Raw genomic sequence first — 69,964 nt, forward strand, 5'->3', positions numbered from 1 at the left:
AGAGATCATTTTGGTTTTTGTCCTATTACCGTTCTTCTCTAGTAGTTTGAAGTTGATTTCATTTATTAATATAATATACATTGACATGTCTATATTAAATACATGTATATGTATATCATACTGCACAACGTGTGTAGTGTTATAAAATTTTAATTTATTTAATAGATATTTAACACTGCTGAATGCCAGGCATTGTTCTATGCACTTAACAACTAATAATTCTCATAAAAATCATACAGGATCACACACACTATTATCATTCTTATTTTACAGATGCAGCAGTTGAGGCATAGAGTTGTCAAATAACATGTCTATGTTCACATAATCATCACGGGACAGGGCTGGGATTTAAACTCAGACATTGTGGCTCCAGAGTCTGTGCTCTAAACCACTGTGTATGCTCTCTCTTGATAGAAACAAGATAGATGACAGACAGATAGATGATAGATACAGATAGATAGATGAAAGATAGATAAATGATAGAGGATGATGATGAAGATGATAGGTAGATGATAGATAGATTGAGGATACATACATACATACATACATACATACATACATTTATGAAGGGGGAGAGGGAGGGAGAGAGGGGAAGGAAAGGTTATGTATTTTGGCCTCTCTGCTTCTCTATTACCATACAAAAATAGCACAAAGGTTTGTTATGCATCAACAGCCAAAACTCACTTTGTAGCCCAGCATGGGTGTGGCATCACAAAGGAGGGCGGTCTTCCTCCAGAGAAGAAGGAAGTGAGCGTGGAACATGGTGATGGTTACTGCTGCTGTGCACAGGGTCTCCCTGCACAAGCTAAGGATTGACTGGAGAAGTGGACAACTTTTAAGGCCAGGGGTCAACCACAGAAGGAGAGGCACAGGCACCAGCCTCCCCCTCCCGCAGAAGGGTGATCTGAGCCTGGACACACATCGAGCATCTATTCCAGGGCTCAGACCGCACCTCCTTATTGCTCTCCCTTTATAGGGCGCATGTGAGAAGGTGGCCCTGTCAGTAGGGACATTCAGGTTACTCTGGCGCCAAGAAGAAAAGATTTGGACGCAGATATTTACAAGAGTGTCTGGGAATACCTGCTGCCAGCATCTGGGGACCTTCAGCCCATGGCAAGTTGTAATTCCTCTGGAACGATGGGAAGCTGAAGGTTGGTCTCAGCTCAGCCCCTTCAGCTGGCAGAAGAGGTTCCCTGGGCCAGCTAGCTCACTGCCCAGGCAATCCAAGTGAGCACCTGGGTGACTTTAGCCACTCTTCTCATTGTACAGCGGTGAGTTAGGGTGGAGACCTGTGTGGTTGCCCTGTGCAAAACATCGTGGTCAGGAAACAAACAAACAAATCGTGGCTTCAAGTATGAGCCCCAACTTCCAGAAAATACAAAGTCCGAATTGCAGAGTTGCAGAAACTGGTTTGCAGTCCATTGTGATTCACATGAAGAATTCATGTAACATACTAGAGTAAATAAGGGCAGGAATTTTAATGTCTCTCAAGAAACACCATATAGTCATTGTGTATGTGTGTATCTATCTATGCATATGTATGTATATGTACACACATGTGTGCACATATATACAAATATTCGTATTCAGATAAGGTGTAAATGCTAACAAAACTATTCATCTGGGGAGGGAGACAGAAAAGGAAACAGAGGACTCTAATAAATGTGGTCAAGATGGAAGAAAGAAAATAATATATATCATCTAGATACTTCTGACAGAAAGAAAATCTTTCCAGTTCCCTGGTGACTAAAGTGCTTTAAGACGAGATGAAGACTTTCACCCAATAATTAGGACTAAAAGACTCAAAATAGAAATATTGTTGCTATTATACAAATTAGCGAAAAGAGCACCAAACTGAAAGACAAAAAACCTGATTCTAGAACTGGCCTCGCCACTCACAGGCTGTATGACCCCAGATATGCCCTTTAGAGCTTGTGGCCTGAATTTTTCTACTTCATTCATTCATTGAAGAAATATTTATTGTGTGGCACTGTTCTAGGCACTGGAATATCACTAGGGGAAAAAAAGGCATAATTCCTGCCCTCCTGGAGCTCAGCTCTAGTAGGACTACATTACACTCAGTAAAACTCATGGGTTAAACTTGATAAGCTCCATTGTCCTTTCTACACCTTAGACCCTGTGATTAGGTACCTGGAGACATCTCAGGGTGATTGGGAAGCTGGCCAGAGCCCTGAGGCCACAGAACAACAGAATAGCCAATTTGCCAAATGGACTTGCTTCTTGTAACTCTTCTTTTTTTTTTTTTTTTTTTTGAGAAAGGCCCTGAGCTAACCTCTGTTGCCAATCTTCCTCTTTTTTTTTTTTTCACCAAAGCCCCAGTACGTAGTTGCATATCCTAGTTGTAGGTCCTTTCAGTTCCCCTATGTGGAATGCCGCCTCAGCATGGCTTGATGAACTGTGAATAGGGCCGTGCCCAGGGTCTGAACGAGCGAGCCACAGGCCCTCAAAACAGAACACGCGAACTTAACAGCTTCGCCACCAGACCGGCCTCTTAAGTTCTAATTAACCACATTTTGTTTGGCATCCATGAGACCGTTTTATAGAATGTTAAATTCAATTTGTCTTCGACGCAGATCCCTATTGCTAGAGCTGGAGACTTCAGCAATGAGGGGGCGAGTGGGGTAATTAAGAACAGCAGCCTGAGGAGGGAGGGGTTTGAGGGAAAGCAGACAAGCAGTGACAGACAAAAGCAGGAGGGCTGCCCTGCTGGGCTGGAAAGCTTCCACCCCCTCTGCTCCCTTCTCTGAGTTTCCGTCTGCCCCATCGCTCCTTTCAGAGCCTCCCAGATGGAAGGAATGTGAGAAAGGAAGGAGACGGGAAGGCTAAGTGGGGAAAGCCCCTTAGAAAATAATCTGGTTTCCACGGGGATTCCCACTACAGAGGAAGTTAAGCAATTCATCGTACATTTCGGTCTCGACCGCCATCTGGTGGTCGAAGTGCACATCACATCCTCGGAGCCATAACTGATCTTTGCATAACAAAACCCGGCTCAAGTTTAAGATTGTTAAATTTCTGAACTTTTTCCAACTGGAATTTTATTTGAAGGTTAATCTAGCAGCGTGAGGATGTCCCTCACTTTGACATGAAACCCCAGTCTTCTTTCAGCTCATCCTTGGTTTATTGAGGATGCTATAGATGAGGACATCTTTCTGCCCCAAAAATCCTACCCACAGAGGGCCTGTGACTGCCTCTCCCACCTTACCTTCCCCCTCCCACAGCACATTCTGGGGTCTAAACCTAAGAGGTTAGCACACCTCCCTGGAACAATGATAAAAACGAAGATAACTTCCTGATGGAGCAAGGTGGCAGGAGTGCAGATTCAGGCCAAATTCTGAGTGAAATCTTTGCTGCCAGGAACACTCCATAGAATCTTACTCTCATAGAAAACACATTCACACAACTGATCAACACTGAAAAGTAGAAAAGATACCCTTTTTTGGACATCGGAGGGAGACCAGGAAACTCACCCACTGACAATCTATCGAAAGTTGTGAGTTCAAACTGAGGACAAAACACTTAAGGAACAGCAGAGACAAGTAAGATTGACGTAATCGTGGCATGATCAAGACAAATCAGAACAAAAAGACACGGAGACTCCATGACCTTGAAAGCCAGAAAAATTAAAATCTGCAATCAGAGCAAGTAGGGAGGAGGATGGGGACAAGGTCTGACGGGAAAGCCTTGCCCCAGGTGGAAGAGGTTCAGAAACTTAACAATCTTTGTTATTGACCTGAGGTTGTGATGTGAAAACAGAGACTGGAGAGATTGTTTTTATTGGTGGAAGCTGGTAATAAACAAGGCAGGAGCAACGAAGTATAGTCATTCATTACTAAGCACTTGTGTGACAGACACAGTCAGCTGAGCTCTGGAGACATAAAAATCCGTAAATAAATAAGATGTGGAGCCCTGCTTACTGTCCGGAAAACACATAGAAAAGGGGGCTCAGCAGAGGAAAGTCTAAAATACGTTGGTGTCTCAAAGGATTAGGAAACTTTCTAGTGGAAAAGACATTCAAGCTGATCCAGAGGGACATGGAGAATGGCTTCCAAGTCTAATGACACTCGAGAGGCGTGGAGACAGGAAAGGCAGGGGCTCTGAGGGAGGAGAAAGTAGTTTGGGGCCGGTAAAGCAGGAGGGGGACAGATGAAGGTAAAGGGTTAGGGATGGATGTCTCGTCCATCAGACTAAGGACATTATTCTGCAGACAGTAGGGGCCACTATGCAGGTTGATAATAAGGAAAGTATTATGAGCCGTTTCCCATTTTAGAAAGAATACTCTGGTGGGAAGAATGGGTTAGAGGGACACAGAGAAAGTGTTAGATGATGTTAGAGCAACATAGGCCAGACATGATAGAGCCAAAACTAAAGTAAGGGCAGGGCGATACAGAGGGTCAGGGAGATGTGAGGAAGCACATGCAGGATGATGTGCTTCCATCTGGTGTATACGGGAGAGAGGAGAAGGGGAAGAGTAGAAGGTGCTTGAGAGCGCAGGAGGGCAGAGATTCCAGTCACCAAGGAGAGCAGGACAGATGGAGGGAGAGTTTAAGGAGAAAGGAACATTTCCATTTTAGATATTTTGCATTTACTCTGGGTCACTCAGAGAAACTTTGCCCTGTATGGTAAGCAGAATAATGCCCCCTCCTCCAGATTTCCAAGTCCAGATACCTGGAACCTGCAGACATGTTACCTCACAAAGCAAAAGGGACTTTACATTTGTGATTAAGTTAAGGCTCTTGAGATGGAGATATTATGCTGAATTGTCTAAGTGGGCCCACTATAATAACAACAATCCTTGTAATTGAAAGAGGGAGGCAGGAGAATCAAAGAAGGTGTGACGACAGAAGCAAAGGTCAGAGGGAAGTGATTGCTGGAAGCCGAGGAGTGCAGGTGGCCACCAGAAGCTGGAAAAGGCAAGAAATAGATTTTTCTCTAGAGCCCCTGGAAGGAACACACAGACCTGCTGACACCTTGATTTGCCCCATATGACCCATTTAAGGCTTATAAACTCCAGGACTGTCAGATCATAAGTTTGTGTTGTTTTAAGCCCTAAATTTGTGGTAATTTGTTACATCAGAAATAGGAAACTGATACATCTTGTAATTGGGAAGCAATATAACGCAGAGCTCAGGCTCTGGGGTCAAAGGGTTTGAGGTCTTATCACGGCTCCACCACTTCCTACCCATGTGAACTTGAGTGTGTTAATTAACCCCTCTAACCCCCTTTTTTGTCCCCTGGAAAATAGGACTATCTAATAGAGTTTGTGCCTGGAAAGAGAAAAAGGGGAGGCAGTGAGGTCTGCTGTTTTTTATGACAAGACTTTTGGAAACACCTGATATTTTAAACTATATCCTTGTAGAACTTTGTGTAGAAGGTAAAATGATTCTAAAATATTAAAATACTTAGGGAAATAAAAAAGGAAAAAGACTTTCATTTCTGTTTTCTAAGGTGAAAACTTTGATACATTTCATTTTTAATCCCCTTCAAAAAAAAAAAGTAACTACCATACTTGTGAGATTTATACACAGTTCCATACAGTTAATATTAAATATTCTCCTAATCAATACAAATTGGATTAACTATATTATGTTAAAATGTTAACACTATTCTGATAAATTACCACTGCACTTGTCTGACTTAAGGGCTTGGGACATGGTCAGCAGAGGAGATAGAACTTGCTCTTCTTACACAACAGCAAAGAAAGTGAAATAGACAAGGTGCTGGGTGTTCACTACACTGTTAACTCCAAACAGTTCTAATGTCACTTCATAGACAGAAAATACTAAGAAACTGAGAAAAGCACATCACTCTACCTAACAGTAAGGTAGACAAGCTAAGTGAAAAAATTTCAAGCTCTGACAGCAAAAGAGACTTTCCAAGCATAGAAATAAACTCTGATGATTTGAGATGCAGAATATTTGGAAACTGAGATTCCATTTGTGGATAATTTCTAAAGTATAACAGAATTATGGCTTTTGAATATGTGGTTAATGGAGATTACAGGGGCCTGAATAACCTTAATTGCAGGCTTGGCACTCAAATAACATGGAGGGTTTGTCTTAGAGGAAACACATAACACAACAGGACTCTCCAGGAACAGATGCTGTAGCATTGGAGGAGATGTAGCTCAGGCAACAGAGAATATATAAATATTGTGGGTCCAAGTACACGCACCACATGTGTAAGAAAAAAAGACACTAGGAGTATAAAAGGGAATCAAATGTAAGTGCACTCTTGTAACGAAACTAAACTGTATGAAGCATAGACCAGAATAAGTGCTTAAGTAGCTGAAATGGCATCAATTTTGGTTGGAAACCCGAAAGGAAGTAAATAAATTACATAGAGTCCATGTTCAAAGACTTCATGCAATAAATGGAAAGACTATGGCTCATTTGACAACCAGTAGAAAAGGCAGCTGTAAGAAAAGTATAATCCAAGTTAATGATGTACATGTATGGAGTACTGGGTTACATAATTCAACATGATATCATGACAAAATGCTTAGAAAAATAAGAATAGAGGGGAACTTCCTCGACTTGATAAAGAGCATCTGTAAAAGAACCTTACAGGTAAATAATCCTTCGTGGTGAAAGACTGAATGTTTTCCCCCCTGTGATTGGGAATAAGGCAAGGATTTCCACTCTCACGACTATCATTCAACATTTCTGGGAGTTTTGCCAGTGCGATAGGCAAGAAAAGGAAATGAAAAGCATACAGATTGCAACAGAAGATATAGAACTGCTCCTACTTTCAGAAGACGTGATTGTCTACATGGAAATTCCAAGGGATCTACATATAAACTACTAGAACTAATAAGTGAATTCTGCAAGACTATAGGATAGAAAAAAACAAACATACAAAAATCAATTGTATTTCTATGCACTAGCGATGAACACACAAATACAAAAATTAAAAAATGCAATACCATTTAAAATCACTCAAGCCTTTCTGGAATTGACTATCTCCCTTTAAAAACATGCCTCTCACAAAGGTTCTCCTTCATCTCTCTCCAGAAGAGGACAAGAGGAAACACAAGAAGAAGTGCCTGGTCAGAGCCCCACTTCCTACTTCATGGATGTGAAATGCCCAGGATGCTATAAAATCACCAAAGTCTCAGTCATGCACAAATGGTAGTTGTGTTGGCTGCTCCACTGTCAGAGGAAGCCTATAGGAAGAAAAGTAAGCTTACAGAAGATGCTACTTCACACAGAAGCAGCACTAAAAGCACCCTGAAGCAAGATGAGTGGAAAACCATCCCAATAAACAGATTTTGGAATTTTAAAAATTGCTCAAAATGAAACATTTTGGTATAATTCTAACAATACATATGCAAAATTTGAATGCTGAAAACTACACAATACTGATGAAAAAAATCAAAGAATATCTAAATAAATGGAGAGACATACTGTATTCACAGATTGGAAGATTCAACACAGTAAAGATGCTGATTCTTTCAAATTGATAAACAGGTTCAAATCAATTCCTATCAAAATCCCAGCAAGATTTCTTTCACATATAGATAAGATTATTCTAGAGTTTATATGGAAAGGCAAAGGAATTACAGTAGGTAAAAACAGTTTTGAAAAAGAAGAATAATATGGAAGAAATCCATCTGCCTTATTTCAAGACTTATTATATAGTTAGAGTAATCAAGACTGTGTGGTATTAGTGGAGGTACAGACACGTAGATCAATGGAACAGAATTAAGAACCCAGAAATAGATCCACACCATAGACAAAACTGATTTTTGACAAACGTGCAAAAGGAATTCAATAAAGGAAAAGTAAACTTTCCAACAAATGGTGCTAGAGCAATTAGACTCCACAGGAAAAAGTATCACACATTATACAAAAATTAACTGAAAATGGATCACCGACTAACATGTAAAAGTGGAAAACCATAAGACTTCTAGGATAAAATCTTGAGGATTTAAGGATAAGCAAAAAGTTCTTAGACTAGACACCAGAAGCATGATTCATAAAGGAAACATTACAAACTGGATTTTATAAAAAGTAAAAACTTTTCCTCTGCAAAAGACCCTCTTAGGAGAATGAAAAGACAAGCTACAAACTGGAAGAACATATTTTGAAATCACATAACTGAGGAACAGCTAGTACCGAGAGAGAGAGAGAGAGAGAGATGTACAACTCTTGAAATTCAACAGTAAAAAAGGGAAACAACCCAATAAGAAAATGAGCAAAAGACATAAAGTGACATTTCTTCACCAAAGGATATACAGATGCCAAATAAGGATATGAAAAGATATGCAACATCATTAGCCATTGGAGAAATACAAATTAAAACTACACTGAGATAAGAGTACACACTATCAGGAGAGCTAAAATTAAAAATAGGGACAATACCAAATGCTGTGAGGCTGCAGAGAAACTGCATCACTCATACATTTCTCGTGGAAATGAATATGGTAAAGTCACTCTTGAAAACTGTTTGGCAGTTTCTTCAAAACCTAAACATGCAACCACCATACAACCCAGCAGTTACATTCCTGAGCATTTATCCCAGGGAAATGTGTTCACACAAAAGTCCATAAATGAATGTTTATAGCAGCTTTATTCATAATAGCCAAAAACTGGAAACAAACTGTGGTACATACATGTCATGGAATACTGCTCAGCAATAAAAAGGAACAAACTAGAGATACACACAACAACCTGGATGAACCTCCAGGGAATTAGTCTGAGTGAAAAAAAGCAATCTCAAAAGGTTACATACTGTATGATTCCATTTGCATTTTTGAAATGACAAATTATAGAAGTGAAAAACAGATTAATGGTTGCTGGGTATTAAAGAAGGAGTGGAAATGGGAGAGAAGCGGATGTGGCTCTAAAAGGGCAAGATGAGGGAGACTGTGGTGAAGGAAATGTTCTGTGTCTTGACTGTATCAATGTCAATATCCAGATTAGGATAATTTGCTATAGTTTACAAGATATCATCTTTAGGGGAAACTGGGTGAAGGGTGCATGGGATCTCTACTATTTCTAATAAGTGCATATGAATCTATAATTATATCAAAATAAAAAGTTTAATTTTAAAAAACATATTGACAATATTTTCAACAAAACTAGATGTCAAGATACCCCACGAACCTCAAAATACATCTCAAGTAGGCTTTTCCACAAGACACCTGCCCTTCTATTGCTATGCCACAGATATGCTGTCTATTTTGTCACACTGAATATTTAAAAGATGTCTACTTGAGAATTGAGATTTAATAAAAGTAATGATTTTTATCACTTCATCAAGGCTATTCTTCAGTGAAACTGGCAATTTTTTTATTGCAAGTACATGGCAGTGAAGAATACCACGACTACCTGTACGGTTTGGTGTCACTGCCTTGATGTGTGCTAAGGCACCAACAGTTTGACCCACCCTAGATTTTGCACCACCGGTACAAATAACATAGTGAAAAGAGAAAACAATACCTTAGTATTATTGTAAAAATAGTTTTGACCTTGAAGACCCTCCAAAAGGGTCCCAGGGACCTCTAGGAGTCTGTGGACCACACTTTGAGAACCACTACACTAGATGGACATCGACATCAGGAATAGTGGTAAGCATTACACATATTATTACTCACAGAACTAAGACTAAAAAGGGAGCATGTATTCTACATAATGGTGTGTGATCCATTAATATAGATATAGAACAACCATAAAAAGGAGGGATGAGGAGGAGAACAAAGACAAAAGGAATATTAACTTTTTTCAGTGATCATTTTGGTGGTTGTAGCATGAGTATCGTTATTCTTAGACTGCTGAGTATGTTAATGTGGGGAAAGTAAATGAGTAAGTATGAATGGATATTCTAATTGTGTCTGCCCTGTGTCCTTGAAAACCAGAATTCTTGGTATAGAAGAAAGGAGACACAAATGTAATATAGAAGAGGTTAATATTTTAAATGTATACATATATAAATTTCATATTTATATTAATACGAATACAGATATAAACATAAACATTTCTATTTCCACTGAAAAGGCTTGATACAATGACCAATCCCTACCTCTAGATTATGGTCTTAATAGGCATTTTCCACTCAAAACAGCCAGGACTTTCTAGAAAAAGGGCTGATTTCAAGTCTGAGCAGGAAGTGTATAGGATGAACCTGAAACATTTTGTCATTCCATATAACAAAAAAATTATCAAAAGCCTTATGTCAAAAGAACTCCCTATCAGAAGGGCAATTTCTCCTTACAGAAGCAATAAAGCATATAAATGAAGAAGCAATGATTCTGCAATCCCCAACAAATTAAAGGACCTAGGCAATGAGCATCAATGGTTACTAATATCATAAAAAGAGAGACAACTGGACATTATACGCCTCACCATGAAAGACCACAACACCACCTACAGACTTTCCAAAGGAATGAAACCTAAACCTGATCCAGCCTCTGGATCCAAGATGCCAATTTGCAGGAAAGGCAGAGGACAGAGGGACATGTTAAACTATACCATGTATGTGCAATCAGCAAAATCCAGACTGTGGAAAACTCTGCAGGTCAAATGGCTCAGACTTTTCAACATATTAATCATAAGGAAAAGAAAGGGGTAGAGGAGAAACCTGTAAAGTATAAGAGACATAAAAGGCAACTAGGCTATCATGTCCAGGATTTCATCCTTGAGTGACTAGACTATAAAGAAATATAAAAAAGTGGTCACTATAAAATCAGGATATGATTACTCTTGAGATGAAGGAGGGGATTTTGATTGGCCTGACGCACATGGAGACTTTGTGGTAGCTGGCAAAGCTCTAGTTCTTGACCTGAGTGGTGATTACAGGAGTATTGCCTTAAATAATTCATTAAATTTTACATTTTGTGTGGTCATTGGTATCTCAGCGGTTTTCTGTTATTTTTTTTTTAAGGGCAAATTTTTTTTTTTTACTTTTTATTATTTTATTCAGCTCACACTGGTTTACAACATTGTGTAAATTTCAGGTGTACATCATTATGTTTTGGCTTCTGTGTAGACTGCATCATGTTCACAACCAAAAGTCTAGTTTCCATCCATAACCATATATGTGTCCCTTTACCCCTTTCGCCCTTCCCATACCTCCTTCCCCGATGGTAACCACCAATCTGTTCTCCTTATCTATGTGTGTGTTTATTTGTTTATCTTCCACGTATGAGTGAAATCATATGACATTTGTCTATCTCTGTCTGACTTACTTCACACAGCATAATACCCTCAAGATCCATCCACGTAGGCATAAATGGAATGGTTTTGTCTTCTTCATGGTTGAGTAGTATTCCATTGTACATATACCACGTCGTCTTTATCCATTCATCTGTCAGTGGGCAATTAGGTTGTTTCCAAGTCATGACTATTGTGAATAATGCTGCAAAGAACATAGGGGTGCATATATCTTTTCGAGTTAGTATTTCATGTTGTTTGGATAAAAACCCAGATGGGGAATAGCTGGATCATATGGTATTTCTATTTTTAATTTTTTGAGAATTCTCCATTCTGTTTTCCATAGTGACTACACCAGTTTACATTCCCACCAACAGTGTACAAAGGTTCCCTTTCTCGATTGTCTCAAACACTTGTTATTGCTTGTCTTTTTAATAATAGCCATTCAGATGGGCTTGAGGTGATATTTCATTGTAGGCTTGATTTGCATCACCCTAATATTTAGTGATCTTGAATATATTTTCATGTCCTCTTGGCCATTTGTATATCTTCTTTGGAAAAATGTCTGCCCAGTTTTTCATTGGATGGGGTCTTTTGTTATTGAGTTGTATGAATTGTTTACATATTTTGGAAATTAACCGCTTATCAGATATATGATTTGGAAATATTTTCCCCTAGTTGGTGGATTGTCTTTTCATTTCATCGATGGTTGCGTTTGCTGTGCAGAAGCCTTGTATTTGATGTAGTCCTATTTGTTTAGTTTTGCTTTTGTTTCCCTTGCCTGAGAAGACATCATATTTGAAAAGATGCTGCTAAGACCAACGTCAAAGGGCATACTGCCTATGTTTTCTTCTAGGAGTTTTATGGTTTCAGGTCTTACGCTCAAGTCTTTAATCCATTTTGAGTTATTTTTGTGTATGGTATAAGATAATGGTCTATTTTCATTCTTTTTCAAGTGGCTGTCCAGTTTTCCCAATACCATTTATTAAAGAGACTTTCCTTTCTCCAATGCAATCACAATCAGAATCTCAATGACATTTTTCACAGAAATAGAACAAAGAACCCAGAAATTTATATGGAACAACAAAAGACCCCAAATAGCAAAAGCAATCCTGAGAAAAAAGAACAAAGCTGAAGGCATCACACTCCCTGGATTCAAAATATACCACAAAGCTATAGTAATCAAAACAGCATGGTACTGGCAGAAAAACAGACACACAGATCAATGGAACAGAACTGAGAGGCCAGAAATAAACCCACACATCTATGGACAGCTAATCTTTGACAAAGGAGCCAAGAACACACAATGTATCTCAGTTTTATTTTGCAATAAAAAAGGTTTTCAAAAACAGTGAAAAGGAAACAGTGACTATCTGAGCATTTGTCTTCTGAAGACTGTGGAGACGCAGTAGGAAGAGAGAAAGACGAGATGACTACGTACAGGGTTAGGGCTGGACCATAGAAAAAGTAACCAGTTCGGGACTGAAAGGAGTCAGGTCTTAGGGGAATTTCAGTCCTTGGAAATGGGGACTAAAAACATATTCAAGTAGGAGGAAGAAGGGCAGAAGGGTGAGAGATGCATGATCTCAGAACACAAACTCAAGAATCAGTTCAGGACTCCTCCAAGGCCTCATGGAAAAGAGTCACTCCGGAACATTGACTTCACGAATGTCCTTTACTTAGTCTGGGGCCCAGGCCACTCAGTGGTACTTCAGGCTCCAGGGGGAGAAGCTTCAGTTAAGACCTTAATATGGCTGTGGTGGGAGAACAGCTCTTGAGACCTGCAAAGACAGTGATAAAAGTCTCATGAGGGACCCACCGTCCTATTTCAGGGACTCAGCAGACAGTGCCTCTCAGCCAGAGCCACCCTTACATCTTATCCCCAAGACGTCTCCCTCTGGCCAAAAGATTGAGAGAATGATCCGCCACCCAAAGACAAGGAAAAGGACATTACCTCCTTACCAGACAACTGACTGTCCATATATCCTGGAATGAAAGAGAAGAAAGAAATAGAATGCGCCAATTAGGACCAGATGTCATTATCCTGAGGGCTGGGAGATGACCTGCAGTATCAGAGCTCCATCTCCCCTTACCCCCTGGAATGGTTCTGGCTTCAGAAAAGACTATTCCAGATATCCCTGAGAAGTAAAATAAGCCTTCCCTGCCTCACGTCTTTGACGTTAGGAAAAGTGGGAAGTGGGGGAAGCCATGGGGCAGGTGACAGGGGACTCCTCAGAGGCTCATTACCTTTCTGAGCCCTGAGGTGGATGACGATCCCCACCAGGAGGAAGATGAGCCCAAGCAGGAAGGCTGCAACTCCACTTAGCATCTTTCTCCAAGAATATTCAGACTGAGCTTCTATGGGAAACAGGTCTTCAAGTTAGTAAAAAGCTCCCAATATTTGGTGTACCTTCCTGAAATCCCAGAGGCTGTACTGCGCACCAAATCCAATGCTATCTAGAGAAAGAACAGATTTAGAAATGGTTTGTTGAGGCCAAGGTTTGCCCCCATGCAGTTTCTGTTGCTGATTCTTGTAGCCCATAAGAATGTCCCCGAAATATTAAGACCAAAGTATTAGAGGATACTAATTCCCAAAGTCGGAAGGAAGTGAAGAGGTGATTAGACCTCCTCATTTCCTGGAAGATACAAGGATAGATATCAGCCATGTTTTCTCCCACACTAAACCAAAGACTCCAATTTCTATGACTCCCTCAGATTGAGGGAAAGAAAAATTAGTGTTGTGACCAAGACGATTGCAGAGGTAACTCAGGCCCCATATAGAGTCAGTATGACCCTGAGTCAGTCCCAGAGAGAACAAGAAGCTGATTCTCACTCCACTCCACAGAAACAGGGCTCAGCAGGCTGGGATGATCAACAAGGCAGGTGTAGACATCTCCAAGTTCAGGAGTCATTTCCAGCATCACCATTGTCTGAAAGGTCCAGTCTCCATTCCTGATAAGGCCAGTGGACATGATCCCTGCTCTCTCCTCCAGCCCATTCCGGAACCACCTGATCTTGATGTCCCCAGGATAGAAATCTGTCACAGAGCAGAGCAGCAGATTGTGGTGCTGCAGGGATGGGGTCATCTCTGGATACACTGTCACCTTGGGTTGCACTAGGAAGGGAGAGAAAAATGAGACATTGTGAAGGAAAAACCACCAAGCCAAGACAGGAGTTTCTTTAGGGACTATCTCTGCCGATAATCTCTTTCCCAGATCACCCAAGTGGAAACTGGAAACGTGGGGAAATATCCCCCAAGACTCAGAAACTGGGGATGTCATGCCCCCCAGGAGGATTTAGACCTTATCAGACACTCCGACAATTACTCACTCTATTTGAGGGCCAACCAGTCTGTAAAGTCCCTGAGAACCTTGCAGGTCTGAGACCAAGACCACAGTGACCTGCCCTGTGAGGATATTGAGTGAGTCACAACTGGGGACAGAACGTATAAACAGACTTCCCTGCTCATAACCCACTGATCCTGAAGCAGAAAATTCCCTAGCATAAGGAAGAAGAGCCATGGCCAGGTTCACGTGTAGGAGATTCCTGAACCCCACCAGACCTCATCTTCCACCTCACCTCTTCTCCCCACAGTGAAGGGTGCACCCAGCTTGTAATTGTGTCTGCAGAGCATATCCACAGCAGCTCTACTCCTCGCCAATATATCTGGCCGGTTGTTCCACAGCTCAGCATCAGGCTGCCCGAGCTCTGTCAATGCCACAAACATTCCCACATCGCTGTCGAAACGTGCATACTCCTCCAAGTTAAAGATGAATCTGACCACAAACTGCACCTTTTCTGTCCCATTGGTGAAGTAACAGTCAGCCTTTGCCTGACTCACAAAATCTTCTGGAAAACCAAAAAAAGACTATGAATTCTAGGAACCAGCCACCATGTTTAAGAAACCCGTAACTTGTAAATTATGCCAGACCACATCAATTTGAGAGGAGGCATTTTGACCTCAGTAAACAGACAAATGTAGCCTCTCCCCCTGGTTCCGCACATCACAGTGGAAAGAAGCCTGAGGCCCATGATACCAGGCCAGCCAAAGAGAAATGTTACCCAAAGAAGGAAGCCAAAGAGAGACCCAAGAGACATAAACGTTCATTCAACAAATATTTATTCATTCATTCATTCATTCAACAAATATTATTGACTGTTTTTGTTTTGCCAAACACTGTGCTGGGTTTCTCCAAGCCAAGCTTTCAGAACCCAAGGTTTTAACTCTCTTTATTATCAAGTTGAAAAGATCCACCCCCATATGGAATAATTCAATAGTACTCTCGCCCTTAGCAGGTTCATTCTATGCATTCCTTCTGGAGTAAAGTAAAGGAGTGATGGAGGCGGAGCAAAGAAATGCAGAGTAGGTACATTTTAGTTGTGAAATAAATTCCCCTCCTACCTTACACTCACTATGGGTTTTCTCCTTTTGGATCTTTTCCTTTGCAGTCTTACTCAGAGACCTCATCCCCTCCATTGGCTCTAGTTAGGTAATGACCTCATTACCTCTTTTGGTGTTGGGTAAAATAATATTAATCCATGGCTTGGAGATGCCTTTTATCATGATCATTATCATTATCATCATTGGCACTATACCTATGTGAAGATTAATAAAGGGAAACCTCATTTAAAATGGAGTCAGGGGACCAGCCCCGTGGTGTAGCGGTTAAGTGCGTGCGCTCTGCTGCTGGCAGCCTGGGTTCGGATCCCGGGCGCGCACTGACGCATCACTTGTCAGGCCATGCTGTGGTGGTGTCCCACATAAAGTGGAGGAAAATGGGCACAGATGTTAGCCCAGGGCCAGTCTTCCTCAGCAAAAAGAGGAGGATTGGCATGGATGTTAGCTCAGAGCTGATCTTCCTCACAAAAAAATAAAAATAAAATAAATAAAATGGAGTCAGGAGGCCAGAAGGAGGAACTCCCACACAGCACCACTCAAGGTCAATTACAGGAAAGGTAGTCAATTACAGACCCCAGTGGAAGTCCTCAACAGGAAAGAATCCTTCCTTACAGGAAGAAACTTACATTGCATCTCAAACAGAAATTGACTACCCGAGCAACTCAGCCAATGACAAAGCATCATCACCCAGAACTCTTGCTTTTCTCCAATGGACTTTCCTTCAAAAACACTCCTCCAAATTTCCTCCTTTTTCTCTAGAAAAGAACGTTCCTCTCCCTTGTTTGTTGGATTTGCCTATGGTCCGTCATAGCCTGCACATCCTGAACTGCAATCTTTTGGCTATTCCTGAACAAATTTGTTTTGCTGGTAAAATAACTGGATGTTTTATTTTTAAGGTCAACACCCACAATTCTAGTAGTTGCAACAATTTGGTGATGTGGAATATAAGCTTAGCTTAAACCTTCTTTTGGATCTTTGAAATTAAACATTGCCATTGATAATGGAATTAAAAAATCCGATTCCATCATCCATTATGATTTTCTACTCACAAAGTACCTTACTAATATTTATAGTGATTAGTTTGAGCTATATATTGTTTTCATACAATGTACTTCAAAGCTCAAGGCATAGTGTTAAGTGAGAAAAGAAACAGAATGTGATTTGATGCACAATCACATTTATTAAAATTTAAAATAGACACAGAAAAACAATGCTACATATTTTTAAACGCCACTCTCATACTTAAAGACATACCAGACACATTAGAATGTGCATCTATGGGAGGGAAGGAGTGAGAATGGAGACAAGGGAAGAAAGGAGAGGGTCTTTGTTCTGACGAATGATTACAGTGTGCTGTGAACTCATTGAGTAAGATTAACTCAATTCTATGCACTTAAGAAAAACAATAATAAAAGAACAATTAAAATGGGTTAATAATGCAGGTTGGTCAGGAAAGATCTCCCTGAAGAAATGGCATTTAAGTTGAGACTAGAAGGATAATTGTCACTGATCTTGAGTTGTAAATTCGCTTTCATTTCTAAGTTCAGAGGCCTCCTCCAGGAACTACTGACTGAGCATGAGGATGGTAGCATCCTCCTGGGTCAGCCAGACTCCTCTCTCACTAAGTAACTGATTTCAGATGAGGCTCTAACCTCCAATTCTCTATTCCCTCTTACAGTCCAAATCAAAAAAATAATTATTTTTTATTCAGATCTGTGCCAGATTTAAGATCTGTGCTGATTTTTTTTCCACTTATGTTGTTTAAGGGACATTATAAGCTCAGAAAGGTTTCTATTCTCTAAGAACAACGATCTTCTCCCACCCACCCTCTCCCCAGGTTTGTTCCTCTTTTGTATTAATGAGACTTTGACTTTCAAAGAGATTCTGTTTTTAGCACACTATATCCTGTTTTCTGCTGATAAATATGTTTTCATGGTGTAATGCTGCTTCATGTTTGCATAGCCTATCTCCTCAGCTAGAAAAACAGCAGCAATAAATACATGTACCCAGTAACGTGAGGACAGGGATAATGCACTCAACTTCTCTTATCTCGCAAAATTTCTCAGTACAATTCTGACCACACAATAGGGGCTTGATAAAGACAAATAAATAAAAGAAGAAACCTCTGTTCCCAATTACTTTTGTCCACATATACCCCAACTGGATAAATATAGAAACTGTCACAATCACCAGAGCAAATTCTGGCTGAAGAATGGCAGCCATTCGCAGTCAGCCTCCATTTTTCCCAGTTCTCCAGACGGACACTGATACAACAAGGACTCTAAGCAAGATAAGAAGCTTCCCGTCTTCCTGCCTCCCTCCTCCTTGAATCTGCAGCTCTGGTACCAGAGTCCCTTTTCCCAGCAGCCCATTGTGTGTGGTAAAGAGGGAAAGAATATTTTTCTGTCAAAGGGAAGAACGCTCTCTTTGAAGCCAGAAGCCATTTCCAATTTGCTCTGTGGTCTAGACTGATAAGGACAGGCCTCCCTCCCCCATGCCAATTATTGCATACATACCCGAAAAAAATTGTTCTGTTCTTACCTGGAGAGTCTCTTCCTTGAGTCATGGAGGAATCCAGCCTGATTAGATTCACTAACAGAGCCACCACCCAGAGAACCCACCCAGAAGCCATTCTGGAAGCAAAAAAAAGAGAGACAGTAAAATCGTCAGCCTCTTCAGAATGGGGCATGCCCCCACACAACTCAGTCAAAAATATTCATTAAGAACATAGATATTTTTCTATCCTCCCCAGGACTGGAAATGCCTCACGTTGATAACCAATCAGGATAGAGGAGTTGTGCATCATTAGGTGCTGGGTAGAATACTCTCATAAAGTTGTGTTATACCACTCTAGAATTGTTTACCTGCAGAATCACTGACAGTAGTTTAGGTATGTGGAAAATGGACTGGGAGAAAAAAATTCTCTACACACTATGTGGTCCTAGAAGAACTAGGCAGATTGTTTATTATGTATCATGCTACCCTCATTTACCACAGTCCCTGGCCTGTTCTAACCAATAGGTCTCCCTTCCTATGGAGTGGTTGACATTGCCGACAAACTGTGTAAATCAAAAAGAAAGTAGACAGCATTCTAAAGCATAAGCTCTCGCCTAGAGAATCAGCCAAACCTACAATAGATGCTGTATGAATAAGAAATAACTTTTGCTTAATTAAGGCCACTTGGGGTTGTTTGTTACCACAGCCTGGCCTAACTTAACCTAACCAATATAGGGCAGGAACAAGAATGCTGACCCACTCTCTCCATATCCCTCAGGTAGATCTGAATACAGTATTCATGAATTAGAAGCCTGATCATAGCCCAGAAAATGGTACACAGAGCCTATGACCCATGGTTGTGAATACTTCTTCTAGAGGTGGATAGTTGTGTTGCTCCTATTTGGGAGGGTGTGTGTGGAGCTGAGTAAAAAGGTGACAGGCAGAAGGAGCCCAAGCCACGGAGTTTTAACTTCCTTCCTTCTTCCTACCCACACCTACCTTAGTCTTTCTGATGTAACCGATCTCATTTTACTTGAGGCTAAGTGAATGAGGACGTGGCACAGAGATTATCAGAAGCAATAAAAGCGTGAGAGGGTAGGAGAGGCATAAGTCCAAGCCTGTTGTCCCTCCTCTGCAGGCAATACCCTGGCTGGGCGTCTGCAGTTTCTCTCAGAGATGAGAGAGACCATGAGGAGAGGAAAGAGAGAAGGGCCTAAAGAATATAGATTAAACGGGGGCTTGTATTTGGATTTAAAGGGAAGAGGAGGAGTTGTTACATAGCAAGGGGTAGTGAAGGAAGATTGGAGGATATGGATGCTGAACCAGAAAGTGAGGAGGGCTGCTCTTTCTTACTTGTAGTGAGAATGTATCTAAGACCCTTAAACGCTAAAATCTGACTTGCCTACATCATCATCATAATAGCTAATATTTGTCAATTTCTTATTATGAGTCAGTTTTCTAAGCATTATATAAGTGTGTGTGTGTGTGTGTGTGTGTGTGTGTGTGTGAGGTGGGGGAGAATATTACGATCTCCATTTTATAGATGAAGTAATGAAAGAATGAACCGAAGTTCACAAAACTACAAAGTCCAAAGACTATGCTTTTTCCATTGCGCTATATTTCTCACTTGGGAACCAGGAAAGCTTTATTTCTACACCTTCAACATCCCTGTAATGATAAGAAGCACAAAAGGTCAAAATAACCGAAGAATTTTATTATAACTATTTGGTGCCAGGACAGACCTCTATCATATCTTATCTCACAAAAGGAAATCGGTGGTCTCATACATCACAAGCAAGGAATGCCATAGAGCCTATTTGTAGGAACTAAGAAGAGAAAGCAATACCAACCTGTGAATCTCTCTTGTCAATGGCCTCTAATACATCTTGAATAAATCAAAGCATCTGATTCGTCCAGTTAGAAGTTTTGTTGAATCATTTGCTGTGCTTAGTGTCAATGTCTACTGTGTCTACAATGTCTACTTCCACAATGTCAATGTCAATGTGGAAGGATCTGGGCTCCCCGGGCTTTTCAGAGAGACTCTACAGTTCTGGAGAGACAGCTAACAAAGGGAGAGGTTGTGACCTGGTTCCCTTCTCTCACATTTTTGTTTTTGTGTTCTACTTGTATGAGCTTGAAAACTAAGGCGGGGCATTTTCATCTTTCTCTTCCTGTCTGACTTCAGCCAAGAGCCCTATCATGGACAGACCTTCTATAGACACGGGCTTTTCTGTGATTTTTCGCACAAGCTCATATTTTGCATCCCTCTTTCTCTTTCCCTCCCCATTCTCTAAGCAGTGGAAGAAAGTTGGGTGTGATATATGTGGTTGTTTCTTGAAGGTGGTAAAAAATCATTCTCCCTATTACCTGACACAAATACCCCTTCAACTGCTATTTTGGTGACTTTAAATTTGGAATAAACTGTTCATTTAAATTCATTTTCCTCTTTCTACTCCCTTCTATCACCAGAAACATAAGCTGCCTTGGAGAAGTTAGGAAAACATTCTGAGATACTAGACAGAAAATTAAAACATATTTTTAGAGAACACTGTATGTTGAGCTTCTTTTTAATTGAAGGGGTTGTACTGGCTAAGAACATTGCCAGCTCAAAACGCTTGCTTAATTCTCCCTCGTGGTGATTGTAGTCCCAGACTAGAGGGACATATCACATAAGGGGAAAGGTAAGAAGGACAGGATATGAGGAACAACAGAAATAGTTGGAATTTGGGGTGTCTGAAGCAAACTCATGATTCTACTCAGTGAGAACGCGTTTGGGAACTGAGGGATTAAAGGCTCTGGGCTCTAATCAGCAATCGCTTGTTTGATAATGACGTCTGGAAGGCTAGATCCATGCATCATAATTGGTTTATGCGTACTATGTGACACCATTCTCCTATGATGGTTTTGTCTATCACCCATCCTGGAAAAGTGAATGTTGGTGGTCTTTTTTTATGCTAATTTGTACATTTGAACTCATTATTCCTACGAAATATTCACTGAAATTATAATATTATGAACTTCAAAAAGATTTTCTATGGGGCCAGCCTGGTGGCAAGCAGTTAAGTGCGCGCGCTCCGCTGCGGCGGCCCGGGGTTCGCCAGTTCGGATCCAAGGCGCACACCGACGCGCCCCTTGTCAGGCCATGCTGTGGCAGGCATCCCATATAAAATGGAGGAAGATAGGCACGGATGTTCGCCCAGGGCCAGTCTTCCTCAGCAAAAAGAGGAGGATTGGCAACAGATGTTAGCTTAGGGCCGATCTTCCCCACAAAAAAAAAAAAAAAGAAAAGATTTTCTAGAAAAAACCCATATTAGTCCTGATGGGTTTTTTTAAATCTGTACTAGATTCTGTTTGCAGTATTTTTTTTAGGATTTTTGCATCAATATTAATAAGTAAATTCACCTATAGTTTTTATTTTTGTTCATTGTCATAGTTTAACATAAACATTATACTTACTTCATTAAAAGAAGACCTTTTATGCTATTGAGCCATTTAATTAGGATTGGAATTATCTTTATTTCTTTAAAGACTTCATTGCATTCCCCTAAATATCTGGACCTGGAGCTTTTCTGGGGGTAACTTTTTTGTAATTCTCTCTATTTCTTCTGTGGAAATTATTCTATATTCTACCTCTATAGGAATTGGTTTTGGTATATTATATTTTTCAAGAGAATTATCCATTTAATTCAAGTTTTCAAGTTTATTTTCATAAAATTGAACAAAATAGTCCCTTCTGATTTTTATTCTGTTCCTGTATTAATTTTGTCCTTGTCATAACTTGTCTACTTTTTCTTGATGAGGTCTGCCAGTGGTTTGCTTATTTTACTGAAAAAATTTTAAAGCTTTTGAATTTATGCATTCTACTGTTTTTCAGTTCTCTGCTTTTATCTTTATCTGCTCCTGCTTTCATGTGATTGATTTTGTTGTTCTTTTCATTTAATTCACTTGTTTCATTCTTTTCTTTCACAGATCTAAGTAATTAAGGCCATGAATTCTCCTCAGAGCACTGCTTTAGCTATATCCCAAAAGTTTTGATATGTGATTTTTAATTGTCATTTTTCCATAAATTTTTCAGTTTGTTTATTTTATTTTCTCGTTAGCCCAAGACAGAGACTATTTCTTTAAGTTTCTGTGTGGAAGAGCGTTTTTCTTTTCTGGCTTTCTCTTATTATCCAGCTTGTTCCATTATGCTCGGAGAATGATATCTATACCATTCTTACTTTTGAGGGTTTTTTGTGCCATAATATGTGGTCTATTTTCATTAATGTTTTGTTGGAACTTGAAAAGTTGTGTTCTCCATTTTCAGTGAAGAAAGTTTAATATAGATCCATCATATCTAATTTTTTATTGTTAGTAGTATCTTCTGTGCTCATACTTCTTTTTTGTCTATTTGATCTGTCTAGTCCTGAGAAAAGTGAATTAAAGTCACCTATTAGTAGTTCATTTCTGAATATTTTCCTTGTATCTACCTTAGTTTCTGCTTTACGAGAGTTGCTTATATGCTGTTTAGAACTTAGCTCTCTCTTAGATATCCATTATAAATTCTACGCTTTACATTGTAAAGTGACTTCTCATCTTGCTCAATTTTTTCTCGGTCTGAATTTCACCTTGTTTAATAACAAGATTGTGACCTCTGCTTCTTTTTTATTTGCATTCTCTTGTTATGTCTTTGCCCATCATTTTATTTGTTAAATGAATGAATGAACCTTTCTGAATAACTTTATTTTAGGTGTGTCTTTTGTATATTGCAAACAGTAGGGTTTTTCTTTTAATCCAATCTCAAAATATTTTTATTTTATAGATGAGTTAAGCCTGTTTACAATTATTAATATAGCAAATAGATTCAGTGTAATTTGGAGATTATTATTTTCTGTTATATATGCTGTTTATATGAGCATTTCTTTTTAAAAATCTTTCACTATGTCTTTTTGGGGTTTTTCTAAATTGCAGTTTTTCAGATTCTTAGGAAGGTGTATATTTTGGGATTGTCTTGATAACTTTATTTTTATATAATACAATTAGTTCTCTTTTTCATTGGATAGGTCCTATTCGTTTTCCACTATGAACACCATAAAACTAGCTTTTACCCTCTCCCTTCCTCTTCTATTTTCCGTGTTTACCTTTGTACTCTTAAATACATTCTAAATACGACTACTTGATTTATCAGTGTCAAGGGATATCTTTTGACTCCCAGATATTACAGACAAGGCCATCAGCAAGCTTATTCTATATCCTTACTTATTTTTCCACTTAATCTATAATGACTGAGAAATGTGTTTCTATTTATCAATTTCTTCCTGTAGTTCTGTCTATAATTTCTTACATATTTTGTGACTTTGTTGCTAGAAGCAGAGTGATTTAGACTGACTTTGTTGCTAGGTGTAGAGTTTCAGTATAATGTTCTGGTGACAACTTGTTATCATTATTAATGTTCATCTTTGTCTCTACTAATATCTTTGGTCTTAGACTATATTTTTAGATATCAATGTAACTACACAAGCTGTCTTATGTTAGTGTTAGTTTGTGTGTTTTATTGCATGTTTTGATTTTTTTTTTTTTCTGGTGAGGAAGATTGGCCCTAAGCTAACATCTGTTGCCAATCTTCCTCTTTTTGCTTGAGGAAGATTGTCCCTGAGCTAATGTGTGTGCCAATCTTCCTCTATTTTGTATATGGAATGCCACCACAGCATGGCTTGATGAATGGTTTAGGTTCACACCCAGGATCTGAATCCTCGAACCCCAGGCCACCTAAGTAGAGCGTGCAAACTTAACCACTATGCCACCGGGCCGGCTCCTGCATGTTTTGATTTTAACCTTTTTATGTCTTTAGGTTTTCTTTGTGACTCACATGAAGGACATATAACTGGATTTTGTAATATTATTAATCCAATCTGAGATTTTCTTTCTTTTGACTCTAAATTTAAGCTGTTTACATTTATTGTGATTACTAGCTTATCTAGATTTGTTTCTGTTATCGTATATTGTGCTTTCTATTTTGTTATGTTCTTTCTTTGCTTCTTTTTTTTCCTCCGTTCATCAGTTATATTATTTTTTTAAGTAATCTCTAATTTCCCCCTATTGGCTTAGGAGTTTTAAATTCTATTAGTTAAGAGTTACCCCTACATTTTTAACATGACCACCTAACTTGGCAACATCCAAAGTTAGTCAATAGCTCTACCCTCCTTCCAAACAAGGCAAAGACTTTAGAATACTTTTACTTTATCTGCCTCATTCTCATGTTATTTGTGATTGTTCCATCTTGTTCTTAAATTTAATAGTCATTGTTGGTGATTTCTACAGTTAGAGTCATTTTTCATTCCTCATTCTGATTTACCAATATTTTAGACAGGTTTTTGTTGTTGTTGTTGTTTTGTGTGTGTGTGTGTGTGTGTGTGTGTGTGTTTCTCATCTTTGCTTCTTGCATCCCAGTTTTTCTTTCTTGGTTCAGCATCCTTCTTACTTGAGTGGTAATAAAAGAAAATCAAATGACAACTACAATATAATGCCACTTTTTATCCATAAGATTGGCAAAATCTAAAAAGTTAACGACACTCTGTGTGGACAAGGATGGGGGGAATAGATAAACTCATATATTGCTGATGGAACGGTGCATTAATACAATTTCTATGAAGGCTATTTTGCAGTATCTAAAAATATTAATAATTAATAATATCAATATGAATAATTAATAACATTCAGACTCAGCAACTCCCCCTTTAAGATTTTATCTTGGTGATATTCTTGCACATGTGTATTACAATGTCTATATAAGACATTGCTTATAATAGCAAAAGATTTCCAATAACCTAACTACCCATCAATAGGAGGATACAGGCTAAATGATATATGGTACTTCCATAAAATAGAATATCATATAGTCATATATTTCTAAAGTTTAAAAAGTAAAGTTCAGAAAAAGGAATTTAGGGAGCCACTATTTGTAAAAATAGGGAGCAAGAATATATACACATATATGCTTAAATATACATTAAATTTCTCTGGAAGGATAAACATAAAGTTAGGAGCATAATTGCCTATGTGAGGGGTATTGGCCAACCGTGGGGAAGGATGGAAGTAGGCTTTCCTCTGTAACCTTTGTTTGTAACTTTTGTGCCTTTGGATTTTAAACCACATTAATATATTTCCTATTCAAATAAATTATATCTTTAAAAAACAGAACAGAAGGAGGGTAAGTGGATACAGGGAGTATAGACAACTCTTTGAGGAGTTTTGTAGTAAAGCTGGGCAGAGTCTACCTTTTCCTAGCTGTGTGACTTAGGCAAGTTAGTAAATGTTTCTAAACCTCCATTTTCCCATTCTTAGAACTGGCATAGTAATACCTGCCACATACGATCATCTTGAAGATAAAGCAAGAAGATACATGTCAGGCACTTAGCACAGCAGTAGCACACAGTAAGCACTCAATGAATGATTATTATTGTCACTGAGTTATTGGAGTCCATAACTCTAGGTTGAAAACCCATTATTTCCTAGGACCACTAGATGGCATCAGACTCAAACAAATGGGTGCTCCTTTCTCAGCACCCAAAACAGGAAAGATCTTTGTTTTCCTTATTCCCTAGTCCTTTCCCCCAAAATTCTGACAACTCCACTCTTCCTCCTCTTGGTTCACGACTGCCATGCGGACTGCAAGTGGCTACCCCACTCGGCTAGGGCATAAGGGACTTGAAATTCAAGGCTGTTTCCACATTGAGCAGGGCAGACAGGGTGGGGGGTGATTTGGGGTTCCAAAGAAATCTATGAGAGTTTCCTAAGGTTCCCCCTCTCCATTCAAATCTTCCTTCGGAAAGAGTAAAACATGACTGAGTGGAAAACATACTGAAGGTAAGTGACGAGAAGAGGAAATTATGGGGCAGGGAAATCAAATGGTGTTGGCGGGTAGGAGGGACGAATGAAAAGAACTAGAACTTGGGGACAAACCAGAATTACTAACATCTGTGGATATGAGACAGATTATACTTGTGAAGATTTGTCTGTCTAGGTTGAATACTTTGACCATCAGAGGACATTTTTCTGTGTCCCTGACCTAAGGCTTACCTGGCCGTTTCCCCTAAGATGATAAATTTTCAGGACATCTTAAGATCCCAAGGTCTGCTGTATCTTCCTGCCCTGCCCATCAGGATGCCTGAGTTTTCCTCCCAGCTCTATCACTGATTGTGTGTGTGATTTCAAGCCGGTTTCCCCATCTGTAAAGTAGGATTTGACTGCTACATTATTTTTTAAGATGCCTTCCAAGTTTAAAGTATTATGAGTCTATGGGTGTGATTGTACTGAGGATATCAAAGAATTTTAACAGATCTTCTTCTTCCATGAGGGCTACAGTTTCCATAAGGTTGGGAGAGACAGGAATTATTATTCCCCTTTGGTAATTAGAGAAAGGACATTTTGCATGGAGGAGAAGGAATCAGGCCAGGCTTCTCTCTCTCTCCAAATGCATATTTCATCCTCAGTAACATTTGGGAGATGGAAGGGTGTGGCACAGCACGGCAGCAGCAGGATGAGGCAAAGGCTTATCTGCATAAGAAATTCCCTACTCTCATCTGGCCCCGCTCCCAACAGTTGCCAGGCAGAAAAAAAAATCCAACACAGCAGAAGTCTGGCTAGTTCATGGCTAGTGCTGGAAAGTACTTGCTATTTCTGGGAATGTGAAAGTTTCTCTTTCCTAGAATAGGAACCTTCAAAGGTAAGTCCCTCCTAGTTACCAGTAACTGTACAACTTTGGATTTTCGGTGGTTGGTATGTGTAGGGAGGGCTGAGAATGAGGACAGCAGAGGAAGGAGACTTACTCATAGATCCAACAAACATCTATTTATTGTCGACTAGGGATAGAGCCCTGTGCCAGGCAGTAGATATAAAGCTTAATAAGATATATGGCCCTCCCCCCACCCCAGGCATTCATGGTCTAGTGGAAGGACTAAGGGGAGTGGGGAGGAGAGTTTAATGAGGGATGTGAAAGAGGCCAGACGGGGAGCAACAGGAGCACATGGAAAGGGCATTTCCTCCAGACTGGGGAGAAGAGGGAAGGCTTCCTGGAGAGCTGAACCTGGAGTTAAGTCTGGGAGAACTTGGGGTACATCAGGGAGGGTGGTGCAGGGAATGGCGCGGAGACACCACCTGTGAAGACACAGGGGCAGGGGAAGGGCCAGAAGTTTGCTGGGCTGGAGCTTAATGCCACAGGAAAGGGCAAGACAACGGGGCTGGAAACCCTTGTGTGCTCTGAGGAAGATCTGAGCAGAAAGGAATGAAGAGCACTTGAAGGGTTTTACAGAAGTGACATCGTCCTATGTGCCTTTTAGAAAGAAAAGTAAATTCATGAAGAATGGCTGGAAGAGGTGAGCCAGTGGTAGGGAAACCTCTTTGGAGAGGAGATTACCTAAGATTGAATCAAAGTTATAACAATGGGACTGGAGAGAAGGTAATGGATTCAGAGCTACACAGCACTAGAAGTCAAAGAGCTTTACTTGATCTGATTATGAATTAGAGATTATGAACACAAGCTGCCATATAATTTATTGGTTGAGAGTGTGAACTCTGGGGTCAGGCCTGGATTCAAACTCCAACTCCACCACTGTGTAACCTTGGGAAAGTTATTTAGTCTCTTTGAGACTCAGTTTCCTCATCTATAAAATGGGGATAATAACAACCAGCCTCATAGGGTTGAGGATAAGGATTAAAAATGATAATGCGTGAAAAACGCTTAGTATAGTTCCCACTCTTAAAAGTCTATAATCGGTAGCTATTATCAATGTTTTATTAACACTGCTAATTAGGGAGCTGTGCTCTGCCCTTCCCTAGCTCACTCCAAAATATCAGACACTGGTGGGAATGGGGAAGGATACAGACAGACAAACTCTTGAATATTTATGTCATATTGGCTAATCTGTATATCAAAGAACAGATAAAAGACTGACAGGATAGCCAGCAAAATGGTAACCAGGGTTATCTCTGGGAGGTGAAACAAAGGTTAGTTTTACTTTTCTATATGAAGGTGTGCTATTTATATAATAAGGAAAAAATATTTTAAAATATATTTATTATGCCACAATACACTACTCAGCACCAGGTAAAGCTCTGTTCATCAAGGAAATAAGTTTCGTGGACACAGGTAGCACCCCCCCACCCCCACCCCCACCCTCAACGAGAGCACACACAGTCCAAATCTCCATCATGCCTCCAACTCCGGAAACAACTACCCAGGGGCACAGCCCCAGGGAAACTCAAAGCAGGAGCTACTCTGGGTCATGAAGATGGCCATGAGAAGGGCCCAGTGTCCCTGGGGCCTCAGTCCTCCAGAAGCTGCTGCACCAGGCAGGAATAGGGGTCCTGCCCCTCCATGAGCTGGGCATGATCCACCAGCTCTCCCTGCCTGAGCACCAGGACCTGGTCAGCGCTCTGAATCATCTGCAGCCTGTGAGCAATCACCAGCACCGTGCGGTCCCCGCGGGACGTCCAGTCCTGCAGCTGAAGGGAGAGGATCACAATGCCTCAGAGAGATAAGAACGGGATGGACACCACACCCCAAGTGGGCCCCATCTCTTGAGGCTTAGGGTAAAGAAGCCACGAAACATGAGAAGGTAGGCAAGAGCAGAAGATAAAGGTCTGCACTGCCCTTCTCTCTCAGCTGGATTATTGCAGCTGGTAGACAGGAAAGAGAGCTATGGAAGAACAGAGAATGTTCCCAGACCACCGTATTCTCCACTCCATTTCCCGACCCTAAGAAGACACAGCTACTCTTTCCACTAGTGGCCCATTCGTCCTGCCACCGCCCGATTCTGCACAGGCTGCTCCTGCAAACGTGACCCCTCAGGTCCCATTGTCCCTTGCCTCTCCCACCCCAGTACTCACAGCCTGCTCACACTGGACGTCCAGGGCACTGGTGGCTTCATCCAGGATGAGGACTCGTGGGTCCCGCACAAGGGCCCGGGCAATGGCCAGACGTTGTTTCTGTCCCACGGCCAACTGGTTCCCTTTCTCTCCTACATCTGGGGAAACCGAGAAATACCCTTCCTCAGACAAAAGTGACCACAACAACATCTTCCCCACGAGCAGGGACAAGTGCACAACTGGTATTTCCACTAGCAGCAGTTAGGAGGCAGGAGGGCCTGGCGTAGGGAGGGTGGTGGGGTGGAGACCTGCTGGAGCTGCCCGTGTGGAGGGAGCACTGCTTCTGCTTGCTCTCTGGGAACAAGGACTCCTGAGCACGACAAGCGGCTAAGGAGCTCAGGGTGTTGGGGAAGGAGGGGAAGTGGGAGCTGAGGAAAGGGCAAGGAAACAGCACATATCAAGTTACAGGGACACAGCCCTCACTCCAAGAGTAAGGTCCAGTTTCTCTCTTGACTCACGGTACCTGTATTTAGTCCACGCTCCATTTCTTTTATGAACTCATCCGCTTTGGCAGCCTGGGCAGCAGCCATCACCTTTTCATCACTGCAGCTCTTCAGCCCGTAAGCAATGTTGTCCCTCACAGAACCCGAGAGCAGCACAGGCTCCTGCCCCACCAAAGCCACCTGTGCACAGGGGTGGGAGCAGAGGACTGCGTGTAAACCCGCATGGCAGGGATCCTCCTTTCCTCCCCCCTCAGAATGGACTCCCTGTGTTTCTTCCCACGGATCGCCCACGTTCCCTCTGCACGTGCTTCTTCTCTCCTATCTCCTACCCCTCTTCTTCCTCCCTACCCACCTGTTGGTGCAGGTAGTGGTGTTCATACTGGGGAAGGGGCTCCCCATCCAGCAGCAGCTGCCCCTCCGTGGGCTGGTACAGATTCTGCAGCAGGGCAGCCACTGTGCTCTTCCCAGACCCATTGGGCCCCACTAGTGCGGTCATCTGACCAGGACGTAGGGTGAACGTGAGCCCCTAGAAAAGCCAAGAAAGAGTTAGGAGCCTGCCTCTTCTCCCTCAGGTCCCCTCCCCTTTTCTTTCTATCAAAGGTAAGATCAGCTTCTCAGAGGCAGATGATCTACAGGCTGTGAGGCCTGGTCACACATAAGCAGCAGGCAGCAAAGGGCCCAGGTTTCCTTCTGTGGCCTCTTCAGGTACCTTGAGCACAGGCTGGTCAGGGCGATTGGGATAAGCAAAGGAGACATCCTGGAATTCCACCAGCCCCTGCAGAGTGGGAGGGGCCAGGGTTCCGGGGGGAGGCAGATTTGGCTGTCGGTCCAGGTAGTGAAAAACCTTCTCGGCAGCCCCCACGTTGCTCAGCATATCCCCAAACATGTATACCAGGGTCTGGAAGACAGGAGTGGAGGGGTCATCTAATCAAACGTAGCTCCACTAGAAACCAACTTCCCAGCTCTTCACACACTTCCCTGCCACACTCCACCCCAGTCACACTTCTCCTCCCCTCATCCAAAAAAGATTCTCTACCTTTAAGTGTGCAATTTGGATGGAATTTAAAAGTGGCACCAATCCCTACCCCAGTGTTCCAATTTGCAATATAAAGGATGGAGAAGTCCATACTCTTCCCTCCTGTACAGAATTACTTCTATCCCCAGACCTTTTCAATTACGATTTTGTGTTACTTGAGCACAGTTTTTCCCTGATTAGACAGTGAACTCCTTAAAGCAGGCACTGTGCCTACCTCATCTTTGTAGCCACCAGAGTGCCTAGCACAGTCCTTCACACATAGAAGATGATTAATAAATGTCTAGGAAAACTATAAAATAAAGCCCAAGACGAAGGAATTAATTAATTAAAACTGGTAAATACAGGGAAAGAACTAAATGCTCATTCTGCCTTTCCTAATCAAACTGTAACCCTGGGTAACCAAACAGCAGATGAGGAGACATCTCCCTTGACAGAGGCATTCCAGCTAATCAATGAAGGAATAGTAGAATATCACCATTTTTGCAACCCTTAATAATTTAATGGATCTAGGCAATGAGCATCAATGGCTGATACCACAGATATATATGAGAGATATAAATGAAATATATACACTACATGACATGTATGAGACAAGTGGAAGTTTGACCATTGACTGTATTTGATGAATTTTAGGAATTACTGTTAATTTTTTAGGTTGGATAATGGCATTGTGGTTTCTTTAATATTTATATTTTAAAGATACATACTGAAATATGTAGAGATGAAACTATATCTTGGATTTGCTTCAAAATAACATGGGTCGGGGAAGTGGGTGGGGATACAGATGAAACAAGACTGGCCATGACTCGATAATAGTTTTTCTTTGTTTTTGGGTGTTTTTTGCCATTGTTTGGAATTCTCCATAACAAAATGAGTTAGGTTTGTTTTGTTTTGTTTTGTTTTGTGAGGAAGATCAGCCCTGTGCTAACATCTGCGAATCCTCCTCTTTTTTTTTTTTGCTGAGGAAGACTGGCCCTGGGCTAACATCCGTGCCCATCTTCCTCTACTTTATATGGGACGCCACCACAGCATGGCTTGCCAAGCGACACATTGGTGCATGCCTGGGATCCAAACCGGTGAACCCCGGGCCGCCGCAGCGGAACACGCGCAATTACCCGCTACACCACTGGGCCAACTCCTTGTTGCGTATTTTTAAGGAGAACAGATAAAGCCCGAGGCCCAGAAGGCCAGAGAGAAAAAGGGAGGGGAAAACAGCACGCACGGGCTCCTGACTCACCTGCACATAGCTGCCCACATCCTCCTGGTAGAGCAGAAAGGAGAGCAGCCCGCCCCGCGTGAGGTCCCCGGCCAGGATCTGCTGCAGCCCACAGGTCAGCATGAGCACCTGCACTCCCAAGTGCAGCATCTGGAAGGCGAGAAGAAAGGCAAGGCTGAGAAAGAGTCTCCCCACTCTTCCCCTATGACATTAAGCAGCAGAGACCTCAGGACCAGCTGTAGGCTTCCCATTGCTTTCCCGGCCCTCTTCCCTGGGCCCTTCGCCCCAGCCACTGGGCCTTCTCACCCTCCTTATGAGAAGGTAGAGGGCTCGCTCCAGGTCTCGTCGCCACCACAGCTGCCGACATCGTTCAAGGGCCTCCTTATAGCGACAGACCTCCTGCTCCTCGGCCCCAAAACTGCGCACAGTCTGCAGTCCTCCAACGGCCTCCCGCACCACCTGCCCTGCCTTCGCCACTGCATCCTGGGTCTCCCGAAGCACTGCCTGGAAAAGTGGGGCAGGGGATAAAAGGGGTTGATTCGGCAGAAGACACAGCAGACCCCATGTCTCCTTCCAGCCCAATGTGGAATGCTCCCCCAATCTACCTAAAAATTTCAAACTATCCTCTTTCCATCTTCCTTACATTTCTTTCCAGAAGGAATAATGAGAGTGAAGGAGGGAGGGAACAAAATATTACTGAGCTCTCAGTGACAGGTAGTGTAAGAGACACACGTTATTTCTTTTGAACTTCATTTGAGGTCATTCACACCACTCCCAGTAACTGAATGAAGAGAGAAGAGGTAGTTTTCCCAAAAAGCCCCAGCTAACTAACAGAAGGTGGAGATGTAACTTAAAATGGATCAAAGACCTAAACATAAGAGCTACAACCATAAGACTCCTAGCAGAAAACAGTGGGGAAAAGCTTCATGACGCTAGATTTGGCAATGATTTCTTGGATATGACACCAAAAGCAGAAGCAACAAAAGAAAAAAATAGATAAATTGGACTTCAGCAAAATTTAAAACTTTTGTGCATCAAAGGACACTATCAACAGAGTAAAAAGACAACCCACAGAATGGGAGAAAATATTTTCAAATCATATATCTAATAAGCAGTTAATATCCAGAACATATGAAGAACTCCTACAACTGAACAATTAAAAAACAACCCAATGAGCAAACAACTTGAATAGACTTTTCTCCAAAGAAGGTATAAAAATGGCCAATAAGCACATGAAAAGATGTTTAACATCACTGATCATCAGGGAAATGTAAATCAAAACCACAATGTGATATCACCTCACAACCATTAGGATGGCTATTACAAAAAAAAAACAAAAACAGAGACTAAGTGTTGGAAGAACATAAAGCAACTGAAACCCTTGTGTATTGCTGGTGAGAACGTAAAATATGTAAAATGGTGCAGCCACCGTGGAAAACAGTATGGTGGCTCTTCAAAAAATTAAAAACAGAACTACCATATAATCCAGGAATTCTATATACCCAAAAACATTGAAAGCAGAGACTCAAACAGATATTTGTACACCCATGTTCATAGTAGCATTATTCACAACAGCCAAAGGGTGGAAGCAACCCAAGTGTCCATCAACAGATGAATGGATATACAAAATGTGGTCCATGCATCAATGGAATATTATTCAGCCTTAAAAAGGAAAAAAATTCTGACACATGTTGCAACATGGATGAACCTTGAAGACATTATGCTAAGTGAAATAAGCCAGTCACAAAAGGACAAATACTATATGACCCCACTTACATGAGATACCTAAACTAGTCAAATTCACGGAGTCAGAAAGTAAAATGGTGGTTGCCCCAGGGTTGGGGGAAGGGAGAAATGTGGAGTTAGTTTTTAACTGGCATGGAATTTCAGATTGGGAAGAGGAACAAAGTTCTGGAGATGGATGGCAGTGATGGTTGCACAACAATGCAAATTTACTTAATGCCACCAAAATGGCACAGTTAAAAATGGTTAAAATGAGAGCAGTGGATATGAATAGACATTTTTCCAAGGAAGATATACAGATGGTCAATAGGCACATGAAAAGATGTTCAACATCACTAATTATTAGGGAAATACAAATCAAAGCTATAACGAAATATCACCTCATGCCCGTCAGAATGGCTATTATTAAAAAGACAAGAAATTGGGGTCGGGCCAGTGGCATAGCAGTTAAGTTCGTGCTTTCACAGGTTCAGATCCTGGGCATGGACCTACACACGGCTCATCAAGCCATGCGCAGGCGGCGTCCCACCTAGAGCAACTAGAAAGATGTACAACTACGACATACAACTATCTATTGGAGCTTTGGGGAGAAAAAAAGAAAAAAGGAGGAAGATTGGCAACAGATATTAGCTCAGGGCCAATCTTCCCTCCACTCCGCCCCCCCAAAAAAAAGACAAGAAATAACAAGTGTTGGAGAGATGTGGAGAAAAGGGAACTCTCATACACTGCTGGTGGGAATGTAAACTGGTGCAGCCACTATGGAAAACAGTATGGAGATTTCTCAAAAAATTAAAACTAGAAATACCATATGACCCAGCTATTCCACGTCTGGATATTTATCCAAAGAACATGAAAACACTAATTTCAAAGGATATATGCACCCCTATGTTCACTGCAGCATTATTCACAATAGCCAACACTTGGAAGCAACCCAAGTGCCCATCAATGGATGAATGGATAAAGAAGATACCGTATTATATATACAATGGAATACTACTCAGCCATAAAAAGGACAAAATCGCGCCATTTGTGACAACACGGATGGACCTTGAGCGTATTATGCTAAGCAGAATGTCAGAGAAAGACAAATACCACATGATTTCACTAATATGTGGAAGATAAACAAACAAACACATAGATAAGGAAAACAGAGTGGTGGTTACCAGAGGGGAAGGGAGTGGGGGAGGGGGGTGAAAGGGGTCAAGGGTCACAAACGCATAGTGACAGATGGAAACCAGCCTTTTGGTGGTGAAAACCATGCAGTCTATACAAAGTTAAAACACAATGACGTACACCTGAAATTTACATCATGCTATAAACCAATGTGACCTCAATAAAATAATTTTAAAAAATAAATAAATAATAATAATTTTTTAATGGTAAATTTTATGTTATGTATATTTTACCACAATTTTTTTTAAAGGGAGAGAGACGGTGCAGCTGCCATTCATTCAGACTCAGGACTTCCTGGCTGCACGTTCTACTTTCTCTACATTCCATCCAAATTCCTTCTATTGATTATAAAAGGGAAAATTCTCTACCTAAAATCTTCTACGATGGCATTTTTAATCTTCTGTGGGGAAGGTGTGTACAGACTCCTTTGAAAATCTGATGAAAAGTTATCCTCTCCCCAGAAAAATGCACTTGGTCTGTTTCCTTCTCCCTCTCCCTCTCTCTCTCTCTCTTTCACACACACACACAAAGACACACACACACACTTGCATACAGTCCCAGGGGGGCGGACCTTCTGATGCCTGTCACAACTGCTGCTCTAAGGGCAGAGAAGAGACGACCTCTAGGAGAGCTTTATTCTTCTTTGGGGATTCTCTCACATCCACATATACCTGACGGCGGACGCGGTACACCTTTTCAGCTGCTATGTTGAGAGGCACGTGGACCAGAGAGAGGAGGGTGAGCCGAGGTGACAGGCTGAGCATGAAGCTGTACAGTCCCACCACTTTCACCAGGCTCCGCAAGAGCACATTGGCGTTTAAAGGCAGCCAGCAACTCATCAGGGTGGTGTCGGAGCTCAGCCGTGAATTCAGCTCCCCTGGGGAGGACAGAGCAGGTAAGGAAACCATGTGTAACGCAGAACCCCCAGAAACTCCCTCCCTCCTGTCTCCTCTGGCACAGCCCCTCCTCTAAACACCCTCCCTCACTTTTGGGAGAGCAGTGGAGGCTGCCTCACTGCCCTGTCCTAAAAGAGAGAAAAGCAGCCCTAGGCCCTGGCTCCCCGGATGCAGGCAGGAGAGGCTGTGTGCAGGTGGAGGGTGACTGAGGGGCAAGGAATGCCCGGGGGAAACCCAGACCTGGACTCCAGGCCCCACCTGTCTTAGTCTCCTGGAAGAAACCGAGGTCCTGGCGCAGAAGGGAGGAGAAAAGCTGCTCTCGAATCCGCAAGTTGATTCTAGACATGGTGAAGGTGAAGGCGCTTCCTCGGCAGCCCGCGGACAGTGAGCTGCAGGTAGGGAGGAGACAGTAGGAGAAGGAAGGGGAGAGAGATATAGAGAAGGAGGGCATAAGTGAGAGAAGCAGAGGAGAGAGCATGGAATGAAGAAAAAATACAAAGTTGGGGAAAGTATACCAGGAGACGCAGAAGAGAAACAAGTAAGAGAGGGGGACAAGAGGGGCAGGAATAAAAAGGGGAAGAAAAGAGAGGACATGGTGAGCTGGATGTGGGAACACAATACTAACGTGCAGAAATACACGTGTATTTATGGAATTCACTCTGTGATAGACACAAGGGAAGAATACAATAGAAGTGAACAGATGATGTGAAAAGAAATAGCCTATGGCTTGCTTCTGACCTGGCCTCCCTCAGTGCTCTCCCTCCAGCCTTCCTCTCTGTCTTGGTCTTTCCCCACTGCCCCCTACCCCCACCCCCACCCCAAAGTCCCTTTTGCTAGTCCCAGATAATTCACTGTGGGAACTGCAGCAATGAACTCTCCTTCCCCAGAGCCCTAGAGTCACGCTTTTCCCCCATCTCCATCATCCCTGGAGTTGGAGAATTCCTCTTAGACTAACCAGTTTATTGTAAAACAATAAAACTTAAAGGAAAAATGTGAAAGCATAGCAGGTATTTTACAAAATATGTGTTTTTAATACAAATCTAGTTACCATGGTTAGGAGGCTATTGGGATAGTGAGACATAAAATGATGAGGGTTTGGACTTTGGTGATCATAGTGGGAATGGAGAGAAAGGAGCCAAAGGAGAAACATTTTGAAAGAAAATAACAGGGCTACTGTTTGAACATGAGAAAGGCATCAACGAAGCTGACGCCTGGAGCCTAGGATACTGATGGGGAACTCAGGAAGGGGACTAAGAAGAGGGAGCCACTTTCAAGAAGACAGGAGGGAATGTAATGCATTTGGAGCTCTGGGTATGTGGAATGTGAGATGAAAGTGGGCTATCCAATGGGAATGTCAAGGAGGCAACTGGACTACAAGACTGTTGGTGGGCATGGAAATATGGATCTGGGAGTCATCTGCAGAGATGAACTGAGTTAGCTCAATAGGAAAAATGCTCTTAAAGACCAAAGAACTGAATCACAAGGAAAGTCCATATTTAAGGATCCAGAGGAGGAGTGGATTGAGAAGTAGGAAGGGAGTTCATAAAAGCTAAGTGAAGAAAGAGATCAATAAGAGTTTATTCTAATGCCAAATGAAACGGAGAAGCAAAGAGAATTGAGGACTGATTTAAGAAAAAAAAAAAAGCAGTGGATTGATGAATAAGAAGTTCACTTCTCAGCAAAGAGTAGCAAATATGGAATGAAGGCATAGTGAAGAACTGATTTTTGAGGCATTCTCAGCAAAGTATGACCATAACAAAGGGGCAGCACCAAGCAGCGGGCTGGTATTAGGGTAAGGCAAGTGAGGCATCTGCACCACCCTAGGAGCAAGCACCTCCTTAAATTCTGCACCCTGGGTGCCTCACCCACCTCATCCTCGCCCCTGCCTGATCAACCAGTTAGTTAGTTAGTTAGTTAGTAGACAGCAGACTCCTGAGTATGTCTAAAAACAGAGGAAAAAGAAAAAGAGTGAAGATGCCTGAAAGAAAGGTGCTAAGCTTCAGAGTAAGATCTTCAGGGATTGACTTGTCTTAGTCTCCCGGAAGAAACTGAGGTCCTGAAGGGAGGGAGAAACATGTCCACCTTGACAAGAGGATAACTTTGCAAACAAACTTAGGAGTGGGAGGTAGGAGGCAGAAAAGAGACATGGAATTCCATGGAGACAGAATGTTGAGGGGCAACAGAGAGACATTCCATTTGACACATAAACTCCTTTGAATTACATTTACTAGTACTTGTATCTATAATCACGTACTATAAACTTGGAAGATGCTGGATAAATATGGTGAATGAAGGAATGAATGAATGGATGTATGAAACAGAATGCTGAATAAATAAATACATGCATATTTTAGTTCAAGTATTTTGTGCTTTGTGCACAAAAGGGTCTAAAAACAAAGTTAGGAAAGTGAGGGCCCCTGTTAAGATTTGGGACTGGCAAATGGACCCAATGGCCCATCACTTACCTCCCAATGGAGAAGAGACACATGAAAAAGATGGCGCTGACAAAGGCATCAGGGTCAAAATCACTTCCCAGAATGTCAATCACACGACCAGAATAGTAAGGGATTACTGTCTCACCTGAAAGAGGCATGAAGGATACCAGATGAATAGGCTGGTGCCAAGGGCCTTTTCCCACCTCCAACTCACAAGGCCCTCTCCTGACTCACCCAACACAGCGACAACAAGGAAGAAGAAGGCGGCAGCCAGGAAAGGCAGGTCTGGCCTGGAGAGCTTCAGCAGCCTCCACATCAAGGCTCTGTTGTTCTCCTGGCCCTGCTCTCTCTCCTGGGCTCCTGGAGGGCTCAGCACAGCCCACACTGCCCAGCCTAGCCCTGCAGCCCCGTACCCCACCAGCAGCCAACTCCAAGATGCTGAAGCCACTCTGAGTGGGGGAGCACTTAAGGCCCCTGGGACCAGGACCCTCAAGGAGAGAAACAGGGGGGTTGCCAGGCAGAGCAGGGGCAGCAGTGTTCCCAGAAATCCCAGCAGACCCCCCAACTTCAACAGCCCCCACAGCCCTACAAGTCGCAGGGTCCCCTCCAGCCACAGGCCTGGAAATCCTGGGGGAAGCACATCCCCCAGGGTCCCCTGAAGCAGCCAGAGTAAGGCCAAGTCCACCAGCAGCAGGGAGGCCCAGGGTCTCAGGTCAGGGAGCCACATGGCGTTACCTGCGGGTGGAAGACAGGAAATTACAGAGAAGTCCCAACCCTCACCCCATCCCCCCACCCCCACTCTGCCCAACCCGTCCATCGGCTTCTCATTTTATCCAATCCCACCCTAAAAGGTCCCCTGGGCACCCTGCGCTCAGTAGTCCATCCCTCCTACGACGGAAGGCATTCGGCCTGTCCGAGGGAGCTAGGAAGCCCGACCACAGGAGCCTCATCCTTTATAAAGAATTCCCGTGACCCCCCATCCCCCGCCCGCCGCCGCCGCCGAGTTCCAAAGAGCCAGGCGGTCCCCGCCCCGCTCCCCTGCACTCCCGGGTCCAGAGGGACGGGGAGGAGGGGCGTGGAGGGGCTGGGGGACTGGGATGCGTCTCTGTTAGCGCTCCAGGTTTCCATCCGCACGAACTCACCAGCGGCGGCTTCGGGACCACGGCTCCGAAGGTCTTTCCGTGGAGCGCTGAAGACCGAGCTCTGAAACGCGCTCCCGCGGTCTCAACTTCGTCTCCCCCTTCCGCTCGCCGGCGCTGCTCCCCCAGCGAGCGCAGCCGCGCTCCTGCGCCTTTCGCTTTCGCTTTCGCTTCGCGTTCCGGGCGGCGCGGCCAGCGGGGGGCGCGCGAGACCTGCAGACCGCCGGCCCGGAGCCCCCAGCTCCTGCTCGCACTTGCCAGGCCCAGGTGACTCTCCCACCCTTAGCAACACTCTGGGATAGAAAACGACTGCAATTTTTTTTAATTGTCACTAAGTGAAATAAAGCTGTTTCCAGAGTGGGATGCTTTATAATTGGAGAACCAATCAATTTTCTTACTTCAATCTCGTGCTACCTCAAGCTCTGAACCTATTTTCAGAGCTGCCCTCTTCCCCTGTCCAAGCGCCAGTTTTAGGGTCTTGGGGTAAAAATAGACCCAGATAATAAGCGAGAAACACACAAGACCTATCCTAAATAGAAGATTTCAGCCACTCTCCCCAGGGCCTAAGTGGGTTTCCACTTACAGATCTTGAGCTTAGGAGGCCCTGACCCTTTATCTCACCCTTTATCTTCGTCTGTCCTTCTCAACACAGCACCTTGAGCAGAGCACATGTTCAGATGCTTCTAAATTTGTGCTCCAAATTGTGTGGGAAGCACCTTCGGCATAGAAGGGAAATGGACTTTGTTTCTTGGTCTGTTTCAACGCTGATTAAAACAGTAATCAGGCTTCTACAGATCCTGCCTGACCTAGAGTTTATCTATGGAACATGCAGATTTGTTTATTCCAGAAATAACTCTTCAGGTTGGAACTACCTCCCAAACTCAAAATATCCCCAAGGAGAGGATCGCTTGGATTCCAAACCACCTTTTTGAAATGTTATTGGTGTGACTACAAATAAGTCACTTCAAGTTTAAAATAGTGTGGGGGAAGGGGGAGAGATTTAAAGTAGGGGATTACTAAAATTTCTCCAACCTTGTCCATTCTGGGATTTTAAGGATCTCTTCCTAATGAAAAAAAGCTTCACATTCAGCTACTTTCTTCTTTCAAGCTTTTCCTTTCACTAACTCTGCTTTGAAAGGTGACATTGTGCCTGCTCCTTCTTGAAGCTCCAGCATGATTCAGAAAACCTCATTATGTGTGTCTCAGTTTTCTAACCTGGCTACTTTTTCCTCCTATTCCCCACTTTAGGGAGTCCTCTCTATCTCCTCTTCCTCTTCAATCATGGTCCTGTCATCTTGTAATTGAGCATGACACATCACGAAATTGAACCCCTAATGTCCATCTTTACATTCAATATCCAATACATCCAAAGTGTTCTTTGAGGTAAAGTTACTACCATGTTTACAATTACCGTACACATGTGAGGTGAGAGCTTTTTCATCCGACTCTGCAAAGTCGAAAGCAGTTGTTCTAGGTACCCTACTCCCAGACACCCAAACCATTAACAATGGACCACACAGGAGTCTCCAGGTCTGCCCTATAGAAAGTCTTCCCTATAGAAAGGACCCTAACCTGAATTAAATTGCAAGTGAGTGTCCACAGACCACAATGATCAGCCTTCCTGAGGTCCTGGAGAGATGAGTGTGGAAGGAAAACCCAGGAGAAATATTTGGTGAGGCCCCATTTCTTAGGTAGGGCTTTGAGTCTCTCTTCTCAGGAAAAGCCTCTCTTTATTTCCTGCTCCCTTCCCCACTAACAAACACATCCCCAAGCCCACTCAGCCACAACACAGAAGCTTTTATAACCGTTTTCCTTTATTGTGCTTAGTGGGGCACCCAGAAGGTTGAGGTGGGGGGAGGGAAACAGAGAACATGCAATGGATGAACTCTGCCCTGCCCCCACTGGCTGCCAGTTCTCTATCTCTGGGCTCAGGTTAGGCCCCTCTTTCTCCTGGGGCATAAGCAGGCCCAGGTCCCTCAGTCAGCCAGGCTTTCCCAGAGGAGGCCAGCCCAGCGGCCACCACTGTTACTGACTGGCCTCTCGATACTGGTGCAGCAGGTCACTGACGTCTGTACTTTCCACCTTCACCCAACCATCTTCCTTCATGTGGTACACTGTGGGCAAAGAAGAAAGAACATGGCGTCACCTTTCACTTCAGCAAGTTCCTGTTAATAATGTTATGTTGTAGGCAACAACAGCAACACACACGCTCAAAGCCCTTATTACTGGGACTCCAATACTCCTCTTCTGACTCGGAAAACCTTCTCCCTGCCACTCTACCCTCCCTGAGTCTCCCAACCTCAAATCCCCCTTCCCCGCCCAGGGGCGTGGTGGTGGGAGCATTAGTCTCTTACTATTGACAACGCCTCCAGAATAGCTGTCTCGGTGGGTGGCATGAACAATAGCCCTGCGGCCCAGGTCATAGGCCTCTTCGAGGCTAAGATTGTTCCGATAGCCACTATCCATGACCCCATAGGCATAGGAGTTCCCGCTACCAGTGGAGAACATATTTCCTGAGAGCCGAGTCCCATTTTCATCCACATAGTAGAGTCCAGGACCCTACAGGAGGCAAGAAGGTTCCAGGTTGGAATTGGAGAGGGAATTGTTGGTAACATACAGGTTCAAGTGTGAGACACAAAAAGTGGACAAAAGAATAAGAATTACCACAAGAACATCTGAACCAGGACAACACTTTGATAACACTCACAGAACTTTAGGGGAAAAAAAGGAAAAACAAACCTGGAATCAGCAATTTTATCAAAAGGGACAAGCTTATGAAACAATGGTCCACATCTAGACCCAAAAATAGCCTGTGGATATGATGGAACAGTTCTATAACTGAGCATTCTATGTGGCACGCATCTTGTAGGGGAGGGAGTGGGAGTGTACAATGGGGAAACTGACCTCTCATCCACGGTGGGGGAATACGGAGAGTGGAGGGCACCCACCTTCTTGTCCCAGCCACAGATCATGCTGCCCATGTTGAGGCCCATGCCCCGGTACTGGCACATCATGTTGGAGAGCAGTTTGGAGGCTGCTGACACTGAGATGCGCTCCCCATTCCGCAGATAGTACAGCCTGGGTGAGGACAGGGCAGTGCAGGGAGAGGACTTAGAGGAGGCAGGAGAAGGCTAGCTCTCCAAGCAAGCAGCCCAATGGATGGGCAAGAAATGAAGAGATAAGCATTTGAAAGAAGTGATTTTGTAAGATCTCCGGATGGGGGAGAGATTTGGAATTTAAAGTACCTAAACCATATAAAGAAATCCTAGTAAATAATACTCTCCCACCAGGGTTGATGGTGTCGGTGCTAAATCACCGACAAATTATCTGGCTTATTGGCAGGAGCACAAGCTGAGATTTGGGAGGTTTTTATCACCAAAAGGCTGTTTTATGAAATAGTACATTAGCACTGAGATGCTATGTTAGCACAGGGGGAAAGGGTGAGGAGCAGTGATCTGGAGGATCCAGGTTCCAGGATGGACCACCAGGCTTAGAATGGAGGCGAGAAGCCTTGCCTACCTGCACTCCTTGGCCAGCAGACGCTCCCAGTACTGACAGTCCGCTGCAGAGCCAGACATGGTGCCAAGCAGATAAGGGTTAATCTCAATCACCTTATTCACCCTTAAGGTGGCTGGAGGAAGATGGAGTTTTGAGAGAGGAGGAATGTCTCCACAGCTCTCCCTCTGTATCCTAAACCAATATCTGTTTTTGCTTTGGTGCAGATGTTGGGCTCCTGCTGAGCAGTGGGCCCAGCTCCCAGGATTCCAGCTGCTGGAACACATACTCACCAATGTAACTCCCAGCTGAGGCCCGAGAATCCACCGCCACGATCACTCCATGCTGGAACTTGAAGGCCAGTGTGGTAGTGCCATGGGCCATCTCAATCTGAATGTTCTTTTCTCCGTTCCCACCCAGGGACTGGAAGAAGTCAGTGGGCTAGTGAGGGAGAAAAGGCAGAGAAAGGGGCAATTAAAATTTCTGAAGCAGGAGGCTCCAGGACAGGGTTTTAGAGAGAATGGGAGGGAGGGGACATGCAGAAATTCTCCCACCATCAATAAATGGAACAGTTAGTAACTAATCTCTACAAGGAAACGGCTTGGGAGAAGGAAAAGACGAGCCACACCACACCAAACTTTTCCATTTTCCAGCGCAATAGAAATGAAAAAAAAATAAATGTTACCATAGCTAAAAATGTTACAGTGACTTGAGTGTTTTTTCCATTCACAGGTCATTTAACCCTCACCAACACATTTATTAATAGTATCCCCTGTGGAGAGAAGGGAACTCTCATACACTGCTGGTGGGAGTGCAAACTGGTGCAGCCACTATGGAAAACAGTATGGAGATTCCTCAAAAAATCAAGGATAGAACTACCATATGATCCAGCTATTCCATTGCTGGGTATTTATCCAAAGAACTTGAAAACACCAATGCGTAAAGATACATGCACCCCTGTGTTCATTGCAGCGTTATTCACAATAGCCAAGACTTGGAAGCAACCTAAGCGCCCATCAAGGGACGAATGGATAAAGAAGATGTGGTATATATACACAATGGAATACTACTCAGCCATAAGAAATGATGAAATCCAGCCATTTGTGACAACATGGATGGACATTGAGGGTATTATGCAAAGTGAAATAAGTTAGAGGGAGAAGGTCAAATACCGTATGATTTCCTTCATTAAGTAGTAGATAATAACAACAATAAACAAACCCATAGAGACAGAGATTGGATTGTCGGTTACCAGAGGGGAAGGGGGGAGGGAGGAGGGAGAAAGGGATAATTCCGCACATGTGTGTGGTGATGGGTTGTAATTAGTATTTGGGTGGTGAACATGATGTAATCTATGCAGAAATAGAAGTATAATGATGTACACCTGAAATTTATACAATGTTATAAACCAATGTTACTGCAATAAACAAAAAATTTTAAAAAAAGAAACTGTTCAATAAAGGATGTCAACATTTAAAAAAAAATAGTATCCCCATTTTACAGAAGAGAGGCGGAGACCTAAACTAAGTGACTTGATCCAAGACACACAACAGTGAGTGGCTGAGGCAAGGGTAACTGCCAAAGTTCATAGGTTTTCCAAGACAGCCCCTCTATCATGAAAGCCCCATGAGAAAGGATTCCTGATTTGTGTGTGATGGAGAACAGGCAAGAAAGCTCTATTCTTCCGCCGGGAGCCCCCACCTCACCCCTACCCCTTTGCCGTAATCCGCATTTCCTCACCCTCAGACGGTCAGCCCCCGATTCCCACGTGGCCTCTTCCCCAGCTCGGGCCCTGGACGTGGCTCTGCTCGACTAAAGGATGGCCCCCTCCGCGTTTCCCCACCTCTGGGCAGTCTCAAGGCAGACCCTCCATTCCTCTGCGCCCTCTTCCCCCCTCCCACGGGGTTCTCTTACAACCCTGACCTGCATTCCTCGCGGGAGGGCGAGCTCCGGAGATCGCATAGAGAAACTGTAGTGTCCAGGGTCCGAGCGATGCCCGCTTCCCGCGGCGGGGAAAGCCCAGTCTTCCCGCTGCCCTCGGGAGGCTCCGCACACCTCCAGCAGCGCCATGATCGCCTGGCACCCGGAGATCCGTCGGCTCTCGGAGGAGGAAGTGAAAGCGAAAGCCCGCAGCCTTAAGGGGAGGGAACCAGAATTTTTTCCACATCCCCCTGCCCTTTCCGAGAAGAAGTCAGTGGATGTCGGGGGACCAGGAATATCATATTGGGAACGGACTTTTGCGCTCCGCCTTCTTGGACATTAGGGAAACAGTGGGTAATAGACTGTCAGAAGAAAGGAAGAAAGAGAGGGAACGGCTTCGAAAGCCCCCTTGGCGATGAGGTTACAGTGAGAGAACAGGCGGGGCGTCCTCTGGGAACAGTCAGGGAGTGGTAGGGGTCGTATCATCTAAAAGCGTAGCCTCAACCAGAAAGCTGGAAGTCAGCAAGACTCACGTCGGGGGTGGGGGTGGGGTGTTCATATGGGCATCATTTCATACAAGTAGGGGAGGGACAGGAGTGCCTGGGGCCACTGAGTCTTGAGCACCAGTCCTGGGGCAATAGGCAATAGAATATACCAGCGGCACATGGGGGAAGCGGCACCAAGGAGAGGGCGCAGTCTCTGAACCTTTCCACGTGGTCCCTCATAGGGCCTCTCTCGGTTCAACAGTCTCCCTAACCTGTAGCCACCCACAACTACTGCCTTTTCTGCCCACACCTCCTCGCATAATTCTTGCTTGCCTGACCACTGCTGAGTTTAACTCCTCTAAACCCCGCCTTTCGCTGCAACCTCTTTTGGCCTAATCTGCCCAGCAACTGTTAACGTTACATACCGTGGCCCTCCCTTGAATGGAGGAGATGTGCTAGCAACCCCGCCCACTACGCTGAGACTACCCCGGCAGGTGCCGCTTCTGAGCCGGGTGAGCCCGGCAGGCAAGGCCCAGGGCGGGCGAGGCGGGGAAGGGTGAGGCGCGACCAGCTCGTCCGCTCGCGCGCTTGCACTTCCACCAGCCGCGCTCTCCCTCCGTCTTCCACCTCAGGAAGGCGCTGGCTCCGGGCTGCCGCTGCTGGTGCCTTGGAGGGCGCTGTATCCCGGTTTGGCTTATCCCTGGGAACTAGCGGGGGCGGGGGGGGGGGGGGGTGGACCATAGGAAATAGAAAACTTAAGGGAGAAAGAAGATGGCTCACTTAAGGCTGTGAAACATCGAGGATGCTGAAGGAGGGAGACACCCAGAAAAGAACACTGAAAAGATGTGTGAGATATTTGGTGCGCTGAAAATGCGAGAAACCACAATACAAAACACCAGTTTTATTATAAATATCAAGAATCCACAGGGTGTTTATGGGCCGGCATATGCCTTTGGTCTTATTGGAAAGTAGATGATCTTCCCCTCTGTGTATTCTAAATATTTCTCCTGATTTTCAGGGTGCTATCCACACCAACCCTGGCTCTAAACCCAGTTACACTAAGGAGTTATAAAGTCTATGTTTTCTTCTAGGAAGTCTGCGTTATCAAGAGGAGTTTGGAGAGGGGGTAACGCTCATGGCTGAATGTCAGGCATCATCTAGGGGGTTACATTTTAGGATGTAACTCCTTCTAGAAGCAGCTGCCTACTCTCCAGCTCTGTAAGATTTCTGTTCCAAAATTCTCCACTATAGAGAAGAGAAAAAAAGGGAGGGAGAGGGAGGGTGCAGGTCTGAGAAGTCTTTCATTCCGGAGCGCCTGACCCGCCAGGAGCCTGCACCATGGCCCAGTAGCGTCCCTTATTCTCCATGAGCTGCTGGTGGGTTCCCGCCTCACAGATGATGCCTCCTTCTAGAAAGAGGATTTGGTCAGCCTGCTCCACCGAGCTGAGACGCTGGGTGATGAGAAGCACGGACCGAGAGCACCGCTCGGGGCTTTCATACAGGAGCTGCTCCACCTGAGAAAAGACATGGACTCTGTCAGAGCTGGGCACCTCTCCCAGCCCGGGCAGACATCTGTGTTTCCAGAGCTGAGACAGACCTCACCAGGATCACTGCCACCTCTGCCAACAACCCCAAGGAGATCGAAGATTCTCTTTCTGAGTGTTTCTCTGTCAAATCTTTGATTTATTAAGGACTGTGTACAGGAGGTGGCAACAGTGGCATAAAAGTAAGCATCCTATGGTGAAACCCATAAGAAAAGAGTGAAGGGTATTGAATAGTCCCTCCTCTGCACCTATGGACTGGGAATTTTTATATTCTGTTTTAAGGAAATATAACTTAGTGGTGAAGAGCATGAGCATTCAAGTCAAGTGGACTTGAATTTGGGTCCAGGCTCTGCTACTCAACAGCTGGATGAGTGAGCAGGTTATTTGATCTCTTTTAGCCTCCATATTATCATCTGTACAATGAGGGTAACAAACCAGCTCACAAGCATTCATGATGAAGACATGAGTGAGACAGTACATGTAAAGGGCCTAGTAGCATGTGTGGCACATAGTAAAAGCTCAATTAATATTAATATTATTAGGATGGTCTCTTCCTTACGTTTGGCTTCAGAGATTCAGAGTCTGTAGACGGTCTCTTTTAAATGGTTCTAGGCATCCTGGGGAGTAACCGATGGGAACTGAGAATTGCAAGCACTGGTCTGGATAATTATGATGTTAGGATGACTAACATAGGATGAGTGAAGGAAGGAAGATTGGGTGGGAGATAGGCACTAAGAAGATGATTCTCTAACCCGTAACTGGCTGTTTGCATCCAGGGCACTGGTGGCGTCATCCAGGATGAGTACATGTGGATTCCGGATCAATGCCCGAGCCAAGGCCACTGCCTGTCGCTGACCACCTGATAGCTGGCTCCCAGTCTCGCCTACCTCTGCAGAGACAAGACAAGGGGCAAGCTGGACAACCACATGTGTACCCCCGTGCACACACACACAGAGCAAGGACTGATGGATGCAGCTGGATAGGGATGGTTCTGGGAAAGTGAATGGAGTTCTGAGGATGTGAGGATGAAGGAGCCACAGGAACAAGATCTTACAACTTCAAATTGATGTCAGTGGGGCAGGAGGAACTGATGATTAAAGGCAAGACTATTGGGGTTTCAGGAAAGGTAAAGATGTCTGGGTGGTGATACAAGTGGGAGAGCACCTGTGTCGTAGCCCTGAGGGAGTTCAGAGATGAAACTATGGGCTCCAGACTTCTTTGCAGCCGCTATGACTTTCTCCATAGTTGGCTTCTGGATCAGGCCATAGGTAATATTTTCTTGAAAACTTCTTCCAAATAGCAATGGCTCTTGTCCCACTGCAGCCACCTGGGATGAAATATGATGAAAAGTCATAGAACAAGGAACACAGGAGTATGGCTGTCTAGAGACTGAAGACTCAGTCTTTATTGAGAGCATATCACAAAATCACACACCCTCTCTGCTGACCACACCCCCATCTCCACCCAAGGTTTCCTACGATTCCCTAACCCTTCCTTTAGAGTGCTCAGTGAGAGTGCCCAGTGAGAACGCTCTTTTTACTTGGTGCTACCCACCCCCACCCCCACGCCACCTCTTGCTCACCCGTTGGTGCAGGTAGTGGTGTTCATACTGGGGAAGGGGCTTCCCATCCAGCAGCAGCCGCCCCCCTGTGGGCTGGTACAGATTTTGCAGCAGGGCAGCCACTGTGCTCTTCCCAGATCCATTGGGCCCCACCAGCGCCGTCACCTCACCAGGACGTAGGGTGAACGTCAGCCCCTGGAGGCCAGAGGATCACACAGTAAGAGGCAGACTAAGGCCCCTAACCTTGAGACTGGCATTGTCTCATTACCCAGCATGATGTCTTACCCCAGAGAAGAAAGGAGAAAAATAGGTAAACAGAGCAACTCCTACCCTCCCTCATGCACAGACTTCTGTTCCTCAGGAATGAGACCTCCCCAAGGAGTAGAGATGGAAGATGAGGCAAAGACAAGAGCAAAGACTAAAGACCACTGTGCCACGCTTGATATCAGACACCATGAGAAAACAGAAAAATCACATTCCAAATCACAAAGGGAAAGAAAAGGAAAGATGGAAGACTGGAGACATTGATTTTGCTTCAGCAATTCCTCAGGATGTGAGAGTCTTTTCCCTAGAGCCTCCTCTCCCACTCTCCTTGGAAATCCAAACTGGTTCTTGAGTTTGGAGCAGTTTTATGGAATAGATGATGCTCCTCTTTGCCTTTGAAGGGTTAGGAAGGATCTACCTGTACCTGGTGGTAAGCAGGCTGAAGGCAGGAAGAAAATTTAGGATGGTAGAGTTGAGAGTGAGGTTGGTGGAGTGCAAGGATTGGTAGGTTGTACCTGCAACACGGGGACATCTGGACGGTTTGGGTAGGCGAAGGAGACATCTTGGAACTGGACAAGGCCCTCCAAGTTTAAGGAAGTCAACACACCACTGGCTGGGCAGCAAGGGATCCGGTCCAGGTATTCAAATATTTTCTCTGAGGAGCCCACAGCCTTCTGTACCCTGGGATAGGTGGAGAGCAGTACCTGGAGGGGAGGTATGAATAGTGAGGTGGGGCAGGGAGACCTAATCTGCTTGCCAGGGTTATGTGATGTGAGAAGGGTAAAGAATGGAAGGAAAGTGGCCAAGATGGTGATGGGACGGGGTGGGAAAGGCAATAGAGAGACTGGAAGGACCTCACCTCAACAGCTGTGGTGAACTGGATCTGGTAGAGAACAAATGAGACAAGGTTCCCACTGCTTATGGCCCCATTTGTCACCAGCTGACCACCGACGTATAGGATTCCCACCTTCAGCAGCATTCCTGAGATCTGTGGAGAGTCCACAGGAAAAAAGAGATTGTGGTAGAAAAATCTAGAATGGGCGCAAAGAACCAGAATCGTTAGCATTAAGGACATATAAAGTCCCTTTCCCCCAAGTAACAGCAGTAGGCTCAATAGGTAGACAGGAAGAATGAACCATAGCGACCCCATGGAGTCTTACTCAATTACACATGACAGAAGTCATCATGATCATCATCACCATCCCCATTATCGCCTTGTTTGGGGAGCGTTTTGCTCTTCACAAAAGGCTTTCATGAATCTAATGTCATCAATATTCATATCAAGATCCCTATAAACAAAGTTATATCACTCTCATTTTTTTAAACGAGGAAACAGTCTCAGAGAAGGCAAGTTACTAGCCCATGGTCACAGAGCTAGTAAATGGTGGCATCAAGCCAGGAACTTCTGATTCTTGGTCTAGTTCTCTTTCAATTCCATCACAGAGGCCCCTCATTCTTGGCTTCTGCTAGTCTCATGGCTACGACTAGCACATCCACACAGTCCCAGCATGAAGCGGGCCCAGGTGTAGGAACTTATGGCTCCCTGAGAGGCAAAGGAAGGCCCTAGAACTGGATGACATGGCATCTCCCTAAAAAGGAGGTTGGGTGGACTTTGTGTACCATAGTGGAAGGAAGCCATCCAGCATGGCTAAAAAGAGGGAGGGGGTTAGGAACACTGAGTAGGGTAATTGAGCCTCAGGATGCTAGGATGAGAACACTGAACCACCCATTGCCCAGTGGAGGAGTGTGCAGCAGGGTCACGGGAAAGGGAACGGAATTGAGGCATCTCAGGGACAAGGGAATAGGCATTCATCTCCAGGTGCTCACACTGGTGGTCCAGAGGTTGACTGCATAGGCCAAGGCCTCCTTCTGGTTCAGTGTCTTCATTTCCTGCAGCTTTTGCCTAAACTTCTGGGCCTCACCCTCTTCGTTGGCAAAGCTCCGGACTGTAGGCATAGCCGACAGAACCTCAATGGCCACCTGGCTGGACTCTGCCAGAGACTTCTGCACCTGTGCTGCCAGCGTCTGTGGAGACATGGACAAGAGATGTCACAAAGGGTTGACAAACCAAAGGGACACTAGTACCTGAGTTACCTGAATGGAGACTAAAGGTGGAAAGAGGCAGAGGGACAGGAGAAAAGAGAAAGAAACACAGTTATCCCCCCTGGATACTAAAGCAATACAGACGAGAGGAAAATGACTCAGAAGGGCCATAGGGGATCATATTCTTGAGACTGGTGATCATATTCTTAAAGATAGATTGTGGCCAGAAGAGAAGACAGAGAATATGAAGATCAACATTGAGCAATCCTACAAAGGTGGAGAATCAGTGAGGGTGCCAGGAAAGAAATATAAGAGGATCTGAGTCCTCCAAGTCTGGGAGATGAGGGTCTGTGTAAGTTGAGGCGACTCCCTGGACATACCTGCTGCCATTTTCCCAGCTTCTTCGGCAGAAGGAAAAGCAGAGGCAGGGCGACCAGGGTGACCATGGTGAGAGACGGTGACCCCCAGAGCATGAGCCCCAAGAGACACAGCCCTCGCACCAGGTACCACAGCAATAGGCTCAGCTGGTCACTCAGAGACTCACTCAGGGTGGACGTGTCCTCTGTTACCCGAGATGTGATGGCACCTGCCGGGTTCAGGACAAGAGAGCGGAGTGAGTGAGAGGCAGAGTGATGGGAGGGACTAGGAATGAGCCTGGCTGCCAGGGGGAGGGGTGTCGACATGGTGTTCTAAAGAGGCTGGGGAAAACAAGGTTAGGGCTATAGGGAGGTTTGGCGATCTCAGTGCAGGGAGAAGGAGTGTTAGAGAGGAAAAGCGTGGCCAAAGACCTTCAATTTAATTGTAAAGAAACTGATGCCCATGTGAATTTCCGTTTCTCTGACAGATTTCTGTTCCTTAAAAAACCTGTATATCCCATGCTGTACACATAGACAGGAAGAGTTTAAGCTGGTGATATAACAGAGCTGGAGAAAAACAGAGGGCGCTAATATAAAGCAGTGCAGGAAACTGTACTGAGCACTGAACTGAGAATCAAGAGACGGGTTCCATCCCCAGGTTCGTCTCTTATCCATATGTGACCATGCAAGTTTCAGCATTGAGGGTCTAGGCCTCAGTTTCCCTCTCTGTAAAATGAGGCAGTTGGACTCTGTGATCTCAAAATTTCCAGGCTTGAAATTCTGTAGTTTCTATCTAAATACACATATAGGGATACATTTATGGAAAAATCTTGGATGGAAAAACTAGGGCTTTTTGAAGGTAAAGAGTGTCATATTTTGCCCTTGAGGTATAACAAGAATAAGAAATGACAATGTTCATATGTGAGAGAGAGGGATCAAAGTTATAAGTAAAGAAGATGTATGGGGATATTAAGAGTACATATATGGATGTGTAATGAAAGAGATTCACGAGAAACCTGTTTGGGTCTGTTGGAAAAACTCTGTTTCCTGGCGCAGGACAGCCCGAAACACCTCTCCGTGCAAGTGGCTGTGCACGCGGCCCATGGTGCTGTTGTAGATCCCATCACCCAGGAACTCCAGCACTGCACTAGAGAGAGACAGAGAAGGAGGGTCAGGGTGTGTTCAGGGGACAGACAGAAGGTCCCAGGTATCCCTGAGAAGTGCACTTTGGACAGCAGCCCGAACTTCCAACTCCCTTTTTTTCAGAGTCCCCCCTTCTCAGCCTTCCATCTTTAGTGCCCAGACCTGGCTATGGTGAGAATGGACATGAGAGCTATGTTTTGAGTGAAGGCAGCGGCTGACCCATCTTGTAGAATCCGGCCGGTGAGGCGGCCAGTGAAGAATGGAATGGCCATCTCCCCTGGGGAAGGAGAGGAGAGAGAGGTCAGTCACTAATATCAAGTCTGAGCAGGTCAGCTCCAGCCAGACTGGCCTCAACCCACCCCTCTTTCACCCTTCACCATTATCCCGGAGGTCAGTGGCAGAAAGAGCACACTGAGGACACAACCCTGCACCTGAACAGGCCGCCCTGGAACTCACGACGCTGTCACCGCCAGACCTTTAGGAGTTTAATTAGGAGATCATAGGGTGTGTGCCCCAGAGGAAAGGACTTGCCCAAGGTGGCCAGTGAAGCCACGCCTGCGGCAGCACTGGAGTCCACGACTCCTGACTCCCACCCAGTCCGGGGCTCTTTCGTCTACACTGGAGTGGTCTTCTCAAGACCCGAGCTCGGTCGCCTTCGCCCGATCCACATTTCCCAGAATGCATACTAATCTCTCTCACTGACCATTGCTGTTGATTCCTGCCGAGTCCCCTAGCGTCCTCTCTGTCCCCGTGCGCCCCCCTTACCAAGACAGGAGAAGACCAACAGGACGAGAACCGGCGGGAGGCGGCGTATCTCTGAGCCCAGGCAGCCCAGAAGCCGACGCACCGCGTCTCCAGAACCCCCGTGATCTCCTGGCACCCACAGTCTCCTGAGATTGTGCCACAGGGCGGCTGCGGGCAGTGCCGCTGCGTAGCTGAGGACGAAGGCGTCAAGGCGACTTCCCCAGTGCAGTAGCCTCGTGCTGCCGGCGTCCCTGGGGACTCTCCAGGAGGCGAGCTCTCGGAACAAGGCGAGTCCCGGCAGGGCCAAGCCCAGCGCCGCCGCCAGCGGCTCCAAAGAAGCCAGCCATCCTTGGACTCCTGCGCTTTCGCTCTTGGAGCCAACGGTGGCCCTGAGGACTGTGCGGGCCCCCAGCCACAGCACAGCCCAACGGCTCAGGCCCACCGCCCAGACCCGGAGCAGCGGCAGCGCGTTGGGCACCAGCAGGGAGAATACTCTGGGCAGCGCCGGCCGGAGCAGGACCCAGTCGGCGAGAAGCAGCAGCGTTGTGCCCAGCCACGCGAGGGAAGCTCGGGAGAGGCAGAGGCCCCCGCAGGGAGCGGGGGACCGTGAGCCGGCCATTGGCACGCGGGCGCTGTCGGGCGTCGCGCCCGGGCCTGGGGCTCCGCCGTCCCCGCTGGGCCGGAGTCTCCGGGTGCGGTTCGAGTCGGTGCCCGAGCGGGCGCCGGGACCGGCGGCTGGGGGAGGGAGGAAGGGCGGGCCGGGGCGGAGCTCTCGGAAAGTCCCAGGAACCGGCTGAGCCCGTCCGCGCTAGCAGGTTTAGAGGAAAGAGAAAACGAAAGCGGTCCGCGGCTCGCTAGACCCGCCCCCTTCCGAACACGGCCGGCCCAGATGATTTGGGGAAAGGGCTTAAAGAAATCAGATCTGAGGTTCTGGGGAGCAGCCCCGGTGCTCCATCTTGTCCATCACGCACAGCCGTCCCTCCTCCTTTCCTTGCTTCCTCCGGTAGGATCCACTTGTCGGGACTTTCTCACCCCAGCCTCAGGGCGGGACTCTTGCGTCACCTGTCTCCGGGCAGATCGGCCGCACAAAGGTTAGCGCTCGGAAGCGCGGCCTCGGGAGAGGACCCAGGCGCCCCCTGGCGGGCGTGGTGAAGGGGCGGGGCTGTAGGCTGCGCGCAGCGCGCTGTCCCAGGTCGGAAACCAGTGCCCCAGGCAGCGAGGAGCGCGGCGCCGGGATGCTGCGGGCGGGAGGACCAACCGGGGACTTACCCCGGGCCGGAGAAGTCCACACTGGGGTAATGAGCTGGGCTTGAGGGTTAGCAGAGGGGTGGAGGAAGTAGAGCGATAGGGGGACGGTGGAAGCGCCGAGGAGTGAATGCGGAGACTAAGGAGAGTGAGGAGATAGCTTGTAGCAGCCAGTGCTTGCACCCCACAATGATATAGGGCATCTGTATTCTGAAGGGGATCATCTAGGGGTCCGCGAAGGGACTGGGCACTGGAGGCTAGTGGAGAAGGGGGTGCTTTGGCTCTTAGCTGGAAACGTCAAGGGGAAGCTGTTCTAAAGCGCTTTCGCTTTCACTCTGAACTGGAGAGAGGGGCTGCTCTGAACTGGGAGGGGGTTGGAGAAGGTGCAAAGAGATAAGAAAATGGTGCCCTGGGTAAAGTAGGACAACACTTGGGGGAGGGAAGTATGGGCGCTGATCGCAAAGGGACACCTCATCACACAGACTTTTGATAAACTGGTCCCTGAGTAACTCATAGCCCAGCACTGATCATGGGTGTTCCATGTGAGCTGATGGTGCCCTTCTCTGGCTTGGCCCAGGAAGGCGCCTGCATGGCCCAGGTGCTGCCATGCTCCCTTCCCTGTGTCTTCCCTACCCACTCCCACACGCCTGCTGGGGACTTTGTCCAGGCTGGGTGCCTGGAGATGTGGCAGCCTTCTGCTCCCAGACTACTGCTGCCACTCTTGGCTTGGGGCAGCTTTGTTATAGAGGAATGACCTCTAGGACGGGGTTGCCCCTGCTCTCTGGCCCTCTACTCATGGGAAATCAGCATGTCAGAAAGCATCGTCAGGGCAGTATCCCCAGGCGCCAGACTAACTGACAAGTGGTGAGCAAGATAGCGGTAAAACCACTAATATGTTAGAAAATCTCCCCTCACTGCCAGATGAACAGTGGCAAGTAGGAAGTAGAAGTCCAAACAAGGGATGGCAGTTAGACTTGGGTTTTGTCCCAGTCTGCTATTAATTCTGTGTGACCTTGGATGAATCACTTGCCTTCTCTATAACTCGGTTTCCTCATTTGAGCCAAGTATCTTTAAGGCTCTTTCCAACTCAACGGGAGTAGAGAAAGTGTAGCTTTATCCTCCTTCACTCTTCCTTAATTCTTTTCTTGACCTGAAAAAGTCAGCTCAGACTCTCCAATCAACTCCCTCTTCCCTTGGCTGCTGGGGTATCTATTTACCTCTTGATCAGAAATCCTTAAGTGAAACTTTTATTGTAAACCATCACATGTGCTCCCTGCTGCTTCCCTCCTTCCTTGACATGTGGCCATGCTAACCACTTACCCCTCCATGTTTTTCTCCATTGTTCAGTAAACTGAAAAAGCTTGCTTCTGATTAAGTGGGGGGCGGGGGGGGAGGATTTAGGGCCAAAAAAAGACCTGAGCTGTTTCCCAAGGTCACAGTAACTTGCTCTGTGTCAGGTCTGTACTGCATTTGCACATACAACAAGCACATGTGGTAGAGGTAATTCACTTGTGGGGCTGCCTCACTGAAGCTTGGAAGTACCCCCTGAGCCCTTCCCTCAAAGGGAGCGCTTATGCCCCTAGGAGCTTCATCCCCAACTGTCTCCCTACAGTGGAAAGGATTCCATGTAGGAAGGTTGGAACTTAGGGATGTGGTTCTTTCTGTGTCATACCACGGCCAGGCTATGACATTCCCTTGCAGCTGAGAGAGGCAATAGAGAAAATGGGAAGATGGAAGAAAAAATCCTGTAAAGTGGGAATCAGCTCTGGCCTGAATTATTGAATGCCCTTGAGCCAGTTACCGCTCCTCTTTAGGAATGTTTCCTCATCTGTAACATGAGGGGATCAAGGCTCTGCCTGCTCTGACATTCCGTCTTCTGTGTCTCTGCAGACAACCATCATGGCAGTAGAGTTTGATGGGGGCGTTGTGGTGGGTTCTGATTCCCGGGTGTCTGCGGGGTAAGTATCAGTGAACGTATCTGCTTTGGGAAGGAAGCTAGTGGCCCTAAATATGTGTTTTTCTTACCCATTCATGAAGAGACTAGTGAACTGGATCTTTGGAGAAATGGAGTTAACCTTTCAGAAAGGCCAGTATAATAAGATATTGGGTGGGTGCTCAGGTCTCTGATTTCATGGAGGAGCATGTGGGGCCTGAATGCTTATGTGGCCTGTCCCTGGAAGGAATAGAGTCTAAGAAGGGGATAGGAGATGGAGATTTGAGGGGCCCTCTTTAGATAGAAAAGATGATTCTGCCAAGCAGATATTCTGGTTTCTCATCTTTCACACGTTGAACTAATTTTGAGTCTTTCTCCCTCCTGGCCAATTGCCTCACATGCAAAATGACCATATGAGATTAGACCAATATTACTTACTTTATGTTCCATGAAACACATAACTTCCTCAAGATGGTTAATAGCAAAGAAAAATTGATAAAAGGAGCATTGTTCTTAACTTAGTATTTTTTATTATAAAATCTAAGCCTGAAAGTAAGTCTAATTCTGATTATTACTTGCAGTGTTTCATTTATTTGAGACGATTTTTATGCTCCCTGCTTTAATCCAAGCATTGAATTTCATGCACTATGTGGCTGTCCTCTTGTCAAATAAGTTTGAGAAACACCGGACGATTAACCTCAAAAATTTCTGCAACTCTAACGTTGATGACTGTTGACTCCTTTCCGACAGAGAGGCAGTGGTGAACCGAGTGTTTGACAAGCTGTCCCCACTGCACCAACGTATCTACTGTGCCCTTTCTGGTTCAGCTGCTGACGCCCAGGCTGTGGCCGACATGGCCGCCTACCAGCTGGAGCTCCATGGGTATGAAGCTCGAAGCTCTCGGGTCCTCACTCCACACCTGCTAGAGCTCCCCCAGGCAGTGAACCCCCGTACCGTGTCCTGTTGCAGGAGCACTGTCTTGTTTGAGCTCTTGCTTTTGTTAGCTTTCAACTGGCACTTGAATCTCTCTAAGCTGGTTTCTGCATCCGTAAAGTGGAGATAATAGTACCTACCCTACCTCGCCAGATGGTTGTTTTGAGAAGCAAATGACATATGCGAAGGCAGTTTGAAAACTTTAAATCACTATCCTAATGTAAATAATGAGGAAGAAAAGGATGATGTTGCCCACCAAAATATCAGACGGTTACTGTATGAAAAACCAAGGTCTTGGGGTGGAAGTAAAGCTTATCTGCTATTACCCACGTGGGCAGGGCCCTTGCAGCCAAGAGAGAGTTATGCCATTGGGGGGTGAATGGGTGGGACAGAGTAAAGGAGGGGAACAATTGAAATCTTGTTACTGGTTGGTGGCGTGAGACTCTGGCTCCCCTGTACATGTGGGAGGGGAGCCAGAGTTTGAACCATTGCAGCTATAGGTTTCAAGTGTCACTTGGCAGGAATGATGGAAATGGCACAGGAGGATGGAACCTCAGGAAATTATATTGACCCCTATTCCTAACATTTCCTGCAGGATGGAACTGGAAGAACCTCCGCTTGTTCTGGCTGCTGCCAACGTGGTGAGGAATATCACCTACAAATATCGGGAGGATCTGTCTGCACATCTCATGGTAGCTGGCTGGGACCAACGTGAAGGGGGCCAGGTGAGTCTTCCCCAATGCACTCCCTCCCTTGAGGTTCCCCACTCTCCTGTAGAGGGACATGGAGGTCATATGTCATTCTAGCAATGAGTTCCAAAGACATTGCCTCTAAAAGCGTAGTACGGTCTCAACCAATGGGGGTATGAGATATTGGGGCTTCATTGCAGAGTGCAGAGACCACCTGCTTGTCTCAGGAGGAAGGAGAAGACTGATGCTTCTATAGTCTGACCTGAGGATGCCTCCCTCAGGTATACGGAACCCTGGGAGGAATGCTGACTCGACAGCCCTTTGCCATTGGTGGCTCTGGCAGCACCTATATCTACGGTTATGTGGACGCAGCATATAAACCAGGCATGTCCCCTGAGGAGTGCAGGCGCTTCACCACGGATGGTAACTAACCAAGTGGAAGGGTACCTGGGAGGGTTTTTAAACATGGGAAGGAAGTAGAATATGAAGAACAGGAAGAGGAATACATGGGTGACCATTTAATTTAATGTCCAAAGGACAACACTTTTGAGAGTGAAAGGGGGCAGAATAAATGCTTACCTAAATGGGACTTCAGGACAAAAGGCATAAACCAGGACTGTTCTGAGTACACCAAATTAAGGTACATGGTTACCATAAGAACCGGCAGTGTGCTGGAGCTGGCTTGGGCCAGCTCATGAGAGCCAATTGTTAAATAATCAAGGGTTTGTGACCTGCTTGTTAAGCTATTTATAACTTGAAATTGATCATGGTGGGAGTATTGAGACCATAGACATCAGGAGATGCTACATATGAAGGCTTTTATTTTTTTAAGTTGGTTTACCAGCACACCACTAAATGTGCCTTTCTAGGAGATGGGTTTTGAGGTCTGAATGTGGTAGTAGGCATATGGACAGGAGGGAAAGGAAAAGATTTTTGAAGCTAAGCCATTCTCTCTCTCTCTCTCCCCAACTTGAAACCCTCTGCAGCTATCGCTCTGGCCATGAGCCGGGATGGCTCTAGTGGGGGTGTCATCTACTTGGTCACTATTACAGCTGCTGGTGTGGACCATCGAGTAATCTTGGGCAATGAGCTGCCGAAATTCTATGACGAGTGAATCTTCTTCAAACTTCCCTCCCTTATTTTATAATAAACTTTCTGGGAACAGAACCTGGTACTGTCAGTGGGAAATGGGTACTCAGGGAGATGAAGCTTAGCGGAGGGGACTTCCTCCCTCCCAGATACCAGCACACCCTTTTTATTCCTTTGTTCTCAGGTCTGAAACATCTTTCTCAAGAGGAAGAGTGGGTAGTATACTAGAAAGAGCCCTATACATGACAGGTCATCATGTACGGAGTGATTCAGAAATATTAGAAACAATAGAAATTCTCATTCTGATGCCCAAGGGATGAGGGTGCAAGTGAGGAGCTGAGATTCATTCCCTCAAAGTTAAGACTGATAGGTAGATAAGACAGCTACCCACGTGAGAATTAGCTAAGAGCACCAGCAAACTCATGTGAGAAAATTCCTTTAATAATGCATTCGTTCGCATTAGAGATCAATACATGATAAATGCTTAAATATTTTGGGAGCATTTGTGAATTTCAAAGAATAATAATAACCAAAGAAAGCTACATTTATTGAGCCAGGCATTGGCTAAACGCTTATGAACTTTATCTCTTAGAACCCAAACAAACAAAAAACCTTATATAGGTACTATTACTGCTTCTATTTAAAGACAGATGGAGACTTAGAGCAAGTCACTTGATCAAAGTCAAAGCAAGTTCAAAAGCTGAGATCTGGGATTTAGTTTTACCATATGCCCTTACTTTACCATTATATAAACTTTCCACTCCCTCAAGCTTCGTATATCATCTCCTCCTTGAAATCTGCAAGAATTAGCCCAGCACGTTAATTGACACTTAGGAAGTGGGTATCAGATGCCTGAGTAACAGTATTAAACAAGCTGAATTCTGGTCCTATCTTTGCCATGTACTTCCTGAGTGACAGGACAAATTATTCCCCTTCTGTGAGCCCTCATTTCCTCTTCTGTCAAATGAAGGTATTGAGTGACTTCTAAGATGGTTTACAGCTCTGACATTCAATGCCATTTTGCTAATAAGTGAGCAGTTAAGAGGCATATTTAACAGAAATACTAGTAGGCTCCCCAGGAAGCTTCTGACTGCTTTTCTTTCTGGATCTCAAGCTAAACATACAACTTCAAAGTACCTTAAAACAATCCTATGCCTTTGGGAGTGTGTGTTTGGTTTGGGGGAAAACAAATCTAAAATTACTGGAGCCCTGAGTTCTTTCTAGCCTTGATATTTAATTTATTTTAAAGTTTAAAATAATAGTTTAAGAGCCTGTCTCTCCCACTGATCACAATGAGAAATTCTGGAGAGTAGACAAGAACAAGTACTAGAGGATTCTGAAAAGTAAAGAACAGCAGGTGGGTTGTGAAGAGAGTCAAAACTTGGAGAGGCAACCCTCCTGGGGGTGGTTATCAGTTTGTTTTCCTCTTTCTTCTCAGGGCTTTGCCCCGAAGTCAGGCCTGCGATGCTGAGCTGCACAGCCAGCTAAATCTCCAAGAAAAAAACATCTTTCCCTTGATGAGAGAAACTGAGAAAAGGGGCCCCTGTGGGCGGGACAGTGTAGGGGAATTTCCCTAATGAGAGCGTGAAGAAGGGGATTCTCTAATTCTAGGTATGAACCCTCTTGAGTAGCTGTTACCTCTGAGCTGCGCGTGCGTGTGACACGCCCAGAACAGCACAGCAATGACTTTGAGAACCGAACTAAGATTTAAACCTTTTAAAATTAAAACGCTATCTTTTTTTGTAACTGGACAAAGAATTGTGTCCTTATGTCTCTCGTTCCAAAAAGGGTTTGTAGCAGCTTACAGGGACAGGCACAATTTAAAAAGAAGGAGAAGAAGAAATCAGGGCAAAGAGAAAATAAAGTTAAGAAAATAAGTGAAGCCGAGGGGTAAAACAAATATACAACATGAATTTTTAAAAAAATGGTGCGCTAGAGCTGTCTTCTACTAGCTAACAAGAGCAGATGGTAAAATAGTTAGGAATTCTGCAAGGCAGTTGTTAACCATTGATGTAGCTTAATGTTAACCGTGGTGGACGTATTTAACTTACAGAAACCAGCAGTGCTACAAGTCAGAACTCTGTTTTTTTCCCTAGAGAGCCAGTTGAACAGGACACTTATTTATCAGCCAGCTATCGTTGAGTAAAAAACAACTGGCTCTGAGCTAACATGATAGTAAAAGCAAAGAAGGAAGTGAAACTAGGTACAAGATTCAAAAGGTTCATTCAAAAAAAGCAAGCCATCCCAAAAACAGCATATATATATAATTTTTTGTCACACAGAGCATTTATTGAAATAGAATATGCGTTACGGCCATAAAGAAAATTCCAATAAATTACAAAGTATCAGTATCTTTGAAACTATCTGCATTCTGCAGCCATACTGTAATAAAATTAGAACTTGACAGCAAAAGGATTCCTAATATTTTCATGGCTTGCAAACTAACAAAATATTGGTAAATAACATGGATTTAAAAGGCAGTCATAAAGGAAGTCAGCTTATTCAGAACCAGGTGGTAAAAACGTTACATATGAAATTTTGTGGGGCACAGCTGATGCAATACTGAGAAAGAATTTTATGGCTTCAAATACATTTATTAGAACACGAAAAGTTAAAAATAAATGATGTAAAAATTCTCCTCAAAAATTTACAAAAAGAGCAACTGAGCAAACCTAAAGAAATAAGAAGAGCCAGCCCTGATGGCCTAGTGGTTAAAGTTCGTTGCACTCCACTTCAGCGGCCCAGGTTCGGCTCCTGGCATGGAACCACGCAACTCGTCTGTCAGTAGCTGTGTTGTGGTGGTGGCTAGAACTAGAAGGACTTACAACTAGAATGTACAACCATGTACTGGGGCTTTGGGGAGGAAAAAAGAAAGAGAGAGAGAGGAAGATTGGCAACAGATGTTAGCTCAGGGTGAATCTTTCCCAGCAAAAAGAAGAAAAGAAATAAGAAGAAAGGAAATTATAAAGATAAGAATAGAAAGCAATTTAATAGAGGTCAAAACCTATGTAGTGAAGATTCACAGAACCAAAAGCTGCTTCTTAAAAAAATATTTGTAAGATATTCAGACTTGGAACAAGACTGATCATGAATAAAGGGGAGAAAAAATGAATAGATAAAATATAGAATGAAAAAGGGGGAGTAGCAATAGATATAACAGAGATATGAAACATGATAAAGGGTATTATGGACACATATATGCTAGTGAGTTGAAAAGCTCAGTGAGAGAGGTAAATTCCTAGAGAAACTTAATCTACCAAAATTAGCACAAGAAGAAATATAAAATTTGACCACACCAGTAAATATTGAAGAAATGGAAAAAATCATCAATAGCCTCTGATAAAAATATTTTTTTTAATGCGCAGATGGTTTCACAAGTGAGTTCCATCAAATATTCAAGAAACATGCAACTCCTGTCTAATGCATTTTTTCTAGAAAATAGAAAAGAAATTAAAAGCTGCTCAGCTAATTTTATCAGGCTAGCATAATCTTTTTTTTTTTAATTTTTTAACTTTTTTTTTAACTTTATTTATTTTTCCCAGCAAAGCCCCAGTAGATAGTTGTGTGTCATAGTTGCACATCCTTCTAGTTGCTGTATGTGGGACGCGGCCTCAGCATGGCCGGAGAAGCTGTGTGTCAGTGTGCACCTGGGATCCGAACCCGGGCTGCCAGTAACAGAGCGCACACACTTAACCACTAAGCCACGGGGCCGGCCCCAGGCTAGCATAATCTTGATTCTAAATTGAGATATGGAAAATTCAAGGAAAGAATATAATAGGCCCATTTCACCTTGAACATAGATGGAAAAAGATAAATAATTATTTACAAACTGAATTCAACAGTATTAAAAATAATGATAATACATCAAAATCAAAGGGGAAATCTTTAGAGTGCAAGGATGCTTCAATATAATAAAATATATTACTATAATTCACCATATTCACAGACTTAGAAAAATCATCTGTTTTTCTTAATTAATAGACGGCATTTTATAAAGTTAAATATCCATGTATGATTTTTGAAAAAAAGTTAATGAACCAGGAATCAAATAAAACTTTCTTCTCTTGGTAAAGATTATATTGCAAAAAATCCATAACAACCAATATACATAATGGAAAAATGTTAGGTGCCCAAGACAAGAATGCGCACTATAATTATTAGTTTAACATAGCACTGGAGTTCAGGCTAATGCATAAGGAAGAAAGAGAAATGAGAGCGCTGAATGAACTATTGTTATTTGCCAATCATATAATCATTTACTTAGAAAAACAACAACAAAAGCGGCAAACTATTAAAATAACAAAAGAATTTATCAACATTTTCAACCATAAGACCAGCTTACAAAAATTAATAGTATTTCCCTACACAGAATAACCAATAAGAAATACAATAAAAATTAGAAATCATGTATTGTAGCCAAAAAGCCATATAGTGTCTAGTGAGTAACATAATTAAGAATTCATAAAAAAATGTAAAACTCTAAAAAGTCATTGAATATGATTTGAAATAATGGAGAGTCATTTTGCGTCTTTGGATGGGATCAATCTTATAAGGATATCAATTGTCCCCCCAAATTAATCTTTAAATTGAGTGTAATCCCAATTGAAACTCCACTTGATCTTTTTGAGGAAATTTGTAAATTTACTCTAAAATATATTTGACAGAATAAAGTCCTCAAATAGCTGAGCAAACCTTCAAAAAAGAACAATACAAAAGGGATACCTGTCTCAAGAAACATGAAGGGCCGGCCCCGTGGCTTAGCGGTTAAGTGCGCGCGCTCCACTGCTGGCGGCCCGGGTTCGGATCCCAGGCGCGCACTGAGGCACCGCTTCTCCCGCCATGCTGAGGCCGTGTCCCACATACAGCAACTAGAAGGAAGTGCAGCTATGACATACAACTATCTACTGGGGCTTTGGGGGAATAAATAAATAAATGAAAAGAAACATGAAGACACTCTATGTGACTATAATTATAAAAAAGACATACTATAAATACAATAGTTATTTAAAAAAAAAAAAGAAATTGACAAGGAGACAGAATTCCAAAATGAGGTATGGAAATAGAGAACTGAGAGACAAATCTACCTATATATGAACCTAATATACAATAAGATTGGCACCATAAATCAACGGGGAAATTATGAATTGTTTAATAGGTGCTGTTAGAAAAAAAATGGCTCACTATATAAAGAAAAATAAAACTGGATCTTGACCTAATGCCACATATAATAGCCAGGCGATTTGAAGCCATAAAAGAGAAATAGAAATCTTTAAATTTAATAGAATAAAAGTAAAAATTATCTTTGTGACCAGGGACAGAGAAGGACTTCTTTATATAAAACCCCAAAAATCATAATGGGAAATACTTTATTATTTCATTACATCAAAATTACAGATTTCTTTAAATGAAGGAGATCATGGACAACTCTTATAAACAAAGAACAGAATGAGAGAGGATATTTGCCTTGTCTAAAACCAACCAGGGATAATATCCAGAATGTACAATGAACTCCTGCAAATCAGTAACAGAAAGGCAGCAACCTCTAGAGAAAAGCACGTGCAGGACATAAACATGGACTTTCCAGAAGAGGAAACAAAAAAGGTAACGGGCATTTGAAGAGACAATCAAACAATAATAATCACTGTAAAACAAATTTAAACAGTACTGATACAGTACTGATACATCACTTTATACCTATTAGACTGGAAAACAGTAGAGTTAGATAACGCCAAGTGTCAGTGAGGAAATAGAAATGAAGGAAGCCTCCTGCTCTGCTGGTGAAAATATAAACCCGTGCAGCCATTCTGGAGAGAATTCTGTGATACTTGATCAAATTAAGTGAATAACATTCTAGGATCCAACAGCTCACTCCTGGGAATACACCCCCCTCCCAGCTGTCTCGTAGGCACATAAGGAGACTTGTAGGAGGATGTTATTTGTAAGCTTTTGTGGTGGTGGGAAGACAGGTAATCTTCATATCTATCAGAGAAAAGGGAGGAAAAATGTTGTGAATACACAACCTGGAGTACTACGCAGAAGTTCAAAGAAGTGCATTAAATGTACACATACTAACATGGATGGATCTTTAAACCAGGAGGTTAAGGAAAATAAACAAGTAACAGAATGAGCTATTTAGCACAAAGCCATTCATTTTAAATAAACAAGAAATACACACAAAACAATACACATTTTGTCAGAGTACATATAACAAAAAGATACATACAAAACACGTTACAATGGTTGCCTTTAGTGAGGAGAAGGAAGTTGGAAGTAGAAAAAGTGGATAAAAAGAAATTAATAACAAACACAAGAGAAGATTTCTTATGGACCAATGATGACCACGTCTTATGAACCGAGGAATATAATTAATTCTACCATTTTCATCTAAGACTTTTAAAAGGTCAACGACTCAAAGAAAATCATAGCTTTGAGAATAATATTTTCTATATTTCTACAACAAATATTAGCTAATTCCCCATTTCTCCATCCAACTAAATAAACAGGGAATATAGTTCAAGTGTTCAATTGAATATCAGGATTTAGAAAGGGAGGGTAGGAATTAAGAATACTTAGATTCCTTCCTACATTTGCAGCATCTCTCTCCAATGCACATATACTATTTTTTTATTCTAAATCTTTTAGAATCTGATGAATATGTTCTATTTTATATAACAAACCAGAATATGTGAATTATCTTTGGTCCTCCTTACCAAATTCTTGACTCTGCTGGTTGTGGGCATACATTGTAAGAAGAAAAATGTTTTAATTCCATTGAGCTTATTCAGCAACATTGGAAATTGGTTCAACAATATTCAACTTTACTCAACAATGTTTATGACAGTGTTCTATGTATAGCATAATTATGTGCAATACAGAATATATGCTCTCAAAAGCTCAGAGATGAAGTATGGAGATTCATTTTTAATCTAAACTGTGTTGACATGGAAGAAAGTGGATTTCTCTAGGAAATAGCCTTCTTTAGGAAATGCATTAGTCAGGGTTCTCTAGAGAAACAGAACCAATAGGATATATATATATAAAGAGATTTACTTTAAGGAATTGGCTCATGTGATTGTGGGGGCCGACAAGTTCGAAATCTGCAGGGCGGGCTGGAGACCCAGGGAAGAGTTGATGTTGTAGCTCGAATCCAAAGGCAGTTTGGAGGCAGAATTTCTTCTTCCTCGGGGGATCTCAGTCTGTTCCTCTTAAGGTCTTCCACTGATTGGAAGGCCCACCCACATTATGGAGGGTAATCTGCTTTACGCAAAATCTACTGATTTAAATGTTAATCTCATTTTTAAAATACCTTCACAGTGACACATAGACTGGTACTCAAATATCTGGATCCATAGCTAGCCAAGTTGACACATAGAATTAGCCATCACATGGCTCAAGGTGAAACTTCAAGATAAATGTGGCAGGAGTGTTGAGGAAGGAAATGGACTCGGTACTAACCAATTAGCACAGCTGAATCATGGTTACCGAAGTGTTGGACTGACCTCACATCCAAGGTAACATGCCACAAGGCTTTAGATTAGGATAGGTACCAGAGAAATGCTGGGTGACTCAGTTGAGGTTTTTGTCCCTACTTCATAGGCTGGCTGCTTCAGACTGCCCTAGAGAGCATACAAAGAAAAAAGAATAAATTAAAAGCTTTTAATCCAAACTCAGGACATGAATGAAAAAGTTTAAAAGCCACTATAGCACTTTAAAGGATATCTTTTCTCCTACAACCCAACAGAGACACAGATGAGAGTCAAGCCTAGAGTCTGATGATAAGGGTTGTGAAGTTGCAGAAAGCCGTTAACTGCATGACACACAGGGTCTCTTATGCTAAGGTAAGGCCATTGATTGGGATCGATTTAGACCCTGAGATAGGAAATGGGGCCATACAAGCAGACACAGAGAATTCTGAGAACTATGAATCACAAAATCCCCCTGAACATCTTTGCTGGAAGAAGCAGACCCACTGTTGTGTAAAAAATGACCCGCAAACTTAGCAGCTTAAAATAACTAACATTTACTATGGGGCATTACTAGGACAATAAGGGAAATTTGAATATGGACTGTGCCTTTGATAACATTATATCCATTTTAAGTGTCTTGGGGGTGATGATGTTATTGTGGTTATTTAGGAGAAATGTCCTTGTTCTTAAAACACACATGCCAAACTATTTAGGGATGAAATGTCATAATGTCCACAGATTACTCTCCAATGGCTTAACAAAATACCTCCTCAACAGTAAATGGATAAATAAAATGTAGTATATTCATACAGTGGAATATTATATAAGCAATGCATATTAATGAACTACTAATAATGCAACAACACGGATAAATCTCATAGGAACAATATTGAGTGAAGAAGCCAGACACACACACACAAATACATACTCTATGTTTCTGTTATCTATTGCTGTGTAGCAAACCACCCCTAACCTTTGTGCCTTAAAACAAAAACGATCATTTTATTATCTCATGTGAGTCTGTGTGTTACCTGGGCTTTAAAAACCACTGATGTAGCCCATGAACCAAAGCACTTGTTCTCGGCAGCCACTGCATACAGCACCTCACATTCCGTGTATGGACACTGGTTATGTTTTCTGGCTGCCCGTCGGATCTGAACATCTTTAGAATACTGTAAAATCTCACCTACCTTATGAGTCCTGCCTCCCCATAGTCAAAATCAGAAAACTCACTTCCCCTAGCCCCCTTTGAAGCGAGGGCGCAAATATGGGACCTAAGTCTGCCAGTCAAATTCATCCACCTAAGTCTTCAATTCAAAACAGAACAACAGGAGGAAATGGGGATCCACCCCGCCCTCATTTCACTGGCAAAGGTGACAGAAGAAGCAACTGGCTTTTGGGGAAGCAGTGGTAAAAAAGGTGAAGTTCCTAGAACAGAAGTGGTTTCGAAGTGTCTTCAGTGGTGGTTGCAGTAAGTCTCTAACAACAGAGCAAACAGCAACATCTAGAAGCAGTGCATCAGGAAAAGTGATGTGGTTTATCAGACCTGTTCTGTGTGTGTTTGGGGCCTTTATCTGAGCCCAAATATATTTATGATGAGCCTTCCATTGTTGTTTCAGCATTTCCACTCTAAAAGCCTAATTCTGAGAGGAATTTATGTTAGACTTTTCAGATTTTATCAAACTCATTAATGAGGGAACCAGGAAAAATACAAGAGACTTGATTCAAAAAATATTCACAAAACAGGGGGGAGGGAAGAGGGTGAAAGGGATAATTCGGCACATGTGTGAGGTGATGGGTTGTAATTAGTATTTGGGTGGTGAGCATGATGTAATCTATGCAGAAATAGAAATATAATGATGTACACCTGAAATTTATACAATGTTATAAACCAATGTTACTGCAATAAATAAAAAATTTAAAATAAAATAAAATAAATATTCACAAAACAAAAATGTAGGTAGTCAGGAAAAATTGCTGTGGTAGAGATTCAAAATGGTTAATGTACTACAGAGCAACAAAATCATAACCTTGGTGTTATCTTCTTTACTAGAGAAAAAGCAAAACCACCATACCTTATCAGCTTTCTACAGATTAACCTCTAATAGTACAGGGCTGGCTGGGTTCTTTTGAGTCCAATTGCAATCCCTAAAACACTCAGATTTTGATCAGGCAGGATTATAAGAAAATGTTCAGATATGGTATTAATTAAATAATCAACCAAGCATGATTTTTGCCTTATTTCCAATTTTTGGAACACTTTTCCTACACAATTCCTACTCCTAAGGTACAGAATTGACCAAATAAGATTTTTCAGAAATGTTCTAATTCAGTATCATTAATTGTGTTGTCTCTTCTATTTGGCCTGTTTTGGGATTAAGACTTAATGACCTCCTTGTTGTGTAGTTAACAAAACCAAGGTCTTATGGTTTTAAGACTAGAGAGCTCACATCTGTCTGGAAGGCTTTAGCCCATAAGTTGTAATTTTGATCACTTCTATTATAACCAGAAATATTTTTATTGCCACGCATCAGCTCATGTATTCTGAGAACCCTCCCCCGACTTACCTCCTCAGAGTTTTGCTCGCGGTGCCTATAACAGTGGATGAAATCCCATTTTCTCTGAGATGCCCAAAGTTCAGCAGTGATCCTGGCTTATCAGAAATAACATTCTTATCTACATGTCTAGTGGGGACTTAATAAACTCTGAACCAGTGCGCTAGGAGGAATTAGTAGGCCTTGTTTCCACATCTGAACTGAAGCCCTTTCTCTTTAATAGTGACTTGTCATACCCAATTAAATGAGATTTTCCTTTAAGTGTGACATTTCTGGCATGATTCCAAATTTGGAGGTAGAAGGACTATTAAACCATCACACATTACTACATTGCCGTAAAAAGATAAAGCAACCCATAAAAGCACTTCCCATAGTATTTGCAGAGAACTATGTATCAATTTTTCTGTAGAATCATCATATATTCTACCAGTGATGCTGTCTACAAAAATGTTTGATTGTTTATAGATGTGTAGTAGTTATAAGAAGCAAAATTTCACTCAACGTCCTTTAACAAAGAATAGCTGAGATTTTTCTAAGCTCGAAAAATTATAAAAACATTTCTCAGAATTCCAATTAATAGGATCATTATCATCCTTAATTTCTCCTGAGTATTTATGCTTTGTCATGTATATTAAGATTTACTATAGGATGTTTTTTCCTGAATTCTAAGGTTCCATTGGAACAAGCCATCATTCAAAGAACATTTGGTTTCAGTTTCCACAAGCATAGGCTAAAGTTGAGGGTTATAGATAGATAAATTAAAAGGAGAATAAAATGTTTTTCTCTTAGCTTATCAGAAAGTAGAATGTTTAAAACAATATTCTAAAACAAATCATCATATTCAGCATTGGTTAACAGTTTCATCTAGTCTTATTTCTTGTTCTATTGAGCTTGGGCCAGCAGACTACGTTAAGAAACTCATCTGTTTCTGTACAAAAACAATCCCGTAAATTCCAATGTTTAAGTCCCCTGGTAAAGTCTGACAGGTGTCAATAGGTGGCAATGTCAGCCTAACCTGGTAAGTTTGTCTTGTAATTCTATTCTCTGCAATATCCAGAATCAAGGATACTTGGTAGAGTCATTTCCACTGAGCCTCTGAGATTGTCCTTTTCTGTCATTTCTCTCAGAAGACCCAATTTTTGACGATAGCTTATAGCAGAGGCCTTCAGGCAAATGAGAGAAAAGCAGAAAACATCTGTTTTTAACAAGACCAAATGGCTGTGTTTAATTTATTACGGTCACCAACAATATCATACTAGAGGAACAGAATCTTCCACATATCACTAGTTCACCAAGACTTACTAGTCATTACTCCGAAGGTAAGAACATGTTCTGGACAGTGAGGACATTGACAGCTTTCCACAGTCTTCTAATCCATCCTGTAAAGTGTGTATTAGGATTCCTACCAGTTGATAAAGTTATTTTAAACACAGAAACAAAATCTTCT

General features: G+C 43.5%; 5 protein-coding genes across 9 annotated transcripts; 1 reads left to right on the plus strand and 4 right to left on the minus strand.

Annotated features, from left to right (window-relative positions):
• Positions 1-12,473: 12,473 nt before the first annotated feature.
• On the minus strand, positions 12,474-18,304 carry LOC101404085 (HLA class II histocompatibility antigen, DO beta chain). 5 transcript variants are annotated; one of them, XM_087438421.1, is made up of 6 exons: positions 18,112-18,304; positions 14,751-15,020; positions 14,005-14,286; positions 13,419-13,529; positions 13,134-13,157; positions 12,474-12,952 (listed from the first exon to the last, which is right to left on the minus strand). In XM_087438421.1, exons 1-6 carry the CDS (start codon positions 18,257-18,259, stop codon positions 12,909-12,911), a joined length of 879 nt encoding a protein of 292 aa, XP_087294547.1. In that variant the 5' UTR covers positions 18,260-18,304; the 3' UTR covers positions 12,474-12,908. The 5 variants fall into 5 exon arrangements, 3 of the variants coding, with proteins under 3 accessions (XP_087294547.1, XP_087294549.1, XP_087294548.1); XM_087438423.1 differs by having other exon boundaries at positions 13,126-13,157; positions 18,112-18,223; XR_015554092.1 differs by having other exon boundaries at positions 13,126-13,529.
• Positions 18,305-28,190: 9,886 nt separating this feature from the next.
• Positions 28,191-39,184, minus strand: TAP2 (transporter 2, ATP binding cassette subfamily B member). The gene is made up of 12 exons (XM_004424298.3): positions 39,056-39,184; positions 38,148-38,648; positions 37,944-38,058; positions 35,737-35,867; positions 35,254-35,459; positions 31,973-32,170; positions 31,688-31,816; positions 30,124-30,312; positions 29,767-29,940; positions 29,435-29,594; positions 28,933-29,069; positions 28,191-28,548 (listed from the first exon to the last, which is right to left on the minus strand). Exons 2-12 carry the CDS (start codon positions 38,638-38,640, stop codon positions 28,369-28,371), a joined length of 2,112 nt encoding a protein of 703 aa, XP_004424355.1. The 5' UTR covers positions 38,641-38,648; positions 39,056-39,184; the 3' UTR covers positions 28,191-28,368.
• Positions 39,185-40,848: 1,664 nt separating this feature from the next.
• Positions 40,849-44,894, minus strand: PSMB8 (proteasome 20S subunit beta 8). Its single transcript, XM_004424297.3, has 6 exons — positions 44,471-44,894; positions 42,841-42,988; positions 42,572-42,683; positions 42,001-42,130; positions 41,407-41,611; positions 40,849-41,166 (listed from the first exon to the last, which is right to left on the minus strand). Exons 1-6 carry the CDS (start codon positions 44,615-44,617, stop codon positions 41,078-41,080), a joined length of 831 nt encoding a protein of 276 aa, XP_004424354.1. The 5' UTR covers positions 44,618-44,894; the 3' UTR covers positions 40,849-41,077.
• Positions 44,895-45,833: 939 nt separating this feature from the next.
• On the minus strand, positions 45,834-53,621 carry TAP1 (transporter 1, ATP binding cassette subfamily B member). The gene is made up of 11 exons (XM_087438420.1): positions 52,629-53,621; positions 52,026-52,140; positions 51,737-51,867; positions 50,745-50,950; positions 50,149-50,346; positions 49,181-49,309; positions 48,837-49,025; positions 48,079-48,252; positions 47,661-47,823; positions 47,249-47,385; positions 45,834-46,466 (listed from the first exon to the last, which is right to left on the minus strand). Exons 1-11 carry the CDS (start codon positions 53,224-53,226, stop codon positions 46,254-46,256), a joined length of 2,253 nt encoding a protein of 750 aa, XP_087294546.1. The 5' UTR covers positions 53,227-53,621; the 3' UTR covers positions 45,834-46,253.
• A 138-nt stretch (positions 53,622-53,759) lies between these two features.
• Positions 53,760-58,574, plus strand: PSMB9 (proteasome 20S subunit beta 9). The gene is made up of 6 exons (XM_004424295.3): positions 53,760-53,902; positions 55,743-55,810; positions 56,536-56,667; positions 57,314-57,443; positions 57,689-57,830; positions 58,394-58,574. Exons 1-6 carry the CDS (start codon positions 53,843-53,845, stop codon positions 58,519-58,521), a joined length of 660 nt encoding a protein of 219 aa, XP_004424352.1. The 5' UTR covers positions 53,760-53,842; the 3' UTR covers positions 58,522-58,574.
• Positions 58,575-69,964: the final 11,390 nt, after the last annotated feature.

The sequence above is a fragment of the Ceratotherium simum genome, chromosome 13 (assembly GCF_057802395.1).
Source record: "Ceratotherium simum simum isolate JZ-2026a chromosome 13, ASM5780239v1, whole genome shotgun sequence".
In the NCBI taxonomy this organism is placed as follows: domain Eukaryota; kingdom Metazoa; phylum Chordata; class Mammalia; order Perissodactyla; family Rhinocerotidae; genus Ceratotherium; species Ceratotherium simum.

Excerpts from the sequence above, each read along its gene's own strand:
- LOC101404085 (XM_087438421.1), bottom strand. The coding sequence starts at position 18,259 with ATGCCCCATTCTGAAGAGGCTGACGATTTTACTGTCTCTCTTTTTTTT. Across the intron at positions 15,021-18,111 it reads TCAAGGAAGAGACTCTCCAG|AAGATTTTGTGAGTCAGGCA; the intron begins GTAAGAACAGAA and ends TTGGTTTTCCAG. Across the intron at positions 13,530-14,004 it reads CCCTGTTTCTGTGGAGTGGA|AAGCTCAGTCTGAATATTCT; the intron begins GTGAGAATCAGC and ends TGTTTCCCATAG.
- PSMB8 (XM_004424297.3), bottom strand. The coding sequence starts at position 44,617 with ATGGCGCTGCTGGAGGTGTGCGGAGCCTCCCGAGGGCAGCGGGAAGAC. Across the intron at positions 41,612-42,000 it reads TCTGTGGCTGGGACAAGAAG|GGTCCTGGACTCTACTATGT; the intron begins GTGGGTGCCCTC and ends TGCCTCCTGTAG. Across the intron at positions 41,167-41,406 it reads TTCTGGAGGCGTTGTCAATA|TGTACCACATGAAGGAAGAT; the intron begins GTAAGAGACTAA and ends CTTTGCCCACAG.
- TAP2 (XM_004424298.3), bottom strand. The coding sequence starts at position 38,640 with ATGTGGCTCCCTGACCTGAGACCCTGGGCCTCCCTGCTGCTGGTGGAC. Across the intron at positions 29,941-30,123 it reads CTGACCAGCCTGTGCTCAAG|GGGCTCACGTTCACCCTACG; the intron begins GTACCTGAAGAG and ends TGGCTTTTCTAG. Across the intron at positions 29,070-29,434 it reads GGAGCGTGGACTAAATACAG|ATGTAGGAGAGAAAGGGAAC; the intron begins GTACCGTGAGTC and ends CGGTTTCCCCAG.
- PSMB9 (XM_004424295.3), top strand. The coding sequence starts at position 53,843 with ATGCTGCGGGCGGGAGGACCAACCGGGGACTTACCCCGGGCCGGAGAA. Across the intron at positions 55,811-56,535 it reads GATTCCCGGGTGTCTGCGGG|AGAGGCAGTGGTGAACCGAG; the intron begins GTAAGTATCAGT and ends CCTTTCCGACAG. Across the intron at positions 56,668-57,313 it reads TACCAGCTGGAGCTCCATGG|GATGGAACTGGAAGAACCTC; the intron begins GTATGAAGCTCG and ends CATTTCCTGCAG.
- TAP1 (XM_087438420.1), bottom strand. The coding sequence starts at position 53,226 with ATGGCCGGCTCACGGTCCCCCGCTCCCTGCGGGGGCCTCTGCCTCTCC. Across the intron at positions 51,868-52,025 it reads TCCATTCTCACCATAGCCAG|TGCAGTGCTGGAGTTCCTGG; the intron begins GTCTGGGCACTA and ends GTCTCTCTCTAG. Across the intron at positions 48,253-48,836 it reads CAGATGTCCCCGTGTTGCAG|GGGCTGACGTTCACCCTACG; the intron begins GTACAACCTACC and ends TCTGGCCTCCAG.